General features: G+C 41.7%; 3 protein-coding genes and 1 long non-coding RNA gene across 4 annotated transcripts; 2 read left to right on the plus strand and 2 right to left on the minus strand.

The window, feature by feature from the left end:
* Nucleotides 1-9667: 9667 nt before the first annotated feature.
* Nucleotides 9668-35040, minus strand: LOC128471895 (cadherin-like protein 26). Its single transcript, XM_053453894.1, has 19 exons — nucleotides 34865-35040; nucleotides 22943-23008; nucleotides 22276-22392; nucleotides 20567-20725; nucleotides 19397-19544; nucleotides 18506-18672; nucleotides 17896-18024; nucleotides 17464-17649; nucleotides 16643-16914; nucleotides 15666-15808; nucleotides 15202-15435; nucleotides 14534-14755; nucleotides 14320-14450; nucleotides 13898-13951; nucleotides 13502-13564; nucleotides 13156-13188; nucleotides 12955-12999; nucleotides 12354-12437; nucleotides 9668-10823 (listed from the first exon to the last, which is right to left on the minus strand). Exons 1-19 carry the CDS (start codon nucleotides 34901-34903, stop codon nucleotides 10632-10634), a joined length of 2484 nt encoding a protein of 827 aa, XP_053309869.1. The 5' UTR covers nucleotides 34904-35040; the 3' UTR covers nucleotides 9668-10631.
* Nucleotides 35041-37748: 2708 nt separating this feature from the next.
* FAM217B (family with sequence similarity 217 member B) lies at nucleotides 37749-42056 on the minus strand. The gene is made up of 5 exons (XM_053453628.1): nucleotides 41794-42056; nucleotides 40112-40180; nucleotides 39985-40029; nucleotides 39816-39898; nucleotides 37749-38962 (listed from the first exon to the last, which is right to left on the minus strand). The coding sequence occupies exons 3-5, from the start codon at nucleotides 40027-40029 to the stop codon at nucleotides 37810-37812; spliced, it is 1281 nt and encodes a 426-aa protein (XP_053309603.1). The 5' UTR covers nucleotides 40112-40180; nucleotides 41794-42056; the 3' UTR covers nucleotides 37749-37809.
* Nucleotides 42057-42862: 806 nt separating this feature from the next.
* PPP1R3D (protein phosphatase 1 regulatory subunit 3D) lies at nucleotides 42863-44642 on the plus strand. The gene has a single exon (XM_053453616.1). It carries the CDS (start codon nucleotides 43285-43287, stop codon nucleotides 44191-44193), a length of 909 nt encoding a protein of 302 aa, XP_053309591.1. The 5' UTR covers nucleotides 42863-43284; the 3' UTR covers nucleotides 44194-44642.
* A 12727-nt stretch (nucleotides 44643-57369) lies between these two features.
* LOC128471113 (uncharacterized) lies at nucleotides 57370-60574 on the plus strand. Its single transcript, XR_008346093.1, has 5 exons — nucleotides 57370-57474; nucleotides 58380-58551; nucleotides 58949-59007; nucleotides 59445-59612; nucleotides 60446-60574. It is a non-coding gene; the product is annotated as an uncharacterized LOC128471113 (long non-coding RNA).
* Nucleotides 60575-64181: the final 3607 nt, after the last annotated feature.

Consider the following 64181-nt stretch of genomic DNA (forward strand, 5'->3'; position numbering starts at 1 on the left):
TGCTAATTACCTGTGCCGGAGGACATCAAACTTCAACGTTATGACATTTTTTTTATTTTATTTTTTTAGGTTTCTGAGATGTATTATCTTGGGAAAGCTTGTCCTCTCTTCCAAAAAAAATAGATTCAAAAGCAGTGAGAAATTTTAACTTCTCTCTATATGCATTTATTTAATTTTATTGTTTTATTGTTTTATTTTTTTATTTTATTTATTTATTTTAATTTAGGAATTTTTTTTTACTTAATTTATTTTTGGTTCTATCCAAAACACAATATGTTTTTTTTTAATTTTATTTTATTTTTTATTCTTTTGTTTGGCTAAAATAATTTTAAGTTTCTTAAACAGGGATTGAAAATATAATTTAAAACATTCTAAGGATTTCACCCCCCTGCTTATTTCACGGGTTCACTAAAAAAGTACCACAACTTCCAAAAATGTTTCACGTTTCATTAAAATTATGGCCACAAAAAAATTCAGACTTTTTTTATAATGGGAATTTTTTATTTAACAAAACCCGCTGAAATATTTTAGTATATCGGCTAAAAAATGATATCGGCGTGAAAGTTTTGCTTTGCACGTAAAGTATAAATTTAAGAGGATAACAAAAAAATCTCTATTGTGAAATATGTCATTATTTTCTCCCATTAGTACCTGTTCACATGTAAAAAAAATATATATATATAATACTTTTAATATATGTGTAATTTATTTTTATTTTTGGATAAAATAAATGAATGGATTTTTTTTTCTTGTGTCCTAAAAATTCCCAAAAATTTTGAATAAATAATTTAACTTTAGCATTTTTCTCGTGGCTGAGATCCGGTAAAAGAAAGTCAGGGATGTGCTGGAATTCTGTCTCTTAAAGGGACCACAACGTCTGTCCCGCGTGACCCGGCTGGAAAGCGGCCGTGTTGAAGTTACTACTCCTGCGCAGAAGAAGCTGCAGCCGCCGCGTGAAGCCAGTTAGATCTGATGAAATAATCCGTGAAAGCCTGCGGGTTACGATTTAATGAACGTGCTGCGGTAACACAGAAGTCCGCTGAAGAATTCAATGGACCTTGTCTGGTTTTCGAGGGGCAGGGGCCATTCGGGTCTCTTGCGATAGCGGATAATGTTATCAGTCTATTTTTCCTCCCCGGGCAGAGTTAAGTTTGATGGAGGGAGCTCATTTAAACAGGTCCCTTTAACCTGACCTCACGAAGCAAGATAAGCCGGTCTTATTGGCTGCAAGGCCGCCATTAGCCATGTCTACCGCGTAGAACTGGGGTCTGGGGGGCCTGTGAATAGGAGTAATATATAGGGGGGGCTCTGCTCATGCCTAGTGGGTTACGGTTTAACCCATTAAGCAGCTGACGGAGGATTCAATCTGCGGATACGTAACACGGGAAGCATTTTATTAGAAAGACATAAATTATTCCTCCCCGTCCCCCCGTTTGTATAGGAAGCCCTTTCAGCTGTAAATCTTTAACAGGCAAGGGTTTAGATTCGTCTAATAAATCTCCCCCGGTTTCATTAGCGTTTCGCCCTGATTTGTGGCGTAATATATTACCCCACAGAAACCAGTAACGGGTGATTTACCAAACTGGGGGGGGGGTTAATGCCTCTCGAGGGGCAAATTGAGCTGAAATCTATGTCCTGATCAACTTCCATGCAGTCGCCGTAGAGTTTTATGCGGGCCCCGTAAGGGAATCCAAACTTCCTAAATGAGCTGCCCCTGGGGCTCTTTAAATATTAACCCTTTAATTAATAGCCCATCATGAAGATTCTAAGTAGTGACTAGGTGAATGTGTTACCCCCACATGGTTCTAACACTGGTCGTCATGGAAACCTTGTCTTGTCATTGAAGATGCATAACGTACTGGGAGCAAAAGCAACAACTGGGAGTCTTATATATGATCACAGCAAGGGCGGGGGGGAGGACGGAGGCAGCTCGAGACCCTAAGAATCTGCCCCTGCACCCTGAGATTGGGGCAAAAATCCTGAGGCAAGCTCTAAGAGTTCCCAGGTATGCCTATGACCCCTGAAAATATACGGGCCCTGCCCTCAGCTGGTGTTAGCGGTATGAGGCATACTGGGTGTAGCCGTGGCCCCTAGATGCGAATGCCTTGGTGTGTAACCCATCCCCGGCTAATAAATCATCAGAGAACCACCGTCATTCCTCGTGTGCAATAATGTCGGACTGTACAGGAGGAATGTGGCCCTCCGAGTCTGTCTTGTTTCTCCTGAGGGCCAGACCCTGTTCCTCGATTCACGGCCCATGAACCCCAACACGTTTTGCCGAAACTTGTTTACCTTCCAACTTAAACGGGTCCACGACCACTAAAGGATATCGTTAAAATGATACATTACAAAAGGCCGGCTGAACCAATCATCCACAATCAGTAACGTAAAGATGGGGAGATATGGGGAGGAATAATCATGCAGATTCTGAGAACAGGAAGGTAAGATGGGATACATATATGGCGGGTTTAATATTGTTTATGTGGAAGGTTCTCAAATCAAGATAAACTATAGTTACTTTTTTAATCAATCAATTTATCTGTCATCTGTCGTTCAATCCATGTAATAAAAACATAGAAACTTCTGGCAAATCGGCCCCATCCAGCCCCCGTCTAGTCGCCCCTTTTCTCCTGCTGTAAAAACTCAAACCTTAATCAGTCATTGGCAGGGGCCGGGGGGCAGGGGGCAATTGCAAAAATTTTAACGTTTTTTTGTTTTGTTCTGGTTTTTTTTTGGTTTTGGCCAAGTGAATGCTGAATTTTCAGTTTTGGTCCAGAATCTTTATTTCGGGGCATCCCTACTATATACTAAGCCAGCCACTGAAGTGGTAGGCCTACACCACATCAATGTTTGGCTTAGGATATAGTGATAGGGGTTGTAGTGCAGTACTGTCAGTGTCTGGCTCAATGTATAAGCACACATTGACGGTGGTACAGCATAATCCCTAAGTATACAATGTTAACAGTAATGCTGTACCACCGTCAATGTTTGCCTCAGTATATAATGATAACAGTTATGCTGTACCACCGTCAATGTTTGCCTCAGTATATAATGATAACAGTTATGCTGTACCACCGTCAATGTGTGCCTCAGTATATAATGATAACAGTTATGCTGTACCCCTACCAATGTGTGCCTCAGTATATAATGATAACAGTTATGCTGTACCCCTACCAATGTGTGCCTCAGTATATAATGATAACAGTTATGCTGTACCCCTGTCAATGTTTGCCTAACCATAGAAACTATGCAGTTTTAAAGTTGGGGGGGTTGCCACATACAGGATCTGCCACAGGTGCCAAATACTCTAGGTGCGTCGTGCGGCAGTCAGGCCCAATGGCCGTGCCTCAGCTCTTCATCCCACGTCTTAAAACGGGTGGGATGAAGAGCTGAGGCACGGCCATTGGGCGGCGTGGTGCGTGCACTCCGGCTGCTTTAATTTCACTAGGCGCTGGTGGAGTAACTGCCGCACGACGGCTGCTTTCAATGTCGCTCGCAGCCGCTTTGGTGGCGCAATGGGCCACGTGACTAGACTTGCCCCCCAGGCCTTAGGCTGCCAGCCCTTCTCTGGTAATTGGTCTCGTCTTAGATTCAGGAGCTGTATGTCTATCCCATGCATGTTTAATACCCTCACTGTATTACCCTCTACCACTGCTGCTGGGAGGCTGCCCCCCTTATCTACCACCCTCTCAGTAAAGTAAAACTTCCTTCCATTCCATCTAAGGCCCTGACCCTCTAGTTGTAGATTATGGCCTTTTGTTCTAACGTTTCTCCTTTTGTGAAATAACATATTTTCCCCTTTTAGTAGAATTTAAGCAATATTCAGCACGGGAGAAAATGTTTGGTTTTTTTAAAAAAAAAAAGCAAAAACGGCTATAAGTTGGGAAATAAATAAAATCATAGAAATCCTGCACGTTCATGAATAAAACTGTCAGCCCTTAATACTCGCACACTCTACGGTGTTAGCGCACGAATTGCATTTCAGACACCAAATAAACACTCGACGTATGAAACCAAATTGGGTGATTTATCAAAATCTCTCAGGTAGGAAACGCAAACCGTGACGAATTAATCAAAAGAGGGGAAAAAAAACCAAAAACCCGCGATCTACGGCTCTCGGTTATTTCATGAAACCGCCGCCGTTACATAACATCATATTTTAATAAACGTCGCTTAGCGTTCTTAACATTCTTTTTCTCACCTCCCGATTGATTGTCTCCTGAGACAAAGACGATCTCTTCTCCCCGGTAACCCTCAGGACAAATGTATCAAGGACATCATCCACACGATCATATCAGTGACATCATACCAGGAACTGTCCTCCGACGGCATCTCTATGCCATCTTTGTAAGAAAGTAACAAGTATCTCTTTATTCCTAAAACCCGACGGCCCTTGCCAGAGTCAACATGAGGCGAGTACAATAGACACCTGTAACCCTTGACTTAACGAGGGCCGTCAGAAATCAATGAACACACGGCGTTCACGTGAGAGAGTGGTGGGCATTCGGAGCCCACCACGGAGAACGGTGGTTCCGGACCAGGGCCGGATTGAGAAGGAAAGGCAACATGGCAATTTAAGGCCAGCAGCCGCTTAATGACGGACGTGTGGCCAATGGCTAGACATGGATGGCTGCATGCGATGTTCTTATGCTCCATGGTCAACCCTTGCGCTCCACAAAAAAGCCCTGGGTCTTCCACGCAAGAGGCAGCAAAGGCCAGTAACCCACCCCATCTGGCACCATCCCACTAGGATTGACAGATGGCAATGTGGACATGTTCCTCACCAGGTCCTCAAGCACACAAACCGGCCAGGATTTAGTAACTACCCCATTCTATTCCAATAGGGCAAATAAAACCAGGATAGTTGGTATGCCTTGAGGACTGGGTTGGAGACCAGCCTAGACGATCCATTTTTATTGGAGATGAGGCTCATGGGTTTGAGCTTTTGCTTCTGTTCCACTGATGCTCTTACCATGGTCTCCATTTAAACCAATTGAGTGGGAGGAGAAGCCTGGATTCCCCGGGTTTAATGTATTTTTGGTTAAATGGTACATATTACCCGATAACATGGAGAAAAATGTACTTTAGATACCTGGTGTCTGAACCACTGCTTAATTACCGGGATTTTGGAGGCTCAGTTGCCGGTGAGATAGAACAGCCATTTACTGTGTCACTTTGGTTTTTGTCACTTCAAACGGTTTGGGCATTTTGGGGGGAAATATTTTGGCTTTGGGGCATGTAAGGAGAATGTCACTTATTGTAAAAATGGTAAAAATGTGTGATGTTTGTTGAGATTGGCCAGGGACAAGGAGGGTGGAGAACGAATCCGGCAGAGGCGCCAGATATCTGGTCCTTCTGCCTGGAATCGCCATTTCCTGGAAGTCAACATTTTCAAAGTCAAATTTCACAAGTTCAGCCAATAAATCTCTGAGCTCTCTGAAAATCTCCGGTGGGTTGGTGAAGATCCACTCGAGTTTTAACTCTTCAGAAATAAATTCATAGCTGATTTCCAGCTTCTGTATTTCCACCACGGAACGGAGACATTATGGAAACATTCCAAAATATCAAGGGGCAGGAGCACCATGGTGGATCACGGATGGGGTTGAATTATTAACCCTTTCACCTGCCTTCCCTGTGTCTCCAAAGGGCAATAAGCCTCAGGCCCCATATTCAATTTGTAATGGCCACCAGTTCCATTCATAATGGGAATTCTTTCATGATGGGAACGTTTAGGGAACATTGAGAACATTTTCTGAAATGAATACTAATGACCTCACGTTATAGTTCCGTATTCACGCGAGTAACGATGACAGAAGCAGAGAGGTGACTCGGAGCTGGAGACTTTTGTCTCGTAACATCGAATAAATCCGGATTCCGTTAGACGAATATACTCGTTTTTTTCTTGTTGTTGGTAAATCGAGGTAAATCACTCACTAAGAGATACATTTGTATCCAGTTTTAGGAGGCAGCTAAAGATACTTTGTGTTACGTCTCAAAGTCTCGTAATACGTAACATGGATACATTTCAGTGGTTATTTCTTATAGAAAATGTAAATTCTCCTGGTTTCAGCTATAATTTGATGATTAACCCATTGTGTGCCAAAAGTCATTGTGAATTTAGATCATAGAAGCATAGCAATAATATTGTAGGATGACGGGTCAATGGATATATTTCAACATTAACAACCCCAACAAATGGTAGAACCCACAATCCCTAATGTCTGCAGGGGGTGGTAGATAAGTGGAACAGGCTCCCAGCAGAAGTGGTAGAGGCTATTACAGTGAGGGCATTTAACCATGCGTGGGATAGACATACGGCTCCTGAATCTAAGACGAGACCAACTACTGATTAAGGACCCATTAAGGTTTGAGTCTTTACAGCAGGAGAAACGGGCGACTAGACGGGGGCCAAATGGGGCCGATCTGCTGGCTTGTTCTAGGTTTCTGTGTTAGTAAGCCGGCTTTGAAAACTTTAAAGCATTAATTAGTAAGAACATTTTCAAAATGAGACCTGACCACATTGTTGTAGTTAAGGTCATCTGCACCTTGAACTGTCCAATCGCTCAGCCACCATCTCCTAGCGACTTTGACAGTAAACTCATTTGTCTGGCGCTCGGCACGCGGAATTGTTTTGAGGACATAAAAAGGGTCTGCAGCCCAACCCCGTTTCACCGGGTAAATATCTTGTTTGGCCCTCTGGCTAATGAGCGACTCGAGTAAAAGCTTAGACATGTTTCATGGCTTTTCTCACGTCGCCTTTTTCCCGGGAGGAGGGAGAAGGAGTCGCGGACACAAAACCTGGGTCAGAGGACAAAACTAAGAGAAACCCCACCAGGACCCTTCCGACGGTATTTCCAGAACTGCTTAAAAATTGGATATATGTATCTTTATTATATATATATATATATATATATATATTATTTTATTATTATTTATTGTTTTATATAGCGCCATTAAATTCCGTGGCGCTGTACAATGGGTAGACAGGACATAACAAGTAGTATGTAACATAAATTGACTAACAGAGACAACAGGTGAGGAGGGCCCTGCTCAAACGAGCTTACAGTCTAAATATATATATTTTTTTGTAGATCCATATAATTTAGGGGGCTCTTATTTTGCTAATTATTATCATTATTATTCGTTAATGTATCATTTAATGTTCCTGAATTGTTTCTCTCTACTTTTGATGTGCAATGTCTTAAGTGATCATAATGAAAAATGTAAAGTAGAAAAAAATTGTTTTTTTTAAAAAAAAAAAAAAACTTTTTAAAATAGTTTTAGTAGTTTTAAGCTATTTTGATGATCTATTCGCATTTTATAACCTGTCCATTTAACATCATATTTCCGTCGTCGATCTTATGTTTGCTGGGTATGAGGGTATCGCAGGGTTCTACAGCCCTAAAAGCCCCGATAATGTGTATAGAAACAGCAGGAAACGGCTTTATAAAGTAAACAGGGTAAATAAACCCCATTATTCTTCTTCTTTATTCTTCAGTTACACAAATACCCAGTGATAGGGCACTAAGTCACATGAAGTCCTGGTAAATGGGGGTTTGTGTTGGATGTTCGTGGAGCTCTGAGGATATGGATGCAGGGGTTTGCATGAAATGTATAGAGCATTACGAATTTGCCTTCTAATTTCCTTTAGAGCGTCCCCGGAGTGTGAGTGCTCCAGGGGTCGGACCGCCGTACGGGGAGCTATCTGTCTGTACATGTTCTTGAAGCTCATGCAGATACCTCCAGCTGCTTTGTGCTGTAAACTTGTCATCAATATTAACTGAGAGTTCTGGAGAATCTTGAATGTTCCTTCTAGATTAGAGCTTTCTGAGTGCAAGAAGCCGTTTGTTCCTTAACCCCTTAAGGACAATAGGGGTTATATCCTGTAGTATATTGTGGGACAATGGCTATTTTAACATTTTTCGGTGTTCCTGTTTAGCTGTGATTTTCTTCTTTCTCATTTCGTGCTCCCACACATATTATATATTGTTTTTTTCAGGACAAACAGGGCTTTCTTTAGATACCATTAATTTTATCATATCATCTAATTTACTATTAAAAAAATGATAAAATATGGGGATTTTTTGTTAAACAAAAAAACTTTTACTCATCTGCAAAAACGAATGAAAAAACCTGCTAAATAGATTCTACTATTTGTCCTGAGTTTAGAAATACCCAATGTTTTTATGTTTTTTTGCTTTTTTCTGCACGTTATGGGGCAATAAGTACGGGTAGCGTTTTGCTATTTTAAAACCTTTTTTTCCAAACGTATATGAATGGCTTTAAGAGTCAACTCAAGGTGGCTTTATCAGAAGCACCTGTCTGCCAAGCTGCTCCTTAATGAACAGACGTCTTATTGTAATAAAACTAGTTCTATCTGGAAGACGAGATTTCTTCATGACTCCGTGTGAAGAGGGGGTAGTATATAAGTGGAGCAGTCTCCAAGTAGAAGTGGTAGAGGGTAATACAGTGAGGGGGTTTAAACACGCATGGGATAGACATACGGCTCCTGAATCTAAGACGAGACCAACGACTGATTAAGGTTTGAGTCTTTACAGCAGGAGAAACAGGCAGAATAGACGGGGGGCCGAATGGGGACGATCTGCTGGCAGGTTCTGTAATTCTAGAATGGTGGATGAAAAGGTCCCAGTTCCCAGAGAGGGAAACTAGACACAGAAGGACCCAGTGGGGTACAAATTCGACTCAATCTCTAGGTGGCTGGTGACCTCATGGGTTCATACTGGTCACAACATAAAAAGCCCAGTTTAGGTTTAGGCCAATCGTAGCCGGCCTGGATGGGGATTTCAAGTCTCTCTTGGCTACAAGCAGCCCAGGTTTTTATATCATGCCGTGTATTCATATCAACAAACTGGACCCAGGTGACTAAAGGGCTCCACGAAGGACCCATCTACTTATTACATATATTTTTTATTAATTTATTATAAATATATATTTTATCATTATTATTATTATTTTTTTTATATATATTTTTTACTAATGTCACAAATTGATGAGTTAAATTGTATTTGTGTTTTTACGGTCAGTAAATTTGCCAAATTTGGGGAACTTGTACAAACTCTCAGATACAGCCCACACATTCTTCGTGTTAATTCATGCATTGATATGTAAATGCGCAAACATGTTATTAAAGCATCAGACGCAGGGGTTTAGTCAACTGGAGCTAAAGCTGATTTTAGTTTAAAAAAAAAAATAAAAAATTGTAGAGTAACTTTTTTAATGGAAACTGGAATATTTTAATGGAGCTTTAGCTCCCTCTAGTGGAAGAATTCCTCATTACACAGACTCCACTAAACAGGGAAACATTTTGGAGATATTTTGCCCCCAAAACTTTTGATCTCAAACAATTAGTAGCATCAGGTACTGCTCTTTACTGTGATTCTACAATACATTTATAATTTAAGGACTGATAAAAATGCTATTTCTGCTTTTTTTCTGGTTCATTTTGAAAGCTTTAAGCACAAAAAATATATTTATCAAAGATTTATTAACACCAATGAAAAACTGAACATAATTGTGTAGGGAAAAAAATCTAAATATGTTTTTTTTGTTTCTTTATGCTTTTTTTTCTATTATTTAAAGTTGTTAATAAAAATACACCTCCAATTGTGGATAAATATCTTCCGAAATCAATGAGGAAACATCGATAAGTTTGTATGAAATTTTTATTTTACTGGTACAAAGGGAAGAAAATACATTTTAATGGGTTAAATTGTATGTACATTACGAGAAGCCTTTAGTATTTTTTTTAGTATTTTTCCAGTGTTTCAGAGTTATACAGAAAAAGGGTATGAAGAGAAACCTGATTTAAACAATAAAAATACCCCCAGGTAACGCTCGCCAAGTCTGAGTTGTTACTCAAGGTGGAGAAATATCAGTAGTTAATGCTATATCAGTAGTGAGTTAATAGCCTCGCGTGTCACTGCGATGATGTCATGCTCTGGAATCATTGATCCACATGGTGTATGAAACATGTTTTCTTTCGCTTGCCGATGTAACTCAAGGTGGAGAAATATCAGTAGTTAATGTCATATTAGTAGCGAGGTAATAGCCTTGTGTGTCACTGCGATGATGTCATACCCTGGAATCATTGATCTACATGGTGTATGAAATCCTTTCGCCATGGCTCCATTAAGCTGGGGGGCTTTTCTACGACCTCCATCCCATTTAATTTATTTTATTGTCCCGTTGAGGTTTTCCAGAAGCTGAGGACACACGTTGGACAGCCATTCCAATAGGTTTCCCAATTCAGCCCCATTGCGTTCCTCGTCCAGTAGTCCTTCTCATTCGCCGCTCCGATAACCCCCCCACCCCCGAATACTGGAGATCTTCCTCCGGAACGTCCATTAAAATCCACAGGTTTGTGAATCGCATTCCACGTTATATATACAGCACTGTATACAGTACCGAACCCTATAAGACCCAACGCAAGCATCGTAGCCAAACACCTACCTCTTATCCTTTACTATAGACGAATAAAACACGAGAGCCATCGCTGGGTCTTTATACTTCCGATTCTACCCTTTTACCCCAAGACGTTCAGTGCAACATTAAAGAAAGCCCCCTCCCTGATGCCCCGTGACAATAGCGATTATTAAAACGTCAACAGGTCCTCATTTCGTTTGGCAAATGTCCCCAAGCGTTAAGAATTTGGGACCCAAATCATTTAGGAAGGAGAGGTCGGCGTCGTTGTCTGCGATGGAGAACGAGCTCCCCGAATCCATTCTCTCCAGCTCTCCTTCGTAGGCGTACGTCCGAGGATTGTATTCGGTGATTTCGTCTTCGTCAAGGAATGCTTGTAGTTTCTAAAAGACAGAAAGACGGATAAGGATTAGGCCGTTCGAGGAGGAAGCGGCTGGTCGAGAAACCGCCTGCTCTGATTGGCCAACTCTGCTTGCACGCAAGACGCGCTCGATTGCAACAAAGTATCTTAAATGTGCTTATATTTATATATAGATAACAGATGTTCCATAAAACATAGAATGAAAAATGTTATTTAGGGTAAATTTTACACGTTTCTACACTTCTGGGGTATTTCCAAATACCCAGCAAACTGGATTGTACACTTATCCGGGGGAGGGGTATTAAAACCAAGGGAGCAGTAAGTGTAAGTGTGATTTATAGACTGAAAAAAGTACCGTCGGGTTCATCATACATATTTTCACCCCTAACTTCTTGCGTTTCTGGGGTATTTCCAAACTGAGTTACCCGGGGGAGGGGGCAATAAAATAAAGAGAAGAATTTTAAAAAAATGGGTAACAAAATATAAAAAAGGGATAATTAAGCTGAAACAGGGAATAGTTGAATAATGCCCGGAAATTTTTGTCTCGGAAAGTTATTTAAGACACGGAATAATCGAGTTTAAAAAAAGATAACTGCATGACCCAGTTTATAAAACGCTGACATTGCACTTTCCTATATCTATAAAGTCCTGACTTTGCACCTGGAAACCATCGCAGAGACCGGGCTGCCTGTAAAACCGCACGATATATATATATATATAGGAGACGTGTCTTAACTTATTGCAAAGTGCCCGGGGCAGGAGCAGACGCGGGTGTCTCCAAATGAAAAGCAGCTTCAGGAAGTATTATGTTCTGCGGGGTGATCCGTTTATCAGGGTGTGACATTCCGCGGGTTTGGACATAATCCAAAATAATTGAAAGCCAACTACTTGATGAATATGAAGCCTTTTTTTGGAATGTTCCTGAAATCGGTTTAATTTGAGGGTTTTTTGGGACATTTTAGCAGCTTCATAAAACCTGAAGTTCGAGGTTAGTTAACGTTCCCGATGTATGAATCAATCCGATGAAGACGTCTTGCGCAGGTCGTACCCAAAAAGCATTTTGTTGCAAAATAAGTCCTGACCGGCAGAGACGTATCTTGGCTGGGCGCTCCCAGCCGCTAACTTCGACAGCCGCTATCTACGGTGTCGAGCTCCGAGGTATGATGTCATAGCCCGGCACGCGGCGTGTGCAGAACGGAGTAAGGTCCGTACAGAGGCTCCAGTGCTCCATAGTGTTTATGGGGCAGTTATAAGGGAGAGCTGTGATCTCCCAAGCCGGCCAAAAGAGAGATGGAGCGCCGGGGAGCCTGACCACCCAATAGGGCAATCTGCCCCCCGTTATACAAGGATCTCAATGGCGCAGGGAGCTCCCCGATTAATTGCTTAGCATGCTTTGTGAGTAACGGAACCATTGGCGTAGGTTCGGGTTTTGGATATTTGGGGGTCTCTTGCCAAGCAGCGGCCTTCTGTCTGTACTTTAGGACACCCCGTACCCTGTGGAATCAGAAGGCCCTTGTGATGAGGTCATTCTCTTTCACGTCTCGACACTTACATAATTCACCATTTCTCCGACCCTCTCTACAAAAATGTCGAGTCCTTTATTATTTAACGTTCCGTCCCTCAGGATTTTGCTGTTCTGTGAAATGAAATGGAAACAGCGTTAGGACATCTGTAACGAAGCAACTTATTTCTGCCTTAACCACAAAAATCTATATAATCATCAAAAGTTTTTTGGGGGGAAATCTTGTGCAACAATTTATCTAAAAACATCTATCGCTTTCCCCAAAATTTTACATGTCACAGTTTTATACACTAAAGAGTGCTTACATGTTAAATAAGCCATCTTAACTGCATGATTATTCCTCCCCATGAGGTATATTTTCCCTGTTGGTTCTGGTAGCCTCTATATCTAACGAAGGTTTCGTTGGTGGCCAAAAGTGGATCCTCTACCATTAAAGCAAGTCATGGTCTAGTGATATTAATTGGCCTCATGCATTTAGGTAGGCAGGGTTAGGGTAGATCCAGGCTACCATGTACAGGTGGGGTGGACATAACTGCCCCCCAGGGCCCCGGCTTCAGTATGACCACCATTGGATCTGACCCCACCAACGTCCACCTTGCTGGACCCGTTAATGAATGCGGTGGGTACTCACCGGGGTATAGCTGCTGTTCTCTGCGTGCAACCGGAAGCCGGAACCCTGTGCAAGAAAAATATAAAGATTCTATGAGTTTATACCGTGAGCTTGCGCAGGACACCAAAAATCAACGTTTTCTGATCAAACGGGAACTTTTGTGACCTCTGCGGATCGTAGAAAGACCGTCGCTGGGTGTGAGACAAAGCAGAAAACACTCACCTGATTCCATGCTTCCTTTTGTGTTCCCTGAAGCTAAGGACAAAAAATAGGTAGTGTTACGGGTTAATCGTCACCCAGATAAAACGAACAATAAAGAAAGACCGTGAAAACCCTTTATAATCATCCCACCGACACAGAGTGGGAACGTCATGTAAATTCTCCACTCATGGAGCCATGTCATTCACAGAACGTGAAGACACTATAAGCCCCACCAGGGACACAGAATACGGCCCCTTTCTATAACCCATCACCCACAGAATAAGCCGTTGCGGAATTATAATACATTTATTTGGGTGCGAAAATTTACATGAATCCTACATGGAATCCCATAAGAAAACGTCCTTACCTGGGCAACATTTTGGTTTTGTGAGTTTTGTTTTGAAACAGATGCATAAACCCCCACTCCATTCTGTAAAGAAAAAAACCAAAAAGATTCCCTTTAGTTTACAAGAAGATATGGCGCGATAAGCTGGGATTTGCACGCATATACAAGAGGGTGGTGGATAAGTGGAACAGCCTCCCAGTAGAAGTGGTAGAGGGTAATACAGTGAGGGTATTAAACATGCATGGGATAGACAAACGGCTCCTGAATCTAAGACGAGACCAACGACTGATTAAGGTTTGAGTCTATACAGCAGAAGGAACAGGTAGCCGAATGGGGCCTATCTCCTGGCAGATCCTAGTTTTGAGTAAGATGATAGTGTGTGTGAAAGCAACACATAAAGAACACAACGGATGTTACCTTAGTCATGCCGATGTTCCCATTTCCATTCCCAATAAGTACCGTCGGGCTTGTCTGGCAACAAAAAGAAGACACAAAGCTTGTGAGTTTGCCATCGATGGGAAGGAAAGAAGGTCCTACAGACCTTTATCATCGAGAAGAAGACAGCGTAAAGCCGGCCGATACGTGGTGTCCAGCGTGTTCTATCCTCAGTCAGCCATACGACCAATTCCATGATGTAACAAGTTCAACGTTGGATTATCTTAAATACCGACCAACGTTTATGGCGGAGACTCAACACATGGAGAGTTTGCTTACGCTTTTCGTTTGTGGACAACTCTTTAAGAGTCCTTGGGCCACGGGATACGCTTCAGAAAGTTATTTGTCTGATACATTATCTCGTAGGCACCGTTCACAAACAAATAGGATCTATGATGTCATACCTGAGACAGCACACTTCCTCCCTCTTCATTATAGTTGATCAGGGTTTGGTTTCCTTCATCGTTGGGCAAAAAGGTTTTGGTCTTCTTGATTCCGGAGCCACAGAAGCAGCACATCAGAAGACACAGGGCCACTGCAGAAAACAAGCGGGCAAAGGTCAGGCTCCTTTATCTGATTTACGGGTCCCGGAGTAGAAATTTAGGGAATTGTACGTACGCAGGAACAAAAGCAAAACGCCAACTATTACTCCGATGGCTCCTCCGCCCAAGCTATGAGCTGCTGGCTGTATCTTCTCGCAGGTCAGGCCGTCCGGACAGCCGCAGACTCGAATATTCAGCACCTGCTTGCTGGAACTGCCCTGCCTGTCGAAGAACGACAACGGAACCGTGTAGTTCCCGGGTGGAAGATCATCAACCATTAAGAGTTCGACGGAATCACCTGGGATGAAGAGGAAACACATAATACAATGTCCTACGGTGACGATATGATCCGTGACCAAGAAGGTTCCAGAACCATCTACTCATCCATGTTAACAGACGCAGATTATATCCTCATGTGTATTAAAAACTACAAAGATAGTGAAGAATGGGATAGTTTCCTGTTATCGATCGTTAGTTGTTGTGTACATCAGTTGTTAGGCCTAGGGCGTCTTCCGCCATATTGGTTTTTTTTTTTACATTCCTTTAATTATGTTATTTAAGGTCCTCCAAAGAGTCAAGGAGTGCGCTTCCCTCGCCTTCTTTTAATCATATTAATCCAGACCAATTCTGGGTTAAAACTTTAACTGTGGAGCTGTAACCATGGAAACCAACTACATTTCTCCCTTTATAAATATGGCTGCATTACGTGTGGCCCTAAGATCGAGGCATTTTACGGATACTGACCGAGACTCCGTCCGATTTTCCAGACGTCCTGCACAGCTCTAGAATTGTCCCCCAGTTCAAACTTGAATGGTCCGGAGAACGGATCCAGGTCCTTGTCGACGGCCTGCACGGTAAACGCCTGTTTGTTGAGCGCCTGGCACCTTTCCACGTACGGCAAGACCAGCTCTGGGGTGTTGTCATTGAGGTCGGACAGGTAGAGGAGTACGGTAGTGCTCCCTGTCTGCGGGGGGTCACCTGTCCAGAAGAGAAAGGAGGACAGTGAGATATTTATGGCAAAATTTTATGAAAATTAAGTATTTTATAATTTTTTTCACTCTCGTCGTCGTGCCATAAAGCAGCTGGAACGTTACTATTAATATTTTATATGAAATAATACATTTCCCCTTAGTGCACATACACGCTCTTGTTGAGGGACGATTTTGGAATCGGAACGTGGCTGAGGTCCACTAAGAATCTGTTCTTACCGTCGTCTATAGCATTGACAATGATAGTGTAGACGCTGTCCTTGACTTCCGGCGATTCGCGGTCTAGTTCTTTCAACGTTCTGATTTCTCCAGTATTTTTGTCCACAGTGGCCCAACCTGCAGGGTCATGCGCGATCTCATACCTGTAAAGTAAATAGGAGGGAAGGGATCACAAGGAGATTTCTGCAGGCGTGCAAGAATATAAAGTTATTAGAAAGAAGGGGTCTGGGGCCGCAGGTATTAGAAGCTGGATTACAAGTGGCCAAGTGTCAGATTTAGGCATGATAAGGCAGGTGCCCGGCAACCAGGCGCATGATAACCAAGGTGCCCAGTGGGGTCACATAACACGTATTACGTGACTCAGCAGCAGCGGCAGTCCACACGGTCTATGAGCTTCATTGAACACAGGGATTCTCACAATGTAAGTGGAAGGGGGAAGAGCTGTGTGAGTGATTGTGTTAGAGTGATTGTGTTAGTGTATGGTGTTAGAATGTGTGCTAGTGTAAAGTGTAAGTATGTGTGTGTATGACAGTATGGTGTTAGTGTGAGTGTTACGGAATGGTGTTAGTGTCAATGTGTGTTTGTATATGGCGTTAGAGTGTGTGATCATTTTATGTTAACATGTGTGTTACTGCATGGTGTTAGCATGTGTGTTAGTGTACAGTGCAAGAATGAGTGTGCTTGTTAGTACTTGGTGTTAGCATGGATGTCAGCGTATGGTGGTAGTGCAAATGTGTGTCAGCGTATTGTGTTAGAAGAGCAGGGTTGAGCCTAGGGGCTTTTGGCACCTAGGAGAGTGTATGTGAGAGGGAGAGTAGGAGAAATAGTGCGTGTAAGTTTATGGTGTAAGGGTGAGTGGGTGTTAGAGCGAGTTTGCGTGTTACTGTGTGTGTAAGTTATGGGGAGTGCTAACCCTAGGCTCACTGGATTTAGATAAGTCTTTAAATTACTTGAATCTATGAGACCCCTGACCTCACCTGATCCTGTTGGGAATCCTGTCTGGATCTGTAGCGTTAATCCTCAGCAGGAGGGACCCTGACTTCAGACCTTCCTTTTCTCTGATTATTTGAGTTGCAGGATGAAAAATCGGAGCATCGTTTATGTCCATAACGGTTATAGTGACAGTCACGTTGTTCAGTTGGGGTGTGTTGTCCACCTGAACTTTGGAATTTTGGCAGATGTATAATGGCTCTTCATTTTGTACAGATATTTTAAGGACCTTCAAAGGGGTTCCCTCAAAGTCCAAAGGCTGCAATGGAACAGGATCATTCTCAATACTATATATATACATGTGGTAGCAGGGAGCAGTTTAGAACAGCAGAGGGCAGCAGAGAACAACAGCAGGAAGCGGCTGAAATCAGCAGAGGGAAGCAGAGAGCAGCATCCAATCGCATGGAGCAGCTGAGAACAGCAGAGGGCAGCAGAGAGCAGCATCCAATCGCATGGCAGAGGGAAGCAGAGAGCAGCATCCAATTGCACGGAGCAGGTGAGAACAGCAGAGGGCAGCAGAGTCCAACAGCAGGGGGGGTTGACATAATTGCTAAAATTTCCTTGCTAGAATTTGTCACTGCATTAATGTATGAAGATATTCAACACCAAGTGTAATAAACCCTCTTCAATCAACAGTTTATTTAAACCTAGTGTTCTCTGCTCATTAAACTCACCCATAAGCTCGGGTCCCCTGTGCCCCCAGCACTGGCTATCCTTCTATGTGACCATAGACCTGGGCTTTGTAGACGCAGCTACCACCCGTGTCCAAGATCTGTCTGCACTTTAGCTATTTCATCTCTCGGTTTACCTTCACAATGCCCAGAATGCCCTCGTTTGTCTTCGGATCCGTCGTGAGGTTGTAATTTCCTTTCTCATTTCCGGACAGGATTTTGAACTTGGCTCTCCACGCCGGTGTCTGCGGTAAATCTTTATCCTCCACTTTGATTCTTAGTAAATCGTTCTTCACTTCCCCCTCTCGCACGGTCAGATTGTACTGGAATGAGAGATCCGTAACATCAGGAGACCCAACGCGTTTTACACCCAGAAAGCTGCAATAACAGAAGACTCGCTGCTGTGTCAAATACTGACACCGCTTTGTAAAGCCAGCTCTGAAGTTGACTATTTACTTCCCGGTGCAAATTGTTTCACTCCGGGAGGTCGATACAAAGTTACACCGTACTGTATCCAGGAAACCCGCCGATTACCGCGTATTCCGCCTCTATTCCGGTTAAATTCTTACATTCAGTGTGGGGAACGTGGGCTTCTGGTTATTTCCGTCTTCGATTCGAAGAATAGCGGTGGCCGTGGAGGAGAGAGGCTCGAGTCCATTGTCACGCGCACTCACCAACAGCTTAATCGTATTGGATTGCTATAAGAAATATGATGACAAATTATTAAAAAGGGAAAAAAATCATTAAAAAAATGTTACTTTATTAACAAAATCCAACAACAGTACAGCAATGTTTAACACCTGGCCAGAAATCATTCTTTAATCCCGTCAGTTTTCCAATGTCCCAGGGAATGCTTAATTGTCACATGACGCAAAAGGAGACACTGATTATTTTTTCCAGAACCAGATTGGAGAAGTAAATTCAGCCACAGTGTTTTTAGGTCAGCGGCCCATAAAGTGGGAGACGCTGTCGGGCACCAGTCTGCCGGGCATTTGCCCAATTTGTCCTTTGGCCAAACCAGTCATGGTTCATAAAAACTCATTGCAAGCGGAAAAGCCACTTTAGATCCGCTAGATTAGGTTAAATCATATATGTAAAGTTTGATCTATAAATCTCATATGCGTCACATTGTAACGTGCATTTGCATCATTCTCACTCATGACATCACAGCCCCCATACCTCATAGTTCAAGCACCCTTGGCCGCGGATCAATCCGGATTTAGGATCGATAATGAATTTCACATTGGGAAGGGCGGGTATCTGTGAGACGATGCTGTAGGTGATGTCTGAATTCGCCGTGTCCTGCTTGTCACCGTCATACGCCAAAACTTGTAAAACTGGGTTTTCTGGTGAAAAAAAGGGGGGGTGGAGACGGAGTACAATGCTGTCGTTATTCAGAAGTTCCTTATTTACACATATACATATAGACGGCGGGTTCCAAAACCAAAAGGGCAGATGGATACTGAAAAGGTCTTCATGGACCGGGGTCGGGAGAACATTCAGTCCTTACGCTCATTTAAAATAGATACGCATTACAACGCACCTTATAGACAATCCCTAGGATTTCAGACCCCGGAAAAATGCAATATTTTAATCCGAAATATTAATATAATATTAATAAAATAAAAATAATAAATAAATAATAAAAATAAAATATTAATAGTAATAGTTATACTAATAATAATAAAAAAAGTAATATAGTAATATTAATAGTAATAGTTACTACTAATAATAATAATAAAAGTAATAGTTATACTACTATTACTAATAATAATAGTTATGCTACTGCTTTTACTAATTATTCAAAAAATAATAATACTAGTAATAATAAAATTAACGCTACTACTACTACTACAAATAGTAGTAATAATAGTGATGCTACTACTACTACTACCACTTCTACTACTACTACTACTACTACTAATAATAATAATTATAATATCGCAGGCATTGCCGAATAATGGATGCCTGAATAATGTGGATGCACGATCTTCACACTTTGTGACACATACACACAGATACGGTGTGCTACACAAACCACGGTCCCCGTTCCCCGATTACCGCACTCACCAAGATTAGCCGTTTCCTTCAAGGAGACTTCATACACCGATTTGGAGAATTCGGGAGCGTTGTCATTTTTATCTTTCACTTCAACATTAAAAATGAGAGATTTGTCTACAATTTTTCCGGACAATCTGTCGGCAGCATCAAAACAAATCTGAAATCACAAGAGCAGCTCATATTAGGCCTTCTGGAAATTTCTAAGGATCAAGGGGATAATATAAATCCCTTTTATTTATTTTTTTATTTTTAGGTCTTACTGGTATATATAACATCTGTAACTTTGGAGAAAGAGGGTAATCAGAGTTGTATGAAGACACAAAAAAAGAAAGTCATTTGACATCAAAGCTGTATTCTGATTGGCTGCCTAACTAATTAGAATCCAGCTATGGCTAAATGTGTGGTCATATTTTGTACGTACATTTCATAATTTCTCTTTTTATAAGCGGAATTAATAGTACTACTACTACTAATAATAATAATAATAATAATAATAATAATAATAATATGTTTCCATTATCCATAGTGAGTATCCAAAATCTACATTTTGTGGTATGCCAGTATGTTAGTTTGTGTGTGTTAGTATGTGTAAGTGTGTTACTGTATGTGTGTGTAAGTATGTTAGTTCATGTGTGTGTTAGTGCGTGTAAGAATGTGTAAATGTGTGAGTATGTATAAGTGTGTGAGTATGTAGAAGTGTGTGATTATGTATGTGTGTGAGTATGTTAGTGTGTGTGTGTAAGTTCATGTGTGTGTTAGTATGTGTAAGGGTGTTAGTATGTGTAAGTGTCTGTATGTATGTTAGTTCATGTGTGTGTCAGTACATGTTAGTATGTGTAAGCGTGTTAGTATGTGTAAATGTGTGAGACTGTGTGTTTTTTTTTCAATGTCTGCTGGATCCAGTGTGAATGAAAGAGATTCTTCCGCTTGAGAGGTACCATGGTTGCTTCCATTAAAAAAAAAATCACCTGAGCCCTGGATTCCTGTGAACTAATATTTCTCACACCATCCATCACATGCTACGTAGAGCCCGTGTGAATGTGTCACGCAATCTCCAGACCGTGGGACATCGGACACGTTCCCAGGTGACTGGGATAAACACAGTAATTGTGGAACGTTTTGGCTCTTCTCCTACCCGTTGTCCCCTTAGGGAATGGTAAGAAATATACGTATGTTTACCTCAAAGTAAGGTGTCTTCTCTCTGTCAATGGGCCGGTGAACGAAGACTTGACCTGTCTGATCATTGATGGTGAAGAGACCGACCTCCGGCGGGAGGTCCACCCCAGGGCCGCTGATAAGGTACTTGATAGAGTAGTTGGCGGCTCGATCGTTGAAAAGCTGAGGATGGTTCAGAGACCGGATTTATTAAGCTAGATCCAACCAATTTTACCCAAAACTTCTTTTTTATAGCCGTTTGTAAATAATATGTATCGCCTCCTGTATCAGAAAATGCAGGATGGTCAAAGACCAGAGAGTCCACAAATTCACTTACATTTTACATTTGTGATCAATAATCTCTCTCTTATACATTAAATGTGAATACAAAGTTGTATACAGTGATACTCCCTAGCGCTGTATACAGTAATACCTCCCAGCACTGTATACAGTAATAACCCCCAGCACTGTACACAGTAATACCTCCCAGCACTGTATACAGTAATAACTCCCCAGCACTGTATACAGTAATACCTCCCAGCGCTGTATACAGTAATAACCCCCAGCACTGTACACAGTAATAACCCCCCAGAGCTGTATAGAGTAATATAACTCCCAGCACTGTATACAGTAATAACCCCCAGCGCTGTATACAGTAATACCTCCCAGCGCTGTATACAGTAATAACCCCCAGCACTGTACACAGTAATAACCCCCCAGAGCTGTATAGAGTAATATAACTCCCAGCACTGTATACAGTAATATAACCCCCAGCGCTGTATACAGTAATAAGTAACCCCCCAGCGCTGTATACAGTAATATAACCCCCCAACGCTGTATACAGTAATACTCCCAGCGCTGTATACAGTAATACCCCCAGCTCTGTATACAGTAATACCCCCAGCGCTGTATACAGTAATAACCCCCAAAGCAGTATTCAGTAATAAGTAACCCCCCAGCGCTGTATACAGTAATAACCCCAGCGCTGTATACAGTAATAACCCCCAGCGCTGTATACAGTAATATAGCCCTCCAGTGCTGTATACAGTAATAACCCCCCAGCACTGTATACAGTAACAACCCCAGCACTGTCTACAGTAATAACCACCCAGCGCTGTATATAATAATAATCCCCAGTGCTGTATACAGTAATATACCCCCGGGTGCTGTATACAGTAATATAACCCCCATGTCAGCCTGTGACAAAAACCTGGTTTTCCCCCAATAAACTCCCTTTATCTGCAGACCTGGAGCCGCCGTTGCTGTCAGTCATGTGATATTTTGGGTGACTTTCCCGGCTCAAACACCACACAGCGCTGATGCTTTATGGCAATGCTAATGAAGTCCATAGACTTTCATTAGTCAGAGAGTCAGACTGGATGTCACAGGCAGTATGATAAGGGGTCTAATAGATTGGGGGTCAGATAACAGAGCGAAAATCATACAAATGGCTGATATGCAGCTTCCTGAAAAAATTATATCATGAGGAAAAAAATACAACTGGGCTAAAAAAAGAAAACAGCAATATTTATAAAAAACAATTTTAAATCCGGTATGAACGAAAACATTTGATGGGCAGCCCGCTTTAAGCCTCCGGAGACAGAAAAATGTTTTATTACTGCATAAACAATTAAACCTTAACAAGGTCCCATAAAAAGCTTCGACGTTGGCTGTTATTATTATTTTGTAATTTTTCTAAGGGTGAGAATTTACGAGAATATCGTGGTTCTTACATCTCCAGCTAATTTGGGGAAAGGTCCATTGTCGTTCTCTTCCAACACCAGCGTAGTGAGGACCCACCTTCTCTTCGTTCGCCGGAGAGGCCGGAGGCTATCTGCCGGAATCAGGCTCTGTTGATGGAAGTCGTGGGAAGTATAATTACTGCGGGATTCCTTATTTAAGACATTTCTCTAACTTGTCAAGTACTTGACATCATAATTGCCCCGCTTTCATTTAGGAAAAGTTAGTAATGACAACATGCAAACACCACCCATCGTCAAGATGTCCACCCGTGGGACACTACAATCCATGACAATCAAGATGGAGGCTCAGGGGACGCACATCTTGACAGAACAATGAGGCTGCCTCCTTCTACTATGTAATCCCAGCCCATGGGGCAGATGGACTAACAATGCCGGGGTAATTAAATACTGTCTAAGGCTTGGAAATGCTGATACTTTAATCCAACATAAACCCCATTTTTCTTCAAATAGGGGAGAAGATTAACAAGAGGTCCAACGTCCATGGAGGCCAATATAAAGGTTCAGTAAAACCTCCAAACAAGGACTTTAAGAATGACACGGGTTCAAAGGGTATTTACGACAGTATATTTGCCCTTTGGACTTTTTTTCCCCCCAGCCTTACTATGTTATTTATCTGCCCTGAAGTTGAAGAACGTACCCGTTTCGCAATATGTTTCTTTTGGGTGATTTCTTGTTTTCGCTTCCCCTCGCCGTATGTTATCACCTTATTTATAAAAGAAAAAAAAGGAAAAAAATCATTAAATTACACGGAAACGTTCATCATTTCACGTCAGTTGAACACTACAGGGGAGTCAAAATGTGGCAGAGGGATTTGGGTCCTAAAGAGGAAGTGTTCCTCAGGACACTTGGGAGGTATGGTCTTACAGTAATTATAATTCATTCATTCATATATTTATTTTTGGGGTTTAGAACTGATAATAAACATATAAAAATGCAAAATAAGTCTTTGTTATGCTTTTTTTATTATTATTTATTTTATTTTGTTAATTTTGAAATTCCCTTATTTTTTCTGTCATAGAAAATGACAAAAAAAAATCTGCAAATGATCGTTACCCGGTGTGAATTTGCTCATAGGGAGAAAATAAAGAAGAATGTTTGGGTTTATTAATAAGCCCCCCCCCTTGGCGGCAAGGAGTGCTGCCTGCCTTTGATGGCTTATAAACAACAAAAAGAAAGACGGCGTGTGGACTGCGTCCACAGACACTGGAGTCATGTCACTGCACCTCTCTATTCACTCACACGGACTCTCCCTAAATCACTCTCTACGCCCGGGGCAAAAAATTGGGCTGATTGACAGCCCCCCCTCCCCATCACAACAAGTATCGACGCCTAAACACTTCCCAAACCCCATGCGTCTGCGTGTAGGACTCAATTGTTTTTGGATACAATGTAATGAACACTCTAAACAGAAACATGATCCGTGAAGGTCGTAGTAATATAGTAACTTAGATGAAAAAAAGACCTAGGTCCATCACGTTCCCCGTCTACCGATCCTTCCTGCTTTTGATCCAAAAGAAGGCAAAAAAGGTGACCAGATTTGTCCTTGGGTCAAGAAGCTCTAAAACATTAATATTACGGTAAATAAAATAATAATATTACTGTTTATTCTGTCATTTACAGCCCTGTATGTTCTGCTTTTTACCCTTTTTGGAGGCATCCCCTGTATCTGATAGAACCGCCTCTCTCGGCAGTGGATTCCGTACCTTTACTGCCCTCACTGTAAAGAATCCCTTCCTTTGTTATGTCTGAAATCTTTGCTCTTCCCGTCTCAGAGGGCGACCTCTGGTTCTCTCTACATTTCTGTTACTAAACGGGTCACTGGAGTGCTCTTTGTATCGCCCCCGGTCAAAAACATTCTTGTATTTATTGGAACCGTCCCAACCGTAGGGGTGATAATTAGTATCGGGACAGAAGGAGCTACTACACAGGAAGAAATTCTATATGTATATATATATAACATTTCAAGTTAAAACATACAATACATTTATAGAAATGTTTCAGCCCAAATACTGACTTAAAAACATATAATAAACATTTTGAACTTTTAAGGAAAAATAAACGTAAGGAAGAATTTTTACCTAGATAAATGGATAGAGATCAAGTCCGACCTCTGTTCAGGCATTAATGCTATAGGCAATATAATATATATATTTTGAAAATGTTGTATAATCCCAACCCCATTTTATAAAATAATCTGTATTTTTTGAGCCATAAAAGATTGATGTTGACAACCTTCTCGCTACATTAAGGATCGACTTTTGCCTTGCCTAGTTCTAAGCAGCTTTTTTTCCAGTAGGTCTATGAGACCCTGTTTCCACCTAAAGCCCAGAAGAACATGTCTTCTCCAAGCGGTTCTACAGCATGTCCACCTGCCCTTGGGTTACTGCTCTTTCTCGAGGTGAAGACCATCATCTCCAAGACCTCTGACAAACACTTGTATGTAACACCAGGGACCTGTGCCAACGGGGGCACAAATAACAGCTCCTTAATTCCAAGAGGTCCCCTTTCCACCATAGAGGTGAGGAAGGTCCCATGGCCTCCACTGTGTTGAAGAATGATCTCAGTGGGCTTAGGGAAAACTTTTTGAAAGTAGGGAAATTTCATTTTTCATAAAGTTTGTTTAATTATAAAAAAAATGACAGCTTTCTTTTTGTCTGTATGATATATTGAGGGTTGGTTCAGGTGTGAGTTGGGTTGATGACTAGTTTTGTTGACTGATCTTGTTGGCTTCCAGCCACATAGAAAGATGGCAGAAATCAACGGGGGGGGGTTAAATTGTCCAACTCTACTCTGCAGCCCCTCAGATTTTAGAGACTAAACAATAGGAACGTGTCGGATGGGGATAGTTTTTCAAACTTATATTTTTACAACGATCACCACACTATCAGAAGTTATGTATGGTGGCCCTGACGATCAATACGTCATAGCAGGAAAAAAAAAATATAAATTAAATTGTTTGCCCAGCAAAGCTTAAGCAAACGTGATTTTAGATCACAAACACAAAAATAACACTGATTACTTCGACGATAACGGGCAGGGTCAATTATTTTGGAAGCCTGCCGAGGGCAAAGGGAAAGAAAGATTTACGATGAAATAACTAAGAAACCAGTCAAACAAAAAGCCTAATGCAGTATCAATATTTACACATGGATGGGCACGAGGTGATCCATTCCAGTATAAACTTGTAAGCAGTAACTATGTTGCCTCCTCAACAAACAATTCGCTGGAAATACTTAAAGCAATTTAAAAAAAGAACTCGCTGTGATTCTATGGAAAAAAAGAAAGGATTAATGGCGTATAGTCCATGCCGGGCACAGGGCCTAGTAATTATTTGGTTCCTATATCCATGGATACTAAAGATTATTCACTAACGGCCAAAAGCGGTTGGCTGCTGAGGAGGTGGTTCTGCGTGGCTATTGATATAGGGGAGTAATATTACTGGAATAAATATTTTATTCTGTTTTTAGACCCAAAATAAAATGATGGCCTCCCCAGCCTTGGGGAATCCAACGTTACACGCTTCCAAAATGAGAGGGTTTGGTGCAGTAAGCTCCGTGGCCTTTGCACCTCGAAGGGCCGCTCTTTGATAATGGTTTGGGTGAATGTTCTCAGCGATGCCGCTTTGCGTAGAAAATATAACCAGAGGTTTATGAAAGGTTTATTAATACACCTTTGCAGCTTTTTTATGGTTCCTCCTTTAGTAGCCACCATGTTTCTAGAAGAATGACATTAAGTAGCCGAGGAGATTTAGAGTAAATGATGGTTGCTGGTAAAGGCCACGCCGCCTCCTTTGTTACAAAATGCAAAGTATATTAACACGCCTCAGGTACCAGAGATTCCTCGATCTCAATGATTTTACTTCTGAAGTTTTACAAGACACCGGAGCAAACTATTTGTAACGTGTATAATTATCATATATCACAAAAAAATAACAGCCCAAGGGAACCAGCTGCCGTCTACACCTTGCCCTTGTTTCTCACGTCTGAGTGTGCATGGTGTTAGCACGCATGGTGGTGTATGGTGTTAGAATGTGTGTGAGCGCATGGCGTTAGTGTGTATGTTAGTGTATGGTGTTAGCATGTGTATGTCTTAGTGTATGGTGTTAGCATGTGTGTGTAAGTGGATGGTGTTAGCCTGTCTTGAGTGTGTGTTAGTGTATGGTGTTAGCACGCATGATGGTGTATGGTGTTAGTATGTGGGTGAGCGGTGTGGGTGAGTATGGTGTTAGCGTGTATGTAAATGTATGGTGTTAGCGTGTCTGTGTGTTAGTGTATGGTGTTAGCTCGTGTGTTAGTGTATAGTATTAGCGTGTATGTGAGAATATATTGTTAGAGAGTGTGTGTTAGTGGATGGTGTTAGCGTGTCTTGAGTGTGTGTTAGTGTATGGTGTTAGCACGCATGATGGTGTATGGTGTTAACATGTGGGTGAGCGTATGGTGTTAGTGTGTATGTTAATGTATGGTAGTGTCTGTGTGTTAGTGTATGGTGTTAGCGTGTCTGTGTGTGTGTTAGTGTATAGTATTAGCGTGTGTGTGAGCATATGTTGTTAGAGAGTATGTGTTAGTGTATGGTGTTAGCTCGTGTGTTAGTGTATAGTATTAGCGTGTGTGTTAGTGTATGGTGTTAGCGTGTCTGTGTGTGTGTTAGTGTATGGTGTTAGCTCGTGTGTTAGTGTATAGTATTAGCGTGTGTGTTAGTGTATGGTGTTAGCGTGTCTGTGTGTGTTAGTATATGGTGTTAACTCGTGTGTTAGTGTATAGTATTAGCGTGTGTGTGAGCATATGTTGTTAGAGAGTATGTGTTAGTGTATGGTAGTAGAGTGTGCGTGTGCACTTGCTGAAGAAATACTGCGCCTAGGTGCTACTTACCCTAGGCACATCCATGATGTCACAAGAGAGACCTCAATCTGATTGAGTGTTTCTTGCTGAATCCTCTGCCACTTTATGGCTTTGCATCCAATCGTTGCCGGCACCTCTGGCTAGTTGCCAGAAGACCTTGTTACGAATGCAGTTACAGTAACACTATACATTAATTTATATATCACTGTCATATTCTGCAGCACAGTACAATTCCTCACTGGGCTTGTTTATGACATAATTTTACTTGTCCTCTCTTCAAAAGCCGTGCAGAGCCCCTTCTCAGGCAGGAGCCAACACCCATCTAGAGGTAACGTGTTCATCATTATTAACACATTTCTCACATTCCTAAAGCAGGCTCGGAGTCATACGGGTGATCTTAACATGTTTCATATATTCCTTAGATTTTTGGTCTTCATCAATCTTGCTTAGACGTCAATCTGGAATTCTGCCCCTCTACGCAGCCCTGGTGACAGCATAGAGGGGGCAGAATAGATATCATCAGGGATACCATTTATGATATGGCCTGGTTCAGTATCTATCGGGTGCCTCCTCGCTGGTTCCTTCACCAATCCCAGTCAGACCTCGGTGTCTGCGCATGTACAACACGGTTTAGGACTGGACCCAGCAGGTCCCTTTTACATGGAAACAGTCTCCCACCCATCCCAGGACAATGGCGGCCCTCGGCTCAATCATCACTTACAGACACAGAGCAAAGAACCCAATGAACCCACGGAATGGAGTTTACTAATGGAATTATTAAATAATGGTAATATTTACGTATTACACTGACTGACGAACACAAAGCACAAGCTATCTGTGGTTTTGAGAAATGAATGTAGTGACGGTGAAAGCCGTGACTGCCCCCCCTTTAATGCCTCTTCCAATAATTCCCACCCCGTGACGCTGGGTTAAGCAGTAAATCTCTACCTCTTTACACCCATGTGATTATTAACAGTCTGAAGACCCATAAATAAGAACATAAACTGGGAAGGCGCGCGCCGGTGGGATTGTGAGTTTGGGGCTCGTTGGGTTTTAACAGACTTTCTGTGACATGATAAAGGGTTAAACGCAGAGGCATGTTTTGGAAACTCAAACTCTAGAAACAATAACAGAGGGTATGGCGCCAGGGGCTACCTACTCCAGCTGTGCTCAGCACCCCGACTCAAATATACAATAACGGTCAAGCAGCCAATAGGAAAGAAGAAGCCAATTACTGTATACAGTGCTGGGGGTTACTTATTATTGTATACAGCGCTGGGGGGTTATATTACTGTATACAGCGTTGGGGGTTATATTACTGTATAGGGCGTTGGGGGGTATTAGGGTATACGGCATTGGGGGGTTATATTACTGTATACAGTCCTGGGGGTTATATTACTGTATACAGCACTGGGTGGTTATATTACTGTATACAGCGCTGGGTGGTTATATTACTGTATACAGCGTTGGGGGTTATATTACTGTATACAGAGCTGGGGGGTTATTACTGTATATAGCACTGGGTGTTATATTACTGTATACAGCACTGGGGGTTATTACTGTATACAGCATTGGGGGGTTATATTACTGTATACAGTGCTGGGGGTTATATTACTGTATACAGCGTTGGGGGTTATATTACTGTATACAGCGTTGGGGGTTATATTACTGTATACAGCGTTGGGGGTTATATTACTGTATACAGCGCTGGGGGTTATATTACTGTATACAGCATTGGGGGGATATATTACTGTATACAGTGCTGGAGGGTTATATTACTGTATACAACGCTGGGGGTTATATTACTGTATACAGTGCTGGGGGTTATATTACTCTATACAGCTCTGGGGGGTTATTACTGTATACAGCACTGGGGGTTATATTTTTCTATGGGACTTCCCCCATTACTACTCAAGAAGAGGTGAGATCTGTTCTCTAATCCCAGTACAGCGTGTGATGTAATACCTGCCATTTTACTGGAGTCATTAAATATATTTAAGTTAATGCGGTGGGGATTAGCGTATATTCCGCATGTTATTATTAGAAGTTTAATACCCTGTTGTGGCATGTTCAGGACTTGTAAGGGGCAATTAAGTTTATCTTTTATAGTTAATACTGCAGAAGCGGGAGGTATGATTTTTTTGTACAAGTCAGTTGCGAGAGTGATGAGAGCCTATAACTATGTCTGTCTGGGGGGGCAGTAATTGTAATTGTTGCCCCTAACCTTTTAATGGACCAATAACTCGTATAAAGTAAGCCTTTCCGCCATTAATACGAAAGTCTGTAACAATGTAGACATTCAGGGTGGAATAAACCGAATGACGGAACCAATGAATGCAGTTTAATGTTGATAAATGTAATGTTATGCATTTGGGGGGTCCAAAAGCAGTGCATTGTATTAGGAATACCGTGCCGAGGAGAGGCTCATGGGGGTTATTATTTCCAATGGCTTAAACACAGGCAGGCAATGTAGCAAAGTGGTGGAAATTGCAAGGGTGGTAGATCTATAGAACAGCTTTCCAGCAGAAGTGGTAGAGGCTTTTGCTTCTTGCAAACGTTTGCCTAATTCGGACAAAACAAGCACTGCCTTCTTGGGCTGTTAAGGAGTAAGTAACAAAGATAAAAGACAATGAAAGTAGACAACAGAAAGGGAACCTTTATCTGCTTAAGGGTGTAATGGCAGTAAATGGAAGGGGAGGAGAGGGGAAGGGCGAGGATGGGGGAGGGAGGGATATTGAGTCATTTTATCCTTCAGATAATAATTTTATAAAAACTACATATATAGGTGGTAGGTAAATGGAACAGCCTCCCAGCAGAAGTGGTAGAGGGTAATACACTGAGGGGATTAAAGATGCATGGGATAGGCATATGGCTCCTGAATCTAAGACGAGACCAACGACTGATTAAGGTTTGAGTCTTTACAGCAGGAGAAACAGGTGACTAGACGGGGGCCGGATGGGGCCGATCTGCCGGCAGCTGCCTGTTTGCTGTGTGTATGGATTCTACAAGCGCTATAAGTACGACAGCCAGGAGCACTTACTATTTTTAGTGTTTAGACGGCATGGTGAGATCTCTGATCTCAGATATACCGGTACTTAGCGTTATGGACCTCAGAGGTCTCTTCTTCAGGTGGGACCATTTGCGTAAGAATGTCACTCATCCTGCACACATCCGTCTGTGAATTACCCACCAAACAGGCCAGACTCACGCATTCCACACGTGTGACACACTTACTATCAGGCGTGCATCTTAAACTGTCCCTTCACAATGACAATTAACCCCGTCCCTTCAGGGGAGTCACCAAGACAGGTCCTAATGGCTGTAGATTGTAAGCTCTTTGAGCAGCTCCCTTTTTTGCTTCTTAAATTCCAGACGGTTAGACAATGCGTTACTTGTTGTGTCTTGTTTGCCCGTTGTGCAGCGCTACAGAATATGATGGCTCTATATCCATCAATAAATAATTCTTCTTTAAACAGCTGCGTTAAGGCAATAAATAATCTGAGCCTATCATGAATAATGGGTAATGTGCAGTGCTGCGGAATATGATGGTGCCATATAACGCAATCAATCCCACTAACAATAATAATAATAACAATAGTAACAATAACAAGAAAAATAACAATAATAATAGTAATAATAATAGCAAAAATAGTAACAATAATATTAATAAAAATAATAAAGTAGTAATCATAATAGTAATAATAACAATTATAATAATAAAAGTAGTAATAATAATAAAAGTAATAATAACAACAGTAATAATAATAAAAGTAATAATAATAATAAGTAATAATAATAATAACAGTAATAATAATAAAAGTAATAATAATAATAATAATAAGTAATAATAATAACAACAGTAATAATAATAAAGGTAATAATAATAATAAGTAATAATAATAATAATAATACAAGTAATAATAACAGTAATCATAGTAATCATAGTAATAATAATGTGCTGCAATGAATGCGATATACTCGGTATCATTGTATATTACGGCATGTTTTATTTCAGGCTGGTTCAGGCATGTGACACATTTCCAGGTCATGTTTATCCTTCCAGGACAAGAATTTAAAGCCTTATCTCTGCTGGGGGATTTCTTATCTGCTTTAGGGACATATCTTGTCTTCAGACAATGAAGGGGAGACTTCAGAGCTCTCAGTCTGGATGCATTTCCATTAACTGCCCCTTCAACAAATAGTGATAAACGCAAAAGATCCCACATAAACCAGTTAACAAAACACTGAAGACACCGCGTTGGCCAAACAGCTTGCAAATGTATAGATCAAAAACATTCCAAAAAAATCCTTTTATTTAACCTCATGTGCCCTGTGCCCCCAGGAGAGATTTATGTACAGCTCTTCTGAATATGATAGCGCTATAAATATAAACATTAATATTATTATTGCTTTATATAGTGCCATCATATTCCGTAGCGCTGTACAATAAATATTAATGTAACGTGTTTAACCTTTAATGCAATACATAGATCAATTTGAGACTCAAACCTTAATCAGTCGATGGTCTCGTCTTAGATTCAGGAGCCGTATGTCTATCCCATGCATGTTAAATCCCCTCGCTGTATTACCCTCTACCACTTCTGCTGGGAGGCTGTTCCCCTTATCTACCACCCGCCCAGTAAAGTAAATTCTCTTGTTCTATCATTTCTCCTTGACAAATTTCTACATAGAAGGAGTAAAACCTGCGATTGGGGGGTAAACCTCCTGTTTTCTATAGAAACGGATTGTACTAAAAAAATGGGATCTTTTATATAAGGGGGGATCTAGAACACCCTAGTATTCCGCGGGTAAGTATTCTAATGGTTTCTATGGTAACTGTACAAGAATTGTCGCAGTTTTACCTATATATATATATATATATATATACTTTCGTTACGCTGAGATAACGATCCAAAAGAGATGAATTTTAATAAATCAAATAAACTTCCTTAAAAAAGCTCAGCAGAAGTTCCTCCATAAACTGAAACCCGCTGCGGTGTACGGGACCCAACGAGCGGTAGAAGAAAAGAAAGCCATCGTTTAAACGCTCTCACAAGACGTTGGCTTTGTTCCCGTTCCCCGGGTCACTCAGTCAGTTTGTGGCAGATCTGTAACTGCCCGCGGGGGTAATTTTGGGTGATAATAACAAACTACTGCATAGAAATTCCAGGTTCTTTGTTCTTCAACCGATCGTGACTTTGCCTCGGAGTGCTGAAGGATTGCCCCCGAGTCTTGGGTTTTTACCCAAATCACAGAATTTCAGGGCTGAATGGGCAGATTCTCAGGGTTTTTACCCCAGTCTAGGGGTGAATGGGCAGATTCTCAGGGTTTTAACCCCAGTCTCGTGGTGAACGGGCAGATTCTCAGAGTTTTTACCCCAGACTTGGGGTGAATGGGCAGATTTTCAGGGTTTTTACCCCAGTCTTGGGGTGAATGGGCAGATTCTCAGGGTTTTTACCCCAGTCTCGGGCTGAATGGGCAGATTCTCAGGGTTTTTACCCCAGTCTAGGGGTGAATGGGCAGATTCTCAGGGTTTTTACCCCAGTCTAGGGGTGAATGGGCAGATTCTCAGGGTTTTTACCCCAGTCTAGGGGTGAATGGGCAGATTCTCAGGGTTTTTACCCCAGTCTAAGGGCGAATGGGCAGTTTCTCAGAGTTTTTACCCCAGTCTCAGGGTGAATGGGCAGATTGTCAGGGCTTTTCACCCCAGTCTCTGGGTGAATGGGCACATTCTAAGGGTCTCGGGGTGAATGGGGCAGATTCTCAGAGTCACACAGACTGGAACCAACTCCATATTTTTCTCTGATTTATTAATCTCTGCGCATCCCAATTGGTGCTTTTCCCCCTGCTATATCACAGCTGGAATCCCTGCTTGAATACAGGTGACTCCGTTCAGTAACAACTCACTGTTTCCTTTATTGGAACCATTTGGCTGCCACCACGAGCAAAGTCGCTGACACAGATCCTGACATATGCAGTTGTGCTGTCCAGTGATACCAATTCAGGAGGGGTTATATTTTTTTTTGGGGGGGGGCTGTAAGATTTTGAAATATAATAGCCAGACTTAGCCCAATTACAGGTAAAATGAGTAAACCTGTCGAAAAAATATGATACGGGCTGCACCTGAGATCAGGAATCCAACCAAGCGAGAGTCACTTACACGAGAGGTACCTTTACCAATAACAATACGGCCCGGAACATACCAACACCTACATATCAATCGCATGAAACCGTCACATGTGATCGTTACCAGTATCGATTTTACCGATTACAATGTTTTTAAACCAATTTTAGAAAAATAAAACAAATATTACACCAAATCACGAAGACAAAAGTTCCTGTCCGTACCTGAGGGGTTCCTATTGGCTGAAAAAGAGAACGTTATATCATTCCAGCCAATAGGAAGGTGAACCCACAAGCTGCAGAGCTTCCTTGCCGCAAAGCTGGAGATGAGATTTCTGGTCACCTTCAGCCTTCTGTAAAAATACTATTAATTAAAGTTTTCTTAATTCCACTTGTTCCCGGCTGATTCTCCGCAGACCTCGGGCTAGACGGGCGGCGTAAAGGTCTCAGAACAAGCGAACGTTCTAGACTGAAATCAATAATATGGGTCTAGAATTTCTGGAATTTGGTGAACACTTCTGGTTACTCCACCGTTACTCAAGAAGGGTCAAGATCTTTAAGCTGTAGCACCTAGCGAGAAAGGTCAAAGGAACCTTCAAATACATTAAAAGTGCAAAGAAGGATCTAGATCTACGGGAAATTATGGAAACCCAAGGAGCAGACGATCGGGAAAAGGCTGAGGGACATTAAAGAAGTCTTCAGCGGGAAACAAGTCTTAAAGTCATCTGGAGAATCGACGTCGTCCCGTCTAATCCTAGTCCTCATCTGCTCTTCCCTTACGAAAAAATTACTGCAGTTTTTCTGAAGTAATACTGCAGTTTTTTGGACATGAAAAAACTGCAATACTGCACTTTTACTGCAGTATTACTGCACATTTACTGCAGTTTTACTGCAGTATTACTGCACATTTACTGCAGTTTTACTGCATTTGTACTTCACTGTACTGCAGTTTTACTGCAGTTATTTTTGTACGGAAGTACAATTGCAATAAAGCTGCAGTACTTTGAAGTACAATGCAGTATAACTGCAGTAAAAAAAAAAGCGCATTAAATACGCAGTAATAATGCAGTACAGTGAAGTACAAATGCAGTAAAACTGCAGTAAACGTGCAGTAATACTGCAGTAAAAGTACAGTATTGCAGTTTTTTCATGTCCAAAAAACTGCAGAAAAACTGCAGTAATTTTTTTGTAAGGGTTATGATCTACGTTTCCAAGACATAAGATGCGTGCTTTTGTTTGACTTATACTTTGTAGAGACAATAACAGCACATGCATGTCCCTTTACACGTGATGCAGCAAACAGACCCACAAGGCAAGAATGTTCTTACATCATGGTGAACATAAGACACGTCGTGTATGAAGGAGCCACCATCGACATTTGAAAGAACTTTGAAACAAAGACACAGAAGAAGACTCCCCCAAAGTGTCCCGTACAAACTCATCACCTGAGGTCACATAGTTAGTAAAATCTAATGGGTTCTCGGATGCTTCTGCACAATCTGAGTCCCCTGCAGACCTGGTTTGGTCTCACACTGCCGTTCCTTGATGTTCTCGCTAGCATCCCGAGTGAACTCGCGCCAGGAAAGACCGTTACTCACCGTAAAAATCAGGAGGAGAAGAAGACAGGGGACCTTCATTTTTCCAGGAGCTGAGCTAACGGTGGAGGGACGGACGGGGCTCTGGTGTAGCCTGGAGTCCTGCACGCCGAGCTGTTAAAAAGAAATATCCTGGGTGTGTGAAAAACAGCCCCAAGCGCTTCATTGAGACCAGTCTGACCAGATCCTGCACCCTCCCCCCCAGTTCCACCCATCAAAACCCACAGCACAGATGCTCTGAATCCCCCCTCCAGCATGTGAATGGAGTGTGGAGCTAACCTGCAGATCAGCAGAAGGGAAATACAGGTATCTGACGCAGGGAAACACCTTCCAGTGGTGTTCCTGCCTTCAGCCAGGGCAGCTTCCACACACCCCTTAACCCCTTCAACCACGGAGTGCACTCCGAGCAGGCTGACTGTGCTCACAAAGGCATCTTAACTCTCCCTTGGCCAGCCAAATTGTGCGTATACAGACACCAGTACCCAGGACAGGGCTTGGTGGACGTCCATGGGACATGCCGGATTTTGTCACATTTGGGCCACCAGGTTTACTGCAGGACGCGGCTAATAAACATTTAGAAACATGAGTAAGGGTTACATATAAATAGATATAAGAGAAATGTAAAATAGATAATTCCAGAAATGGTTAGATATATCCTACCCTAAAAAGATAATCAGACTACGACGTTAATGTCAAAAGGGTCGGAAATTGTTTCCCTTCCCCAATAATCTTCCTGCCTGATTGGAACAATTTAACATCTCATTAAGATATATATATAGTATATACTACTATTAAAACGTTTGGGGGTCATTCGCTGTTTTTATGGAAAACAAGGACATTTCTGGCTGTAACATAATTGCAAAAGGGTTTTCTAATAGTTATATAGAATGCATAAATATTTTGACATGAAGCTCCTGCTGAAGATGAAAAAACACGTAAACATATAAACTTATCACGAGTCTAGAACTCTACAATGACCTATTACTGGATGAGAACGTCACAGTGTTCCATAAAAGAAACCATTGGATTTCACCAACCGAGAACTTGTTACAACACCCCAACAGGACAGAATGAAGACCAGGAGAAGGTGTAGATACAGAACAGAGACGAGTTGCTCAACTGAGTTTTTTGATCGACAGAAATGAACCTGCTAGATTACCATGAGATCAACCGGGATTACCAGCTTTTGGTTAAAGAGAATACAAGGGAGTAACTGGGTTGTCGTCGGCAGTCACTCAATAAGTTCTCATCTTAAGTGCTCCCTTTGGGTAGCGTGCAGACATGTCTGTGTCCATCACAGAAACCTGAACATTTAAAGTTTCTTTGATAACCCAGAAGCCATAGTCTCCTTAAAACCCCCGGATAGTCGTAAACTGCCGCCAGGCAAACTGAACCAGCCTTGGTATCTCAGGTTGTCTCTGGTCTGACATAAAATAACTTTTAGGCTAATAAATCACATATGGCACATGTAGGCGTTTGTTTAGGAACATTAACATGTTAACTGCTCGACCGATGTGCCTCAAATCTTTGGTAGGGAATCCTCCAATCAACTTTAGGGCTAATTACTCAACAAACACCAAAGCTACTGGACCTGTTGGGATAAGAAGAAAAATGTGTACTGTAAAGAAAATGTTCATTTCAGTAATCAAAGATTCAACGGTGGTTTACGTAATCAAACTGTAACAGGCGACGTGATTACTATCTTTAAATACTTTAAAATAAATTGTTATATTTTTAACTATCGGTGGAAACAAATCTAGAGTTTCATGCTGGTTTCATATTAATACGCGTAAGGCGATGGCTTTGGACCAACAGAATACTGGTAAGAAGGTGCTGGCAGAGGGTGACGGCGCCACCTTGTGGTCATAATCATGAAAAAAGAAGGGATAAATAATCAGTTTCTACACAGATACCGAAAAAAAATATTTTCATTATAATTATTATTGTGGATTAAATAGAATATAACGAGTTGCGCTGGCAGTGTATAGAACTAATTGATCAGATGGATACAACTGGCATGTGTGGCAAAGTGTGCATGGGACTGGGGGATTGGAAGCAAGCTAATGATGAATGAGATGGTCGAGACAGCAAATGGAAATTAATGATGGTAAAAAGTGCTTTAAGATGCATATTTCACAAACTACGCATATGCTGAGAAGCATGCCAATGAAAAGGGTTAATCTTGTTACAGGTTTGTAATATGGTCGCTACCATTATCATAAAGATAAGAATGCTTTTTCGTTCATTTACAATAACTCCAAGTGGAATTTAGAGCTGTCACCCACGGCCCCCAGACCTCTTGCTGCCCCTTCACGCACCATTTAGTGGGTCGATCACAAGATGCTGACAGTGTGAGCAGTGTGAGAAATACATATACCATAAACGCAACATTAATTACTATAGGCACAGACAAAAAAAATGTGTCCTGGGACCCAATCATTTTAATTCCTTCCGCACACACATATTACGGTATATACATACAAAAAGTCATTCGGAGAGTAGCCATGGAGGATATTACTGATTTAATAGGAGAATGCAAGTCCCGTTAGCATTACTTTGTATCTTAAGCAAATTCCTAGAAACCTTTACAGAAGATTCTGGAAGGTTTGTGACCCACTGTTCTCGCGCAAGCTGACAGATTCCAGGTACCTCCTGAACAGTATGAATAAAAAGTAAGAACCCGCCAATAAACGTTTGTGAGCTACGTAAATTCCCCAATTTTATATTTAAAGCTGTAATTATTTCAAGTTGTAGCCCGATAATAACCTAAACGACGACCCGCGCACCACTAGTTACGGCCAATCTAACAATTAGACGACAATCCGCAGCTTTGCTTCAAAAAATATTATTCTTCATCGTTCTAGAATCTTTTGGTCGAAAGAGATGGTTTTGTGCTAATTATTATTAAATAAATAAATGAACGTATCTGGTATTTAATGGATCCCGTCTCACTGACTTGTTTTTTCTTTATTAGAAGTCGGTTTGACCGTTCCGGATTTTAATTTGCGTTCCCCCCCAGACTGTTTGGCGGTAACGTGCTTTACGGAGGCTGATCCGTTAGTCCTGACATTACTAGTGGATTTAATAAGCTTTGTGGTGCTTTCTGCAGCAGACGTGAGTTTCGCCGGTCTAATATTACCAAAACTTTGGATTTTAGGCTTATTTCCCACTGCCGCCAAGTCTTTTGCCTGCTGGCAGCCTCCGCTCTGTCTTTTCTTGGTGACGAACCTGCCGTCTTGGGTCTGTTTCTGGACCGCAGATAATCCCACCATAGTACTGGATCTACGGGCGCCGCTCTGCGTGGGGACATCATGGCAGGGGTATTTTTTGTGACAGTTGTACTCCGGACCCTTAGTACTTTTAGAATCATCCGGGTGAGATGATTGCTTTATAGGCAATGAGTTGCTCCATGGTTTTATTCGCCCCGGGGTTTTTCCATTAAGGGGCATCCTGGGGGCAGTCTGAGGCCTCGATTTGCAGGCTTTACTTTTTTCAGCCTCTACCGTTTGCATCTGAAGCCACTCTAACTGGAGAAGGCGGTCAATGTATCTCCCTGGAAAGCCGGACGCCGCAGGGGGCATCGTATGTTTCCCTTCTGTGTTAACAAAAGCCGCCAGCTGGGGCAGATTCCAAGAGCTAAAAGGAGGAGGCAGGACATCGGGATAGTTATAATCTGCCCCTTTAGAGTCCAGGTGGTCATCAAAATACCCTGGGGCAATTTGCTCTGCCTTGAGGTTGAGCTTTGGGGGTGCCAAAGGAGACGATGGAATGGGAATCCGTTCAGAGTCTGAGAGGTCGCTTGCGCTGTCCTCGTCTTCTCGTACGAAACGTAATGATTCCAAGTCCAGGAAGAAGTCCTCTGGCGGCTCGAGTTTAGATTGAGAGCTGCTGATACTTGCCGTGGCCCTTTTATGTTGGGGGGTCCATGCTGACTTTGGCTCCATGTTTGAACAAACGGATTCCGTGATTTTGAACTCCCCTCCCAAACCGTTAACAGAACCCACAGCGTCCGTATCCAACCTTTTGCTGGAATAACCTCCCTGTAACGATGCCCTTTTCCCCTTCTGCGCTTCATCATTGGGTTGGCAGATATTCCGAATTCTGTAACCAAACAGACATAATCATCAGAGAAACTTGCCGTGGATTTTTTTTAGGGAATTTTTTATTATGGCTGTTATCTCTAACACAAATAAAGATACTATCCGGTTGCCGCCGTAGCATGCATTTTTAATGCGCCCACAAAATTCATTATTTTGCCTGTGGGTTCAACACAATAGGTCTGTATCTCCGATTACAGCTGTGAAAAGGGTCTCCGATGAGGGCGTCCCTGCTTCTATCACAAACAGGGATGTAAAATTTCCCAGAATTTTGAAGCCGTTGAAAAAAAATTGAAAAAAATGGAAAACGTCCTTTTTTCTGGAAAAATAACTGAAATGTCTGAAAAAATAAAAAAAAATGTTTTACAAATTTAAAATGATTTTGTTACACTGGGAACATGGAATGCAGTGAATATAAAATGCTTGAAATAAAATTAACCGTGAATTATTAACTAAATGTGCTTTTTAAAACTGTATTTCTTGTTGCAAATGGAACATCAAGGTTTGTATATGTTAAGAACGCTTCAACTCTACACGAGAACAGGTAACCCCCCCTTTCCCTAAAATGCAACAAGATGGAAGAAACCATCAAAAAAACAAAAGATCGCCTCTAATCCTCCTGCATGGATTGGACGGGGAGAGCGATCACAATCGCCCAATCGGATTTGAAGTAGCTGGCATTTTTTGTGCGTCGTTCATAAAGATCTTCATGTAATATAGCTGGAATGCTGTGTCGTAAACATATTATTTATCAATTTTTCTATTTTTTTCCCCCAGAACTTGCCATCTCTAATCATGATGATTCCAAGTATAATAACAAGGGTCTCTGGCTAAGAAAGGGTTAAACGCTACTGTACCTTACTGGTTGCAGCGTATCGTCCGAGTGTTTCTTTTTCACGGCAGGCAGTTTACACTGAAATTCATTCGCTTTCAAGATCATCTAAAATGGAAATTGTATTTAGAGGAATATCCCTTTTTGGTTAAAAAAAAACAACAAAACAAAACAACAAAAAAAAAACCACTTACGCTTTTGTTGTTGTTAGATGTTTGTGAAGTTGGGGGGTAAAACATCTAAGGATGCAGAAAAACACAAGAGTCAAACGGCTCGTTGAAAAGAAAAGTCCCGGGAGCGACGAGTGAATGGCGCGTTTACCTCTGGTGATTACATTCTGCGGGATTTCATCGAGTCGTTCTCATCAAGCCTGGCATATCGAGTCCTTTTCTGCAACCAGAAGAGAGGAATAAAGCAAAGCAGGGCATACACGATAGAGTTTAATTTCCCAGCTCTCCATCCTAAATTTGTGGGCAGATCGGCCCCCGTCTAGTCGCCCGTTTCTCCTGCTGTAAAGACCTTAATCAGTTGTTGGTCTCGTCTTAGATTCAGGAGCCGCATGTCTATCCCATGCATGTTTAAATCCCCTTGCTGTAGTAGCCTCTACCACCCCTGCTGGGAGGCTGTACCGCTTATCTACCACCCTCTCATGTAAATGTTCCCTACATTACCTTTATCCCGTGAGGCCCACCCGAAACCCATGAACCATATCGTTCTTGCTGGATCCAGAGGCACAGCGTAAGAAAAAAAAAGAAGAGAAAAAAGGGGTTTTGGCAACTAAGATAAGGAATGGCTTGGAGTGGAATCTTAAGTCTGGATGATTGAACTGAAAACAGATCCCTTTTTTAATTAAAATCAGAATTAAAGGAATCAAGAAACAGAAATCCGGATTTTAACTCAGGCACTTGGGGAGAAACGGTTAAAACGCCTCTTCTGTTGCTTAGAATAATAATTAGCGACTGAAGCCAACACCTTTTTATCTTGGTATTTTTGCACAGCTGGATAGCTTTTTTATACTTTGCCCGAGGCTTTTCTTAGGCTCTCTAAACACTGCCTAGGCTAAGTATGCGCTGAGTGAAGCAGCCGTGTATACACTACCGTTCAAAGGTTCGGGGCCACTGAGCTGTTTTCATAGAAAACAAGGATATTTCTGTCTGTTACATAATTACAAAAGGGATTTCTAACCATCAATTATCCTTTTAAACTTAAGCTTGGATCAACGAACACAACGTGCCATTGGAACACAGGAGTGATGGGAGTGATAAAGGGCCATCGGAACACAGGAGTGATGGGAGTGATAAAGGGCCATCGGAACACAGGAGTGATGGGAGTGATAAAGGGCCATCGGAACACAGGAGTGATGGGAGTGATAAAGGGCCATCGGAACACAGGAGTGATGGGAGTGATAAAGAGCCATTGGAACACAGGAGTGATGGGAGTGATAAAGGGCCATTGGAACACAGGAGTGATGGGAGTGATAAAGGGCCATTGGAACACAGGAGTGATGGGAGTGATAAAGGGCCATTGGAACACAGGAGTGATGGGAGTGATAAAGGGCCTCTGTACGCCTATGAAAAGATTCCTTTAAAAATCAGCTGTTTCCAGCTACAATAGTCATTTCCAACATTTACCGCGTCTGCGCTAGATTTCTGATCCATTTCAGGTTAGTTTTTTTCTTTCAAAAACGTAACCCCAAACTTTTGAACGGTATTGTACAAACATAGCGGTATCCTGGCTTTCATTACGTAGGCATTGAGCTAAAACCCCGGTAATTACATTTAAGCAAACAATTAAAGCATTTTGGAACAGAGGGAGAGAGAAAACAGTAAAACAATATTGAGGGAAGAGCAGCGAGAAAACATTGCAAGTTATTTACAAAACTGCTTTTGTAAATAGCCAAAATCCTAAATGTATACGGATTAGATCCCATCCTCTCCAGGAGACGCATCATACAGAAATCTCCCTACGACATATAAGACGCGTACATTTGTTACTCGATTTACCTCATCGGGTACCACTGTGACATCATGTTTGACACCGCAGCAGCACTGTAGGGGTTAAATGAAAAAAAATCAGCCCGACATAACGCAGCAACCTGAAAAAAGGACAGATCCGTGCCGGTCATCCCCCCTGCGTGGATAATTCCAGAGATGGGGGTAATCCGGAATCGTTGAGCTCTTTACAGAGATCTAAAACGTTCCAGGCTGTATCCTTGTCACCCCGGCCGATATGCTGTACGTATTCTGATCTGCACAGCGGACGTCTCTTTTCCCAGTGGATGTCTCTTTTCCTTTGGCTACGGTCTCCGTGGTACTGTTTGCTTTGATGTCACTGGTACAATTCGTCCACAGCTCCTCCTATCCAGCCTCAAACAGATTGTCATAGCGTTTGCAAAGCATCATGGGTCAAAGCTCGCACCATCGGGATCACCCGAGTGTGTACCTGCTACAGCGCACGGCGCCGCATTCTCAAGTGCTATGAATACGTGTAAAGAAAATGTCACTGGGATTATGCGGCCACATGGGACGCAGCTGCCGGTGCCTGTTTTGTGTCCGGCATCACTACACACAAGGGAAAACATATATAATAACATGTACCATTAACATAAATTATAATAGATTGTAAGCTCCTGGGATCAGGGCACGCTTCCCTTTCTGTAATCTTATCGTCAGATTGTATTTTGTTGGTTTTAAGGTTATTGTTAGTCTCCACAGCGCTACGGAATCTGCTGGCGCTATAAAAACGTAACACAATGGACTGGAGTTAACCCTTACGTATGCCGCTGGCATAAAACACATAGAATGACTGAAGATTGTGCTGATTCTTTAAAGTTTATCTCCAGCCGTCTTGACGTTTTATGTCTGTCTCCTTAAAGACCGTTACTATTTTTGCACAGCCCTGTCTTGTGCTCGAAAGGAATCAATCTCTTTAACGTGACATTTCTGCTTCCTGAAGCTGTGACAGGCAGCTTCGTACAACCTAAAGGGGCATGGCCAGCATGTGGTGATAGACAGGTCCCTGCTCCAATCAGAAGAGAGGGTGTTCCAACGCTGACATCTAACACCAATTCCCACAGCCGTTCGCTTCTGTTCTGATAGGAAATGCGGACTCAGGAACAGCGTATTGTCACCAGGCTGTTGGGAGCTATTGCTGTCTCAACAGCCTCTTCCGGGATCCTCTGGGGCACTCAATGCATGCGCCAATAAGCTCAGCGTCAAATGCTCTGTCCTCTGGCAAAGCTCACAACAGAAAGGTCTCGGCTGCGGAGACATTAAGCCACATCAGGGGTGGTCAGCTGTCGTTACAACAGACGGGCTCCTGCTTGGGCAGGTAAAGGTGGGCTAAGCTACCCGTGTCCTTTAATGGGGCTTTTTGCAGATATCCTAACTGACCTGGGCAGCGGACGATACCGCGTTAAGGACATGAGCCTACTATAGTTACCGGAGCAGAACCAGAACCTCTTCTAAATACTGAATTCCCACCAGTTTATCGCAATGTCCTATGCAATACATCCTCTGTCGCTGCCGCGGAGCTTTAAAGAACAGGTCGAACAGTGTATTCCACGCAGCCTGAGCTACATCAATAACCTGTATCAGAACGCGCAACTGGCCGAGGGATTTGGCAGTCGAGGATCGGCCGGCGGGATCGCCAAAAATCAGCATGCCTTCCGACAGCTTCCCCGAACGCAAAGCACAGTAAGTAACAGCTGCGATCCAGAACTTCGGCCAATAATGCGTCGGAGAACCAAATCACTTCCCTGCTCTCCCGAAAGGAGAAGCGCCGCTAAATGCCGGCCTGGATGCCATAAAGTGAGGTTCGCAGACTCCCTTGGTTTGGAGCTGGCCGAGGTCAAGGTTTTCAATGCTGGCGACTACCCATCCATCCCTCTGCATGTCCTCTCCAGGCTGTCAATCAACTCGGACTTGTGTTGCAGTCAGGATCTGGACTTCTCCATCCTGTACTTGGAGCCGGATTTCCAGCTGCCGTCGGACGGCGAGGATTTCTGGCGCAGGCTGCAGCAGGACTGCGTCTGTTTGGAACAGGTCACCAGCTCGGTGGAGCTGGGGATTTCGGGCACCATCCGAGTTCTCAACTTGGCTTTTGAAAAGTTGGTCTGCGTTAGATATTCCTTCACCGATTGGAAGACTCACTACGAAGCGCACGCCCTTTGGCAAAGCAGCGACAAATCCAGCGACCCGGAGTCCGATGTATTTTCATTCGTTCTGCCGCTTCCCCCGTATCTGCAGCACATCTGCTCGGCCGTACACTTTGCCATCAAGTACCGGGTTAACGGAAAAGAATACTGGGATAACAACCGGGGCAAAAACTACAGCTTCACGTACAGGAGCCACTCTCTGAAAATGCCTAAAGACAGCGAGCAGAGCTGGATTCACTTTATCTAAAAAAAAAACCCAAAAAACAAATGGAGTGAAATGTTTTCCAGAAATGAACAAAGTGTCGGGGTTGGGACACGGAACACAAAGGCATGAAAGGTCCCGATTCTAGAGCTTTCAGTGTGAAAGCACCTGCACGGCATTGTGTTTTAAATCTAGCACATGCAGCACTTGTGCCAAAAGGTGAAGCTCTGCCGGCTCGGTGAATGCTTCTGTTTAGTCTGCAAACGTCGTGGGGCACATTGACGTAAAAGTGAATTTATTTAAAGTTCCCTCTTGTGTTGCCTTAATATGCCCCGGTCATGGAATTGAAGGTGACCCCCGAGCCACACTGAGGTGGGCTTTCAATGGGAGCGCCAGAGACAGGCTTACCCGGCATTAGCTTTCTCTGTAAACTTCAAACACGTTACAAAGTCTCAGCTCTTCCAAAAAAACAATTCCGTGTGCGTGTGACCCGTTCCGATGACACAATACTGCACTCCGTACCATCAGAGTTAACTGGCCAGGACTGGTCTGCACCCGGTAGTTTTTTGTTAAACGCTATCTGATGATGTATTTAATGTTTTATATTTTTTAAGAATAGGGTTCTAAAATGGAAAGGGGGTACTCCGATTAACAGTATTTATTGGATACCCATTGGCTGCAAGGTTCACAATCTGGTTGACAAACAGTTAATATGAATACTTGGTGGTGAAACTACACATTTTTTGACAACTTGGTTAGAAATAAGCCCTTCTGTATAAAAAAATAAAACGTGGACTTCTGGGATATCCTGCATTCTATATTAACTGTTTCTCCACCTTACCAGAACTCGGGGGCAGTTACCGGGGTAACCGACTGCTAGAAGATTGCATTCTCCAGCCCCCTGAGAAAAGAAAAGTCATCGGATTTATATAATGCAAAAATAATATGCAACTTTGGAATCAATTTTAAAGCCAATTCTTTATTACTTTTATTATTTTTTTTTATTATTTAAAAACAAAATTATGAAAAATTGCTTTCAAATTTTCAGGTTTGGCCTATATTTTGGGCTAAAAAATATATTTAAAACTTAAAGAGGTCCTCGACCCCAATAATTTAAAAACTATGAATAGCACAGTATGAAAGACGATGCAAAAATGGTTGATTTAAAGACAAATCTAATTTATAATGGTCCGTTGAAGTTTTTTACATTTTGTTAAATATATTGTACTTAGTAATGTTTGGTAGTCAGTATTGCAGTGTGTTTCGAAATATCAGGATTAAGTACGCATAAGGGCTACAGACTAACGCGTTTACCTGAGTGCCAGCCGGGAAAATGCATTTCCAATCAGGAAATCCATGTAGCTGTACATACAGGATATCCGTGTAGCTGTACATACAGGAGAGCCATGTAGCTGTACATACAGGAGATCCGTGTAGCCGTACATACAGGAGATCCGTGTAGCTGTACATACTGACTGATATACTGTTACCGCACAGGACATCTGTGTAGCTGTACATACAGGAGATCTGTGTAGCTGTACATACAGACTGATACACTGTGAGCTCACAGGAGATCCGTGTAGCTGTACATACAGACTGTTATACTGTGGGATCACAGGAGATCCGTGTAGCTGTACATACAGACTGTTATACTGTGAGATCACAGGAGATCCGTGTAGCTGTACATACTGTTAGAGGAGATCCGTGTAGCTGTACATACGGACAGATCTGGCAATCCTACCTACCTACATATGCCTGATATTGTCCTAACCTCAGGCCCTGTTCCTGGAAACTCTATAACCCAATCACAGTTCATCATAATCCCTTTTTGTGATTTTTTTTAACCAAAAAACTGGGCATAAAACTAGGCGTTTTATTTTTGGCATTTACACACCTGGAGTGATTTATCTGCCGTTCCAATTGTTTTGTGAATGTTGTATTTTTCCAGCAAATGACGGGGGGGGGGTTCAGAAATATCTGCGACGCAGGATTTTCACGCTGACAAAATAAAGCAAAGTTGTGTGTTCAGTCCTGTCATTGTGTATTTAACCCTTAGCGTTAAGGATACCGTATCACTTACTTCTTATACTCATTGATTTAACCGCAAGATGTTCTCCTCAAGTCTGAGAAGGTCACGGTAAGAATGCGTCACATGGTTCTCCTGTTCCCAGAACGTAAGGAAGAAAAAATAATTTCTTCTCATCTAGAACTATCTAGAAGTAGGTACGACGGCGTCCATTAATATACCCCCCATGCAGGTGGTCTTAATGAGGCTCTGGCGCCACCACCTGGTGTCACCGTCTACAAATGTGTTCTAGAGACTCGTGTGGCCTCAGCTTTGAACCTGGGCCATGGTGGTTGATATCAGTGCAAAGTATCACTGCGGCCCACAGGGGCCCGCACCTGCCCCGCTGACACACTTACTTACTGCATATAGGGAACACGTAACATACAGCTAATAACATCACTGTGTAATAACATCATAACAACATAACAACTATGTATATGGCTCAGCACTACACAATTACCCTGTTTATTAACATGAAAGAGTTTATTAACATGTACATCTTTCAACAACATGCCTGGCCATAGGCTATTTTGGTTCCGGGTGTGGCTCTTGTGGCCCTGGCACTGGGTTCTAGGCCTATGTCCCTCATTGCTCTTTGGACACACATGGCAGCCGCAGCCGCCTCCTACTCCTTCAATTCCGGTACTTATATAATCTCAGCACCTCATTGGCTGATCATAGTCTCAGCACTTCATTTGGCTCCTCAACGTCCTAGTACCTCATTGGCTGTTTATAGGCTCCGCATTTAATTTGTTGTTGATCTCCGCACCTCTTTGTCTGTCCTTATTCTCGGGACCTCGTTGACTGTCCTAAGTCTAATCACCTCATTGGCTGTTCGTAGTCTCAGCGCCTCATTGGCAGTCGAATCCCAGCACATTATTGGCTGCTTTCAGTCTCCGCGCCTCATTGGCTGTCCTCGGAGATGAAGAGCGTTGTCACGTGACGAAAAGGCCAAGTGCGTGGCAGTTGTTCAGTCAAAACTAGTGGCGGGAAATTGCGCAGTTCGGCCCAGATGAGAGGCTGTGAGGTGACTATAACGTGAGACACATCAGTGACAGGAGCAACGATGAGGGTCAGGAGCCACTGATGGGGGTTAGCTAGAGGAGCCACTTTGGGTGGGATTTATGATAGGAGGCATTGTATGAGTGGAGTTAGTGACTGAAGCCAATTGGGGATTGGCTTATTGACAGGAGCCATTGGGATGGGTATGGGGTTAGTGACAAGAGGCATTGGTGTTGGAGGTTAGTAACGGGGCACAGCCCAGGGTTTGTGACAGGAGCCACTGGGAGGATGGAGTTAGTGACAGGAGCCATTAGGAGGATGGGATTAATGACAGGAGACAATGGGAGGATGGGGTTAGTGACAGGAGACAATGGTAGGATGGGGTTAGTGACAGGAGACAATGGGAGGATGGGGTTAATGACAGGAGCCATTGGGGGTTAGTGACTGGAGCCATTGAGAGGATGGGGTTAATGACAGGAGCCATTGGGGAGGTAAGGTTAGTGACAGGAGCCAATGTGAGGCTGGGGTAAGTGTCAGGAGCCAATGGGAGGATGGGGTTAATGACAGGACCCAATGGGAGGATGAGGTTAGTAACAGGAGCCAATCGGAGGATGGAGTTAATGACAGGAGCTAATGGAAGGTTGGGGTTAATGACAGGAGCCATTGGGAGTTAGTGGCAGGAGCCAATGGGAGGATGGGATTAATGACAGGAGCCAATTGGAGGATGGGGGTAATGACAGGAGCCAATGGGAGGATGAGGTTAGTAACAGGAGCCAATCGGAGGATGGAGTTAATGACAGGAGCCAATTGGTGGATGGAGTTAATGACAGGAGCCAATGGAAGGTTGGGGTTAATGACAGGAGCCATTAGGAGTTAGTGGCAGGAGCCAATGGGAGGATGGGATTAATGACAGGAGCCAATGGGAGGATGGGGGTAATGACAGGAGCCAATGGGAGGTTGGGGTTAATGACAGGAGCCATTGTGAGTTAGAGACAGGAGCCATTGGGACAGTAGGGTTAGTGACAGGCCGTTGAGATGGAGTGGTGACAAGCTGTTGGGGGTGGAGTTAGTGATGGGAGGGTGGGGCTAGTGACAGGAGCCGTGGTGGGTGGCGCATATGGGGTAGGTCCCTATTTCCAGAACTAATCAATAACTTTATGTTTATATACAGATTTCCTTTAGCTCTTGGTCGTCAGTGGGACTCTGAACATGGCGCCTAAAGGAGACACGCAGGTACGCGTGATGTAATGACAGCATTCTAAGAAAATACTAATTCCTGCATTTTGATGAAGAGGTTTTTGTTGTCTTTTTTTTAGTTAGAGACGTTTATTGACCAAGCGCTCAGAAGACATGATTTCGATCCCTTGGAAGAGTTTCTACAGAAGGAGCCAAGTTCCCAGAAATGCAGCAAGCAGCTGACAGCGAAACTCCACAGACTGATCATCAGGGTGCCTACATTTTATGCACTTTGCTTCTAAATTAAGTATTAAAGGGGCACTCCAGCCATCGTATGTACTGTAATGCATATTATAACTGAGAGGGTGTTGTCTGCACCCCCCATCCCCCATATGCATTTTGCCCTTATCCCCCAGCTATTTTCCATAGAGAAAATATGTCCGGCTGATCACATCTCTAGTCTACCTCTAGTCAGCTCCAGCGCTGGCTATGACAACGGGCAGGGATCTGTTTAGACCCACATGCATGGAAAGTGCTTCTATTAATTTCAGTAGAAGCCTTTCCTGTCACTGATTGGCTGCTTAAGTCCTGGAGAAGGAGGGCGACTCCAGAAGCAGGGCTGCAGATTCAGGTAAGTACCCTTGTTTCCCTTTTGAACAATGCGTATGAAAGTACATACAAACTTCTTCCATATGCATTGTTTTTTTAGAGAGCTGGCTGAGACCCTGGAGTGTCTCTTCATCCCGTTTTACATTGTTTGTGTAGCTCTTCTGGTTCTGTACATGAAAAATTAGTTATTTGATTAGTATTTTTCTCAATATCTTACTCCTTATGTGTTGTATCTAAGAGATAAGTAACAGTATCAGTCTAAGCTCACATTCTTTCTCTGCTGTATTTGAGAAGGGCTAGATCATTTGTAATGTTGAAGTGTTTATTCCCGATGTGAAATGGATTTCAAATCATTTACAGTTTTTATGATCTATTGTCTCAGGAACTTGATCGTCAAGAAGTGAAGACTGTTTCAACCGTCCTTAATGTTATTTGTAAGTTTGGCAAATATATGACATCAAATGGCGAAGAGTGGCTGAGTGCATCATTAAAGCAAGGCGTCATCGAAAAGATAAGTGTTTAATGGGTGTTCATTACATTAGTTACCTAAACTCTCTTTCACTAACTTGTTGCGAGTGATAACATTACAAATTTCACTGGCATTCAGGTAATGATATATATATATTTTTTTTTTACATGGTTCTTTGGTTTGAAAAGATCAGGAACATCCTGGCACATGGCGGAAAAGAGAAAAACGATTCCTTAATCAACCTCACTGAAGATTTCTTTGATGTTGTTATGGTATGCTAAGGGTTAAATGCTATAACTAAGTGTTAAACATATTGACTATGGCAAGGTTAACGTAGCACGGGCAATAATTACTGACCATATTCTACATTAACTTGTTTTAAATATGTGTCCAATGTACGTGCATTGCTGGAGGTCATAACCACTGGAGCATAGATCAGAAGTCCTCTATCTTATTGACAAGATGTGTGCCTTTTGAAACATTTGTAGCAAGTTTTATAACTGAGAAGAACAGAACTCAGGAAAGAGAAGGTTTATACAAGTTTCTGAAATGCGTATATAATAATAATCTTAATAGTAATAACAATAAAAAAACATTGTTACAAATATATTTCAAAGCTATTTAAAAAGTTAAGTTTATTTTTTTTTTAGTACACAAAGCCTGTATCTGGTTCTTCTATCAGGGGTTAGATGTACAGTCCAGTGGGGTTTCTTAATAACGTTTTTAATCCATGGAGCCTTTGCACAAGATACATCGATGCATGTAAATCTCCTGGGACTTGTACCCCTATGCAGTCAGTATGCATGCAAATACCCTTGTATTGGTTTACCAGAATTACATCATCTTTATATAATAAAGCATTTTCTTTTTAAATTCTTACATTTCAGGTAATTCATAACCACAGTAATGATGGTAAGTAAACCAATGGTTTTCACATAATCTGCAAGCAGCATCATTCTTTGTAGTCTCAGTTCCTTATTTATTTTGATTTGTCTTTACACAGGCAAAATACAAGTCCTTGAAAATTTTATTTGGCTGGCGTGTTCTTTACTAGCTGACACAGAAATTGCTATTTTTGTTAAACAAGAGGTAAATATTGTTTTACTTGTTCACTTCTAAAAATGACTTAGTACAATACCAGTCCTTCAAATTCTTCTAGTCCATTGCCTTTGATGAAATATTACATTTTGTCAGGCCACCTTCATAGATGTAGGCGTCTTTGCTCAGATTGTTGTCAGAGGAACTGAAAAAAGGCTTCTTAATGATTTCATGTTCCTTTTATGTGATGAAACATTCAGAGGAAAGAATGAAATAAAGGGCTGCTTAGCTTTATTTGAGAGCTCAATTGATATTGTGCCTAAGTGGGACAGCACCTTTAACCTGTCTAAATTCAAGTCTCCCTTTTAATGTGAATTCATTTTTATTCCAAAATATGTCATGGCCGGCAACTTGACACTTACAGATTTGTATTTTTGTAGGTGGTGCGGAAACTAAACACGCTGCTGGATAAAATGCCCCGAGACCTCAGGAAAAAGATTCTTTGTACTGATGAGGTCATGTCTGCCATGTAAATATTTTTTGTCTATTATACACTATGCTTTAATTGTGTAACCTCCCCCTTTACGTCCTTGTATTGTGTGAATGAACCCAGTGAATTGCGAAATGGGCAGTATAAATCTTCTGAAGTAACTCCATATAAAGCATAATCTCTGCTTACTTTATGTTTTCATTCAGTCTGACTGTGCTTTTAGTGAGGCAGCGCCAAAGACCGTTGTCAGAATTTAACATTTAAAAACAATTGTCTGAGAGGTTTTGAGTGCTTTGGGTTTTGTGTCTTGGCGGAAAATCACGTATTTTGTTGGAATTATTTAATTGTCCCTGTAACAGATGTCAAATGTCCCTTTTTTGCATTTTAATGATGCATTTCTCATTGTATTGTTATGTTTAGGCCAGCAATGGGTAAACAACTTTTAGATGCTGGAGGTAAGTTGTTCTATTGATATAAAATGTTAAAGTTTGTCCAACCGATAAAGTTTGTCCAATTGATCTAAATTTCTATATGATAATGTTTCTGGGGGAAACCTTTACTTCTACACAATATCTAATGATGCACAGAGAAATATGGTACGGATAATAAGTACAGATAGTAAAAAAAGTAGTGATAACTGTCGCGGTTAGTGAAATCGAACCTGTCTATATAATATAGCAGCTTGTTATTGTCACTAAGGGTATAGTTTCTGCACCATAAGCCTGTAAATGTTTATATGGCTTATGTTTTCGTCAATGATAATTAATAATTACTGTTACAGATTATGATTTGCAAGTGGCTATCACGGAAGCCTTGTGCAGAATGACATCCGAAAAACAGAGAGGAGAGTTTGCTTGCCAGTGTTTCCACATGGAGTTTGTGACCAATGCATTTAAAGCCATCAAGGACTCTGAGTTTGAAACAGTATGTTGGATTATTATATATGTCCAGATATAAACAGTTTAAAAAGAAAAACCTAATATATGTTATTTGGTTTTCAAACAGGACTGCAGAAAGTTCCTTAACCTGGTCAATGGCATGCTTGGTGACAAAAGAAGGTAACCTATTATCTAAACAGGTTTCCAGCCTGGAAATGTTTTATTTGAGTTAATAAAACCTGAATCTAAATCCATTTATATCTATAAAGCCGTTATTGACTTTTATGTTTAGAAACATTTTTATTTATTGTTTTTGAAACCCATACATGTCCATATTTATTTCAACTACTTTCTTTTTATACCCAAATATTTGCATTTTTCAGAGTTTTTACCTACCCCTGTCTTTCTGCACACCTAGAAGATCACAAGGTAACAAACACATTATTCGAGTGAATTACTAAATCAGCCAAAATGAACAAAACTAATCTTGGTAAACACAAATATTGCATAGCTCTGCCCTAGCCTGACCATTTTATCTCAGGATAACCAAATAAATACTGTAACCAAATATGTTAATATAATATCCATGTATACAGTAATCATTGTATGTAATTTACACGTTTGCCAGCTCTCAGCTCCTTCTGATGAGAAATTAGAAGAATTCTGGATTGACTTCAACGTCGGCAGCCAAAGCATTTCATTCTATGTTTCAGAAGATGAGGTAGGTTAAGTAATATGCCGCTGTTCACTAGATTCTGTACGTTTCACGCCAGATAAAGGATTAATGTCCATGCAACATGGGTGCCTATGTTTATTAGAACAATCCAGATGGGATGTTCCATTCAGGTTATCCTGTTTTTCCATCCCTGTGTTTACCTCCTTATATCCTGAGATGCTTGAGTCTTTCCGTTTTCAGGATCACCAGTGGGAAACAGTCTGTGTGCCTGAAAGCGATGTCAGTATGTACAGTGTAACAGGTATGGCATCCATCAATATTTAATTTTACAATATAGGTCGAAAGATAGATAGGAGAAATAGTTAATTAGCAAGACAACACCACTTAACTTATATTTGTACATAGAAGTTAACAACGAGACCCTTAAAAATATCCACTAGTGAAAGTGTTCTTTTTTTTCCCACAACAGAAATAGAGAATAAGAAGTTATTAACCATAACGCTTAATACACCAGCAACAGTCGGCAGACACGAAGGGTCGCAGATTCAGATCTATTTTCACTCTTTATTCGATATTGGTGATGTTAGTAGAAGAATATTTGGTGCCAATAAATGTAAGGTACAGTTTTCATTTTTTCCATAGATCGAAGCATCAACAGATTTATGTTTTGATTTATAACCTTGTTACGTTTGATAAAATCATACTGTTATAATCCCACGTAAATGTATATTACGAGTGCATAATCATAACACAATTGACTCGTGTTTACGTGGATAGTACAGATGTAACACAAATCATCATATTTTATCATTTGTAATAAGGTTTTGAATCATTGATGAAATATTCCTTTTTTCAACTCTAGGCAATCCCCAAAAACAGAACAGGTTCTGTGGCTCAAGCAGCCGTGCATATTATCTTTGAAGAAAGTAGATCCCAGGTAATTTATATAACAAACAGCAGCTCAAATGCATTTTCTAGCTCTGATAGGCCACAGAATACAGTTGGAACATTTGGGAAATGGCTTTTTTGTCTTTTAACAAACCTACAAATAATAGTTGGAGAGATTGAAAGGTATCTGACTTACATTCACTTATTACAAATAAGAAACATGTCCTAGAACCTTTTCAAAGAGTTCACTTTGTTATGCAGGTTATTGTTCCCGAGAGCCAGGAGTCTTCCTTTTCTACAAAGTATAGAGAAGCATGTGGTGGGAGTGAAGCCAAGTCACATAAACGGCCTCCTTCAACAACATCAGGCCTTCATCAACACAGCCTCGTGAGTGATGGCCAGAGTGATCATTCAAAGGCAAGCATTAGCCCATTAGCCTGAATGCATAGAAAGGGCATTGGTTTTACATATCCATGGACATGGAATTTAGAGGACATATATAGAGGAAAGGTGCCAGACCGTGCATTACTTGTGCATCTCTCTTTTAACAGTGGAACAGAAATGTTTCCTATCTGGAACCTGTACCATCCTCTATGCTGGCATATTCCTCCCATCTGTCTTTTAATGCATTAACATTAATTCAGTATTTACTTCAAAAACGTGATTCGCTGTTTTTCTAAACCTTTTAATGAATGTCAGTGATTATTAATAATTGGTAAACCTGTACTGGTTTCATTGATTTAAATCCTGTAGATGTTTGTATTGTTATTATTATTATTTTGGTTTTCAGCTGGTTACGCCAAGCAGAAGTAAAATCTCTGAAGCCTCAATGATAAACCCATCTTTTGCAACCAGGACACGTGAGTTAAACACAGCTTATTCTTTCCTGGTTGCCTGTTTCAAATTAGTATTCACCTTGTTTTAAGGTTTAAAATATATTATTTTAGTAAATCCTAATACATAATACGGACTGGAAGGGACCTATTGGCATGTAAAAACATTTAAAATGTACGTTTATCATATTTTTTGCAGCAACATTAGGTAAAGGAAGAGTGAAGCCACCGTTAGAAATGGTTAGATCCTCAGAAAGATGCACGGTACCTATTTCAAATAAATGCGATAGCCGTGCAGGACAAAAATCAGAGAAGGTAGGTCTCAGGGGATTAAATATGTTAAATGAGGTAGGCAAAATCTTTATTATTCTGTTATTTCATTATTCTGTGATGTAGCTTAAATCAGCAGATAATTCAGAAATTAGGAAAGTGGTGGAGAAGGTTCAGAGTCTTTCCAATGGTTAGTATTGTCTTATTGTTAACTGCAATGCTTCTTAGTTTATATAGCTATAAGATACTGCTTTGTGACATTCTTTTTGGCTTACAGAGGAGAAAACAGACATTGTTCCAGACACACAGCCTGTTACCAGAAGAGATCCTCCAATGTATGTACCGTACCATGCTGGGACTTTATTACATACTGTAGCATTTCCAGGCATCCTTTGGTGTCTTTGGTAGCGAATTGGCAATTCTCAGTCTCTTATGGCATGCAAAAATAAAGTGAAGGGCGATAAGAAGACATGCATTATATGTTTGTGATGTAATCTATCCGGACAAAGCTATATTTCTGATCGATTTCATAATACGCCATTTAAATAAGTCAAAATATTTTTTTTTAAATATATATAATTGTTGTAGCCACCCTGTTAGGATCACGTTCTGACAGTTCATGTCTGGTGGTACTGTTTACCTTGTGGTTAGAAGACATTTGCGAAAATATATAATTTGATTTTACAGTTTCCTATGGAGGGGTGAAAAAGACTGCATTTGAACAAGTAATTTAACTAGGGTTTTTGAAATATATTTTTCTGACTCCTCTTTATAGAGTGCCAGGTCTTGCTGAGAGTTATCACAGAGAACAAGAATACAGCCGAGACAAACGCACAATGCAGCCAAGCGCTAAGTGTATGAAACAGATGATAAGTGTATCAAAAGTATTTTTGTCCAATCGAGGTAAGACATGGGCTGGCAGCCTTATTATTTTTTAATCTGTAGAGGAGACTCTGATCTGTAGAGGAGACTCTACTTTGTGTTTATCCTCTTTACTCACAAATTCTGTACACAATACTTTCTAGATGTAGGTGTCAGTGACCAAATTGGCAAGCAGCAATCTTTCAGCTCAGTCTCTGATGGAAAAAGATCACCAAAGGAGGCGATAAACCCCATCAGTAACCAGAAGACCTGTCAACAAGCAGAGCCCCGTAAAATCACAACTCAAGCTCAAAGCACAATAGGTCATATAGAAAAGGGGACAGGGCCTGCGTTCTCCTTAAACCCCAGCAAATGCAGAAGACCAAATGAGATGTCCAGGATCAGTGACCAAAGCCATGTGTCACCTCGGAAGAAAGGCCTCTCCACCGATGCAGAGGAGGCACCAAGTTTGCTTGGACCACAACCAAAAGTATTTCCTCGCTCCACTGAAAAAGATGCCCAGAAAGCAAAGGTAACATAATAGTACTATAAAACGTTGTAGAATGTGTTTGGTACGGTTTCCTTAGTGTCGTCATCACTGCTTTGTATTTTGTACACTAAGGGAAAGTAGATTAAGGAGACCTGCAAACCGAAAGTAAGGGATTCTGAGGAACCCCTTTGTGCCAATAAATAGTTAATTTAAAAGCAACAGCTGCCAAATGCATTAACACGCACATGATTGCTGGCATATCCTTTTACTATTATTCTCTTTCTATCTTATTCCCTGTAACATTCTGTTTGTACCCAATGGAAGACATTCTTTTTTTTTTCTCAGCAGCACGAGAAGGAAAAAGCATTTAAAGAGGCAACTAAGTCATTAATCAGTAACATTGGATGCAAATACACAAAAAAGCCAGGGGAGGAGCATTTGTTGCGGTAGGTTCAGTTTTATTAGTTGGAAATGTCACTATTGTGTATTCATTTTGTGTGCTCTGGGAACTGAGTGAATTGTGTTTTCTTGTGTTCAATGATAATCTTATGATTTTTTTATAATTTTAGAAATGCAAACAGTTTTACGCTGCACTCAAACAAGGTAAAGGACATTCAAGTTTTTACTTTTTTTTTCAGTCTAGCAAAGGTATAGAGTTGTGTCGTGTTAGCCATAGAAAGAGAGAAAGCAAATTTGGCTAAGAGGATACCTTTTTATGGCTAAATGAAGTATAATAGACTGCAAGCTTTCTAGCTTTCTCTTCTTCATGGGTATTATACCAACTGCTGTACAGTGGCAGAAATTTCCATTCAATAACACATATATATTTTTTTCTTTAGTTTAGTCACCTTTAATGCAAAATAATTCATAATCAATGTTTTCATCTCATTGAATATTTGCAAAGTGTGTACCAGCTCGAGGATTTGTTCTTAACCCGGCACTGGGGCAGTTACACTCAAAACCATCATTAGTTGTGACATTTTACGCAATCTATCTGACATCAAGTGTGAGATTGCTGCGTTGAGCAGAAAGTTGGCGTTTTAAAACATATATGTTGTGTGTGTAGGTAAAGCAACAAAACAGAAGCTTCAATCTACGAAAACCAAAAGAGTTTGGTAGTAATACAAAGGAGCACGAGTAAGTCAAATTATTTGGGGTCTTACGTTCATCAACCAGAACACTATCTGATTGAATGTTTTCCTGTTATCCGCAGGGACGATGTCTATAGTTTTCATTTTCGAGGATCTGATGAGCCTATCATAAACCTTGGGGTAGGTGTTTGTTGGGAGGCTGCCTTGTGCTTTGACTTGGTTTATCACGAAAAGTGAGTTTATTTTTTCTTTCTCGTAGGTTTCATCTTTATCAAAGGAAACCGGCGTAACACCCAGGCGTTCAGAGTAAGACTATGGTTTCACAAACTAATTTCTGTGTACAGAAATGATGTCACGTGACACCAATTACATCTCAGGGGGACAGTTAACTAGTAACATATTTCATCGTGGGATCCTGAAAACATTTGTGGTTTTATTCTTTTATAGGAAATCCACTGATGCCAAACAAAAAGATACCTCGAGAAAGGTAAAAATGTTATTGCCTGTCAGCTCCAAGGTTAAGTGATCTTGTATGTGTTTCTTATATCTGTATTTTACGCAGTACTTGTTATAAATGCATTGGTAACCAACAAGCCGTGTTTATGTATCTTTTATAACATTTCACAACTAATTCCTAGTCCCCACCACTTAGAACCGCTGTATCACACTCAATGGGGATTCTTTTATAAAGTCACCAGACTTTATAAATAGTTTTTCATACATGCCCCCATCCCTGTGTTGTATTTACATCCGGGGTTCGAACTCAAGTCATAAAGTAATCCAGTTCACAGGTAAGTTTAGTTATTTGTGGTGTAAATACAAGTTTTTTTTGCAGCCTGACAAGCACCCTAAAAATATTCACACAACTCGCAGACAGACAGACACACAACGCATATTGCTAAGTCACGCAGTTCACAGCATTCACAGACATTTACACACAACTCAACAATCAGAGATAGGCACTCATCAAGAACTCATAGTGCACACAGACACTCATTTATAAAATAACTCACAGTAATCAGACATGCCCTCACAAGATCCCATAGTGTTCACAGACATGCCCTCGCACACCCTTTCATCACCCAGATCCTTGGGATCACTTTCAGACCGAGCACATATATGATCACAGCTCGCAATACACAAAGGGTCCATGTTTCACCCTGATGCACCGTGCAGAGGTTGCAGAGATGTTTGGCACTCCTGCTTTACATGTAATACTTTGCACTGATAAGCAAGTAGATCAGATTTAGAAAAGTAATACTAAAGTTTAACCCCTTCAAGACAAAGCATGTACGGGCTCACAATGCATTGTTTTTAATGGGTTTAAGGACAATGGGTTTAACAGCAAGCAGATTTCACCTTACAAACGGTATGTGTTTTTCTGTTATTTAGCCTAAAACGGATCCCCGTAAGCATCTGTTCAGTGACACGGATACTGATAGAGGGGTTGATGACAGCAAAACCGACATTAGCTGGTTACGAAACACCGGGAGCAAAACCAAACCGAAAATCATAGGTTACGGCAAGCAAAAGCAGAGAAAAAAGGCAGAGGAAGCTGCGCAACGTCAGTGACTGGATTTATTGTATATTTACCAATTTGTATTTTCTGAAATGAAAGCATTGGCTGTAGATTATGTGAAAGCCCAACACATTCAGCATTCTAGGGTTCTCTCAAATCACACAATCACGGCATAAACCGCAGGCTCTTCCTGCAGATCAGGTGAATAACATATCCCAGCTTACCAATACTGCCTCTCGATGCCAGCGCAAGCCAGAGACCGGTTAACCCAATGGAACTCTGCGTCCTGTCTGGAGATTCCAGATGTCCCTGGTTTATTCATAATTTATTTTCTTATGTTTGTTATATTTCAACCGATTACAACTGATGTTTCTTTATCCGGACAGCAGTTTTGCCGCCGTTGCTTTTTAATTTCTCCGTTTGTTTGTATTATTTGTTGTAGATAAATTAGTGGACGCATCGAAAAGTATTCCAAAGGAGAGAAAAAATAAAGCGTGCAAGGTAATTAATCGCACTTCTAAATCTGCATTGCCGTCCCTTCCAAAAGCAGGACAGTAATTGTGGCCCCTGGCTATCCCAAGGAATCCTCTAAGCAGGTGTACGTTGGGTGCCTTTGCTGAGAAGCCACCTTCTTCCAAGTTTTTGGCTCGGAAGTGTACCTCTTTATTGGACGGCTTGCATTATTTTTCTTTTGTACTTAACTGCAGAGAAATATACCTTTCAGTTTGGGATCGCAGGATACCAGGGACTAGGTGTGCTGAATTTAAACAGCTCTAATAAGAGAAACACACTCCAAAGTCTGTATTATCTAATGTTTGGGGATTTTTGGATGATATAAGCGGTTGGTAACCTGCAGTTAGTGGAGAGTTTTATTTACGTCTGGATGGGTTTATATGGATTAAATTCATCTTTGCTTTTGTTTTGTTTTTTTGCAAAAGGAACCACGTGACAGAAATGTAAATAGAAAGAACAAGAGGTATGAAGCCGAAAAGGGGGAAAAAACCCGTCCACAGAGGGAAGCTGTCACTAAGAAAAACTACAAGGAGCTTTCAGATTCTGGACCCGAATCGGAGGAGGATGGATGCAAAGCAGCCGCTAAATCTGATGTAGGTATCGCCAATTTGTATAATATAATTTTACAAGTTCTTGGCAATTTATCTTTCAGTCGACTGTCTTCAATAATAAAGGGTGTAATTTCTGCAGGAAAGGTTATTTTGTCCTTTCACTCTATAGCCACCAGGGGGCAGAGGAGTCCTACGAGCTCTCAAAAGTACAAAAACAATGCAGTGTTACTGGAAAGCGTTTCATGTGGTTATAGTTTACGGTCAGCATTTTGTTTCTTTGTAGGTATATATATATATATTTTTTTTTTTAAAGGTAGAAGGTGTGGAAGAATAGCCTAATTATCTTGTCAACGTTTATACATTTTAATTGTTCAACATAGAAAGAAATGTATAGTTTTAGGACCTCAGAGTCTCTTCTATAGATGGAAAGGGATATTCCATCTCCTACATGACTAGTATCTTACCCTGTTGGAGGGGCATTAAAAGAACACAAACCTAAAAGCTAGATTGGTGCAACATATCTGCTAGGCGTCGCATTTTTTCGTGTACTTCACACTGCTCTCTGGTGATACAAGCATTGCTCAGCTTCTTCATCCATCCCCTAATAGATGATTGTTTCAATGTATATTTTACTATTGTCTGACTAATATATTTTAAAGCTGGTTATTAAAAAATGAGAAAACATTTCAGAATGAGCTACTGAAAAAAATCCCAGTACGTGTCTTGTTTGTGTCATGTTCCTCCTTTTTTCTCATGCTCTTTAGTTTCAGTTTGTTTTCAGTTTATCATGTAAAGTAAGCTTGTAAAGTGTTACCTGCATTCTTAGTGCTGAGTGCGACAGGTTTATTAGATGACTTTAATTTTATAATAATCAGCCTGTGGAAAAACAGAAGAAACCTGAAAATGTCGGAAAACTCCACAAAAGGCCCCAGAAAACTGAGACCAAGACAGCGAAGCAGAAAAAGACAACAACCGCCAGTCCGAAGCCAGAATCCCTTCCTACAAGCCCAGCTTCCATCGAGCAAAACAGATGTGAGTATAAACAGCCGCGGCGGACAGGTAGGGTTCCTGTTAGCCCAGGGACTTAACATATAACTGCTCAGAATAGTACCGGCCATTAGTAGGTTTAGTGTTCTATATCATACAATAAAAATGCATTTTCGATTCCAGCTGAAAGATACACGTTGGATAATGAATTAACCGCCGAACATTACACTATGGCAAAATCTTTGTCCCCGTCACCGGATGCATCATCCCCAGAAAAAGTAACCCCTGAGGTGCCAAAAATCACCCCAGCACCAAAGTTTTACCCTTGTGGAGTAGACAGGAGCAATCAGTGGGCCAAATGCATGGACAAGTCTTTAAGCACACACGGAAAAGAAAAGGCTACAAAGGACATTACAGGAAACAAGTCCTCTTCTCCATCCTCCAGCATCGCGTCTCTGGTAAAATCATACAAGAAGCAATTCGCTTTACAGAGACGATTCATTCTGATGTTTGTACTTTTAAATGTATTCTTTTGGGTTTGTTCAATAGCGAATCGCTATTATTTTGGTGGTTATATGGGCATGCAGAGTGACTCTGGGAATCATCACCATTGTAATTGTGTCTTATAGTGTAAGGTCACACGCAGCTTGTGGTTTTTTCCCACTTTAAAGAACCTTTAGAAGTTTTGTTGCCTCCACTTGCAGCACGCTTTGAGCAATCAGACCCCGGATCAGCCTGTTACCGGCGGTGTGAATAAGGAGCTTTCTTCGACAGAGGAAGCCGAGCAGGAAAACTGTGAGCTGCCAAAAAGCACGTCCACTCCCGGGTCTGATAAACAAGTGGCCAAATCAGCCCTGACAAAGCAAACCCGGATACAGGTGAGTAAGAGCCACTAATAGCCCAGGTCCTTGTCATGCATGTTACTCATATTTTCATTGCCTCGTTCTGTATCCTTGCTCTAATTTACCTGTTGCGTTCAGCACCTGACCCTGTCCAAACTCGGCCAGCTCCTAATGCAGCTGGATGCAGACGGTATGCCCAGGTTTCTTGAGATGCTTTTTCCATTAAGGGAAATAATAGGGAAATACATACGGATTAACTAATGCTTATGTAGCTTAGGACCTAATCACATTTATTTGGAACTCAACGGATTTTGTGACATGATAGGTAAAAACATCTTATTTGTAAGAGGCAGTAAATGAATTCGGTGCAGGTTTCCATTTCTTCAGTAGCGGGAATTTTCCTTACATGTAAAAAAAATTAAAGAACAGAATGTCCGACAAACCCAGATTTCTGTTTATTAAAAATTACTTTTTTTCTCGGTGATGAAAAGTGTGGTGCCGAAGCAGTACTGAACCTTTTATTTCAGGACAATAACCCGGTATCAGGCCAACCTGACGGTAGCAGGAGGAGGTCGAGCTGTGAAATGCGAAACCTGAATAATCACAAATCTGGTATGTCCTGTTTATCCTCAGTGAAGCTTCCGTGTGACAGCACCTTGTATGTATGTTCATTAGGTCAAAAAGTGTCATGCTTGACCATCAAAAGAGTCACAGAAGTGACTGAGTTGGTGTTTAATTCAGTAAAAACTGTGGACAGTGGTGGGTATAAACACAAAAGTTCAATTAGTTGCTTGATATTTGCCATGGGGCTTGTGCTTTAACTCAATGCCGGGCAATTCCAAGTGATACCCAGAGTTTGTTCTCTGTGCCACGTTCCCCCGGTAGATCAGTTACTTGGGATGGCCCACTGATACTTTAAAACAGATGCACCACTGGGGTATTTAAACACTACCAGTGTCCCTTAGGAAGTGTAAATGTGTCAGAACCCCCCCTTTTTATGATAAAATGTTCTGTTAAGATGTGAATTAATCAGCGGTGTACCAAAAGGTCCCACAGTTCGCGGCAGCACGTCCAACCTGAAGCGTGTGTACAACGACTGCGAGGACATCAAACCCATATGGAGCGAGGAACAAATAAAACGCAGGAAGGGAAAACTGCTTCCACGTAAACTTTTTCCACCCACTGACGACAGAGGTAAGAATAATACGCGTCTGCATCCTATAAAGAGTTGGAGTGTAAGGGTATCCACATAGCAGCTTCATGGTAAATATATATCCATCGGAAAGGATTACATCGGCAGCTTCGCTCTGGGGAGGTATAGTAGGAGGCGTCAGACGGTCCGTGCATCTTTATGTCTCTGTTCGGTTTCAGAGAGTTTGTCCACCGTTTCTGGGAACGACGTCTTCGCGGTCGGGGGAGATACCTGGGAAGGTGACGGGCCTGATGTCAGTACGATGTGCCAGCAAATCAGCAAAGAGTTCACCAGGAAGATTCAGGTACAGCACTTGCCATGCCTTAGCTTACATTTTGTGTAAAATCAAAACTAAAAGAGTATTCCAAGGATCTGTTGGGCCACCGTGAGATATTTCGGCAGTGTAGCTGTATTTAGTAGTCGCGCTGCAGCTGAGGTTTGGAAGTTTGTGGAGTTCAGAGCGTGTTATCTATGAATCCGAGAACTAGGGGCGTTAAAAACAACACAAGATTATCTGATTTTATTAAAATGCGGGTGCGTATAGCAAGGACCCATATAATGCCAGCGGCCAGGACAGGGGGTTAATATCACACCTTCTGTGGACGAAAGCATGACCCTCATTGCAGCGCACACAAACACATTTAGACAATTTTTGAGTAATTGTCATTTTTACTTTAAAGGAACAGAACTGATGGTTCTTGTTTCAATATACAATATACATAGTTATCCGTAACAAGCCCTTTACTAGTCCATCAGGGCATCTCCCGCTCTCTCGCGCCAACTCTCCCGTCAGGGCATCTCCTGCGCATCTCTCCCATCAGGGCATCTCCCGCTCTCCTGCGCATCTCTCCCATCAGGGCATCTCCCGCTCTCCTGCGCATCTCTCCCATCAGGGCATCTCCCGCTCTCCTGCGCATCTCTCCCATCAGGGCATCTCCCGCTCTCCTGCGCATCTCTCCCATCAGGGCATCTCCTGCCCACCTCTCCCATCAGGGCATCTCCCGCTCTCCTGCGCATCTCTCCCATCAGGGCATCTCCTGCCCACCTCTCCCATCAGGGCATCTCCTCCTCTCCTGCGCATCTCTCCCATCAGGGCATCCCCCGCTCTCTTGCGCACCTCTCCCATCAGGGCATCTCCTGCGCATCTCTCGTGCTGAGCAGTAGGAAATTCTAACGCGCCTTTTAGGCGTATTGGAGCTTTTATCATCTTAAACCCTTTTCCCTGTAGAATCGTTCCAGGAAAATGGATTACTTTACAAAACAGTCATTAAAATCTACCCAGAAACATCTTACCTCCCTGAGTGTCCAAGTGAAAGAATGCAGGTCAGTTTGGATAAACACGTTAAAATGCGGGTAAACTATTCAAGGGGTCCTGTTACCACAACCCAGTTTTCTCTGCTCCAGGATTAATCACTTGGATAAGTTCCAAGGAGCCATCATGGAAGAAATCGAGAACTTCGAAAAGGATTCCCAGGCCCTGAAAGCCATGGAAAAAGAATTCACAGTAAATCTGTCTTATTAAATGATTCTTTTCAGGCCGTATGGACGTATGGCTAGTTGCTTTGTTTTTGAAGTGTTAACCCTTTCTCC

The sequence above is a fragment of the Spea bombifrons genome, chromosome 13 (genome assembly GCF_027358695.1).
Source record: "Spea bombifrons isolate aSpeBom1 chromosome 13, aSpeBom1.2.pri, whole genome shotgun sequence".
NCBI lineage: Eukaryota > Metazoa > Chordata > Amphibia > Anura > Pelobatidae > Spea > Spea bombifrons.

Bases quoted from the DNA above. Each gene is read 5' to 3' on its own strand.
- PPP1R3D (XM_053453616.1), top strand. From the start codon at position 43,285: ATGTCCTATGCAATACATCCTCTGTCGCTGCCGCGGAGCTTTAAAGAA.
- LOC128471895 (XM_053453894.1), bottom strand. From the start codon at position 34,903: ATGAAGGTCCCCTGTCTTCTTCTCCTCCTGATTTTTACG. The intron at 22,393-22,942 runs GTACGTTCTTCA...TTCCATCAACAG, and splicing joins AGAAACATATTGCGAAACGG to AGCCTGATTCCGGCAGATAG. The intron at 13,952-14,319 runs GTATGACATCAT...TTTTGTTGCCAG, and splicing joins GAGGAAGTGTGCTGTCTCAG to ACAAGCCCGACGGTACTTAT.
- FAM217B (XM_053453628.1), bottom strand. From the start codon at position 40,029: ATGTTTTACCCCCCAACTTCACAAACATCTAACAACAACAAAAGC. The intron at 39,899-39,984 runs GTAAGTGGTTTT...TTTCCATTTTAG, and splicing joins CATCTAACAACAACAAAAGC to ATGATCTTGAAAGCGAATGA. The intron at 38,963-39,815 runs GTACAGTAGCGT...GTTTGGTTACAG, and splicing joins GATACGCTGCAACCAGTAAG to AATTCGGAATATCTGCCAAC.